General features: G+C 39.3%; 2 protein-coding genes across 2 annotated transcripts; both read right to left on the bottom strand.

The window, feature by feature from the left end:
• Positions 1 to 19691: 19691 nt before the first annotated feature.
• Positions 19692 to 22911, bottom strand: LOC111900276 (uncharacterized). The gene is made up of 8 exons (XM_023896157.3): positions 22633 to 22911; positions 22113 to 22249; positions 21973 to 22030; positions 21744 to 21878; positions 21059 to 21661; positions 20828 to 20971; positions 20565 to 20681; positions 19692 to 20483 (listed from the first exon to the last, which is right to left on the bottom strand). The coding sequence occupies exons 1-8, from the start codon at positions 22678 to 22680 to the stop codon at positions 19860 to 19862; spliced, it is 1866 nt and encodes a 621-aa protein (XP_023751925.1). The 5' UTR covers positions 22681 to 22911; the 3' UTR covers positions 19692 to 19859.
• Positions 22912 to 27856: 4945 nt separating this feature from the next.
• On the bottom strand, positions 27857 to 29404 carry LOC111900277 (putative E3 ubiquitin-protein ligase SINA-like 9). The gene is made up of 2 exons (XM_023896158.3): positions 28853 to 29404; positions 27857 to 28764 (listed from the first exon to the last, which is right to left on the bottom strand). The coding sequence occupies exons 1-2, from the start codon at positions 29321 to 29323 to the stop codon at positions 28114 to 28116; spliced, it is 1122 nt and encodes a 373-aa protein (XP_023751926.1). The 5' UTR covers positions 29324 to 29404; the 3' UTR covers positions 27857 to 28113.
• Between the last annotated feature and the right edge of the window lie 42685 nt (positions 29405 to 72089).

The following is a 72089-nucleotide window of genomic DNA, read 5'->3' as shown; positions in this document are numbered from 1 at the left end:
CGCCGACTCCATCGGACCTACTCGCCGAGTAGACCGAGTAAATCCCGCGTCTAGTCCCGCTTCTACTCGGCGAGTCAGTCCCTCAACTCGCCGAGCCCAAGGCTAATTGTGCAAAATAAAGAGATTTAATAATCACGAATACATACCAGGAATCAGGTGCTACAAATCTCCCCCACTTATTTTAGACTTCGTCCTCGAAGTCTGCTGCTCGATCCTGAAACAGCTCGGGATAGTGCTCCATCATCTCGTCCACCGGCTCCCAAGTCCACTCTGAACCCTTGCGGTGCTGCCATTGCACCTTCACTAGCTCCACCCTCTTGTTCCTTAAATCCTTCGACTTCCTGTCGAGGATTGCGACTGGGCGCTCGATGTAATTCAGGTTGTCATCAACCTGAATATCCTCCAACGGCACTACCGCTGACTCGTCCACTAAGCACTTTCGCAGCTGAGAGACATGGAAAGTGCTATGGATCTGGCTGAGCTCGGCTGGCAGATCCAACCTATACGCCACCTTGCCCACCCGGGCTACAACCCTGAACGGTTCGATGAACCTCGGGCCCAACTTGCCCCGCTTCCTGAATCGGATGACGCCTTTCCAAGGCGACACCTTCAGGAGAACCATATCCCCGACTCGAAACTCCAAGTCGGATCGACGCTTGTCGGCGTAACTTTTCTGCCGACTCTGAGCAGTCTGAAGCCTGCTCCGGACCTGTTGGATCCTCTCGGTCGTCTTGAGCACCACTTCGGTGCTCCCCATGACCCTCTGGCCAACTTCACCCCAGCATATCGGGGTCCTGCACCTCCGTCCGTACAACATCTCGAAGGGAGGGCGGTCGATACTCGCGTGATAGCTGTTGTTGTAGGAGAACTCGGCCAGGGAAAGATAGGTATCCCAGCTACCACCGAAGTCTAGCACGCACGCCCGCAGCATATCCTCCAGAGTCTGGATGGTCCGCTCGCTCTGACCATCCGTCTGCGGGTGAAAGGCAGTGCTAAAATGCAGACGAGTGCCCAACTCGTCATGGAATCTCTTCCAAAATCTGGAAGTAAAACGCACATCCCTGTTCGAGATCACCGATACTGGCACCCCATGCCGTGCCACAATCTCCCTGATATAGATGTCGGCCAATTTCTCGGCCGATATGCTCTCCTGAATCGGAATAAAATGAGCACTCTTGGTCAATCTATCCACGATGACCCAAATCGAATCTACTCCACGTGCAGTCCTGGGAAGCTTCGTGATAAAATCCATCGTGATATCTTCCCATTTCCACAGTGGAATATCCAACGGCTGCATCTTGCCATGCGGTCTCTGATGTTCGGCCTTGACCTTCCTGCAGGTCAAACACCGTTCAACGTACCATGCCACATCCCGCTTCATGCAGGGCCACCAGTAATCCAGACGAAGATCCCTATACATCTTCGTCGCCCCGGGATGAATAGAGAATCGGGACTTGTGCGCCTCCTCCATCAAAGTCTGGCGCACACCCCCGTGATACGGCACCCATACCCTACGGTGCAAAGTCAATAATCCTCGGCTATCATAGTCAAAGGAGGAAACCTGACCCACCACACGCTCGCTCTTCCGATGTTCCTCCTTGATAGCCTCCTGCTGAGCCTCCCGAATTTGCTCCAATAGGGGAGTCACCACGGTCATCCTCAAGCAGACGTCCCTGATTGGCGCCGCCTTGCGGCTGAGCGCATCGGCCACCACATTGACCTTTCCCGGGTGGTAAAGGATCTCGCAATCATAATCCTTCACCACATCCAACCACCGACGCTGCCTCATGTTCAAATTTGGCTGATCCATGAGGTAGCTCAAACTCTTGTGGTCCGTGTAGATGGTACATCGAACCCCGTAGAGGTAATGTCGCCAAATCTTGAGGGCAAAAACCACCGCCCCCAACTCCAAATCGTGCGTCGGGTAGTTCGCCTCGTGAGGCTTGAGCTGCCTCGAAGCGTAGGCAATAACATGCCCCCTCTACATCAGTACCGTGCCCAACCCAGAAATGGATGCATCACAATAAACCACAAAATCCTCCACGCCTTCTGGCAGGGCTAAGATTGGCGCCTCGCACAATCTCTGTCTCAGCATCTCAAATGCAGCCTGCTGCTCGGGCCCCCACTGAAAGACCACGACTTTCTTCGTCAGCCGCGTCAGGGGCACGACTATCTTGGAGAAATCCTGAATAAATATCCGATAGTAGCCTGCCAATCCCAGGAAACTCCGAATCTCAGATGGAGACTTCGGAACCTCCCATCTCATCACGGCCTCGACCTTGGCCGGATCGACCAGAATCCCGTTCTGGTTGACGAGGTGTCCAAGAAATTGCACCTCGCGCAACCAAAACTCACACTTGGAGAACTTGGCATACAAGCTCTCCCTCCTCAGGGTCTCTAACACCTCTCTCAGATGCTCCTCATGTTCCTCCGAGTCTTGGAATAAACCAAGATATCATCGATAAAGACTATCACAGACCGGTCCAACATCGGTCTGCATACGCGGTTCATGAGGTCCATGAATGCGGCAGGAGCATTGGTGAGCCCAAACGGCATCACCACAAACTCATAATGGCCATAGCGCGTCCGAAACGTGGTCTTCTGCATATCCTCCTCCCTGACCCTCATCTGATGATAACCCGAACGCAAATCAATCTTGGAGAACCAAGATGCTCCCTGAAGCTGGTCAAAGAGGTCATCAATCCTCGGAAGCGGGTAACGGTTCTTCACCGTTACCTTGTTCAGCTCCCGATAATCTATACACATCCGATGCGACCCGTCCTTCTTCTTCACAAACAGAATCGGGGCTCCCCAGGGCGAAATGCTCGGACGAATAAATCCCTTGTCTAGCAGCTCCTGCAGCTGCGTAGACAACACCTGCATCTCGGGCGGAGCCAACCGATACGGTGCCTTAGCTATCGGAGCCGCACCAGGAACAAGGTCAATCCTGAACTCCACCTGTCGCTCCGGAGGTATCCCAGGAAGCTCCTCTGGGAAAACATCTGCAAAGTCTCGGACCACCGGAACCTCGCTCACTGTCGCCTTACCCGCCTCCCGGGTATCCATCACATACGCGACATATCCTGCGCATCCCTGCTGAAGGTAGCACCTAGCCCTCGCTGCTGAACATACAGTGGGTCCATACTAGGGCCTCTCACCATGAATCATTAACTCTCCCCCGCTTGGGGTCCTGACCCGCACTAGCTGCTGCGCGCAATCTATCACAGCCCCATTAGGGCTTAGCCAATCCATGTCTATAATCACCTTGTTCCCACGCAACGGTATGGGAACCAAATCTACCAAGTAACGCTCCTCGAACAAACGCAACACGCAGTCTCGAAATACCATCGATGCCCGCACCGATCGATCATCAGCAATCTCCACCTCCAAAGGGCAACCTAACTCGCCTGATGGCTCATGAAACTTCTTGCTAAGCGCAAGGGAAACGAATGATCGGGATGCACCCGAATCAAATAACACCTAAACTGGGAGGCCGTTCACATGGAACGATCCTAATGCATACATATACATACAGAGTACATATCAATAACATAACATCATAAAAATAAGATAGAGGGAAAGAATCATACCCGTCACCACATCGGGTGCGGCGCGTGCCTCCTTGGTAGTCAGCTGAAATGCTCGGCTCCTTACCACTGGAGCCTCTGACTTGCCCTGCCGGCCATCCGTGATCCGCAGGGTCGCTGGAGCTGGCGCCTTCACCGGCGCTGAAACTATCAACTAGGGGCAATTGGCCTTCTTGTGGCCCCTCTGGTTGCAGTGAAAACACAGCAACTCTGATGTCTGAATAACTGCTGTCGGAGCAGTGCAATCCCTGCTGATGTGCCCAGACTTGCCGCACTTGTAGCAGTCTGATGATCCCATCCTGCACGCCCCCTCGTGCGGCCTGCCGCATTTCCTGCAGCGGCTCGGTCCTGACTGGCCTTTCGGCCTACCATCTGATCCCTTGGGCTTCTTCCCCGAAGCCCCTCCTGCCTATCCCTCCTCCAATTTCCGTTTCCGGATGTGCTCCAAATCTATCTCCCTCTCCCTCGCCCTGGCAATCATAGAGTCCAAGGTAGGGCAAGCCGAAAAGCTAACATGCTCCCGGATGTCAGCTCGTAGCATATCATGGTAACGAGTCCTCCTCATGTCCTCGTCACCGGCATATTGGGGCACCAACAAATCCTTCTCCCGGAACTTGGCGGTGATCTCCGCCACAGTCTCCGTCGTCTGTCTCATGTCAAGAAACTCCCTGGCCAGCTACTAAAGCTCGACAGTCGGCGCAAACTCTGCCCTGAACCTGGTCACAAAGTCCGACCAGGTTATCACCTCGATAGCTGAGGCTCCCAACGAGTCACCCACTGACTCCCACCAATCCCGGGCTCGGTCCCGTAAACATCCGGCTGCATACCTCACCTTCGACCCCTCGGGGCAGAAGCTAGTCAACTGGGCAGACTCGATGTCTGCAATCCATCGCCTGGCAGCAATGGGGTCTTTCACCCCATGGAAATCCGGCGCACCGCTGCCCCTGAAGTCCTTGAAGGACAGCGTGCGAGATCCTGACTGGCTAGATGCCATATCACTCCTGAATGCCCGAAGGCGATCCTCCATCAACTACATGATCCCTTCCTTGATCGACCCAAAGAGAATGGGGGTCGACTCAAGGATGCCTCTGGTAATCTTTGACGCGATGAACTCGCGTAGTCCCTCATCAACTGGCTCGGAACCTGATCCCGAACCTGACCCCTCTCCTGAACCGCCATCTACCGGCCTCGATCGAAGTACCACCATTCTGCAATACATCACAACAATCATTAGTGATACTGATACTCCCTGAGGGAGCACAACTACTTACAAGTTCCCTGGTCTTATGTTGGCCTTCCTTGGTTCGGGTACGGATCCTATGCTTTCAGTAGTACGGGCCCATACTACCTTCCACATCTATCCGTACCTTCTTCAAGGAATGCCTCGACTCCACCGGATCCCTTTCACTACTTCTGATCACTGCTATACTCATCCTAGGCTTGCCCTAGGGGAAATCTCTAATTCCACTCTAACCAGTCCTCAGCTGCTGCAGGCCTCCTTGTAATGCCAATTAGCCATTACCCGAATACCATCACATGTGACGAGGCTCAGATAATCCTTCGAGTACCCAACTCGTCCCTATAACGGTTGGACTCAAACAAGAGCTGCGCAGTAGGATCAAATCCGGCACTCTAAGATTATTCAACCCTGATCACATGTGACGTGACGCATTCGCCTAATGGCTAACTCCCATTATTTAGAGTCCCACGTAGCACGAAGCAAGCAGCATTCAGATAAGGATAACAATCTCAATTAACTCTATCTACTCTCAGGAACTGAGCTAGCATAAAGTGCTAAGCTCATACTACCAGGCATAACCTAAGCAGGCTATCCTACTTACTGTTTACTCAACAACTAGCATGCAAGTTCTCATACAACTGGAACGCATAAAGCAGGCACATAAGGCATCACTCCTAGGTCCTTAGTCCTATTCTAGCATGCTGTTCTACAAAAGCTGATAAACATAACATAAACTCGTATGGGTACTTTGGGGAATACTTACTTGAGCTCGGCCGGTCGCGCACATCACACACTTTGTTCTTTCTCAAAACTCTTTTCTCAATTTTAGAGATCATTTTCTTTTAGAAAATCTTTTAATCCCTCGATTTGAGTTCAGACACTCCCGAAGGCGTGTCCGAATCCCTCAAACCAGGGCTCTGATACCAACTTGTAACGACCCAAATTTCACGTCCAAAAATTTCATTTTAAAAACATTACTTTAGAGAAACATTAATTGTTAAAAACATTGATTGATCAAACCATAACAAAACGTAAGCGATGTCTAAAAATCAAATCATACAATCATCATAATATCAGAGTATAAATCCCAGAGAATCTCGTAAGTGCGGAAATCCGTGTGTGTGCATGATGTGCCGCTACCGCGTCGGCTCCCTCCCCTTCGACGAAGAGGTACCTGAAACCAAAACCATAAACTGTAAGCACAAAGCTTGGTGAGTTCCCCCATCGTACCACATATCATACAAACAATTAACACGCATACTGCCAGGCTATTCTGGGGTGCCGTCCTACCCGTGTCAAGCCATTCTGGGGTGCTGACTACCCATGTCAAGCCATTCTGGGGTGCTGACTACCCGTGTCAAGCCATTCTGGGGTGCTGGCTACCCGTGTCAAGCCATTCTGGGGTGCTGACTACCCGTCGGTCCTAACAACCGAACACAGGGACTGATCCCCTCATACTACCCCTATCGCATATAACATAACAAGCCAACATGCAAACGTATCATCACATACTGTCAGACGTATCTGGGGTGTCTGACTACCCTTCGGTCCTAACAACCAAACTCGACTACTATCACATACAACATATCATGCTAGCATATAACATATCAGGTAATAGCAACCTAGATGATATCACAAAGACAATCATCTATCATACGTTTCCTACTGGTGGGTCGTCATTGTGGCCTTAGGCCCACTACTACTGGAAGGTAACTCACCTCGAATAGGCTGCTGGTCTGTGTGGGAACTGGTTGTCTATTGCTGTTGCTGCTAACGTCCCTCGACTGTAATTCCCACAAAACGATCAGTCAAACACGCTAGATGTTCTTAGGGTAAAATGACCCTTTTACCCCTCACCAAGTCAAAGACCAGGTCAAAGTCAACTTCCAGTTGATTGGACTCGCTGAGTCCAGAGAGCAACTCGCCGAGTCCATCTCTCGCTGATCCGGTCCCACTCACCAGGTCCCTCTTTCACTCACTGAGTCACCCCTGACTCGCTATCCGGGACTTTGGGGCCGACTCGAGTACCAACTCGCCGAGTCCTGCGAGCAACTCGCCGAGTTCCTCGAGCAGGTCCTCTGCTTGCTTCCAATCCACACCAAAACGCCCCATTCGAGGGTTTGGGGGTTTCGGGACTACGTTATACGGTTAATTCCGTGCACAGGTACGAAGGGTTGAGCCTTTGACGCTTAAACCCCTCGTGTTCTGTGGATGTTCATATTACTCGCCGAGTTCCAGGCAATCTTCATAGGACTCGCCGAGTTTGTTCATCCAACTCGCCGAGTCGACGACCATCTTCATAGAACTCGCCAAGTTCCACCTTGGGACTCGCCGAGTCCTTCGACCCACTTCCTGAGTAGGCCAGATCTAGGACATGCAACACTTCCAGACCACAGATCCATGGTCCTAGGGTTCATTTACCATGTAAAGTTGTAAACTTTACGTGCATGCATGGCCCTATGAGCTCAAACATGAACTTCCAAGCTATACAAGAGGTCCTATGCTCATTGGGGACTTCCACTACCTCAACCACAGAGACTTTATGCTACTATGAAGTCCAAAAGGTTCACATCTGAAGTTCTTGCAGAACATTAGCCATAAACACATAGAGATTTAGGTTTTTAGGGCTTAAAACCTCTTTTCTTAGGGACAAAAAGGGGACTAACGAGCTAAAGATCAAGTTAGGGTCTTTTCTACCTGAATGGAGGCCTTTCACAGAGTAGATTCCAGATCTCCTTCCCTTGTTGCACTCTTCAATCTTCTACTTCTTCTCCCAAGCCCCAAAACACCTTCAAAATGTTAACAATCACCCACAAGGACACAAAGGAGGCTAGGGTTTCGTTCTACAGGTCTCTGGGAGTGCTAAGGGAAGTGGAGGCTGGGTTAGATCGATTAAATAGGGTGCAAACACCCGGGTTAGGGTTTAAGTCCAAACAGGGTCTACTCGCCGAGTCCATCGGACCTACTCGCCGAGTAGACCGAGTAAATCCTGCGTCTAGTCCCGCTTCTACTCGGCGAGTCAGTCCCTCAACTCGTCGAGTCCAAGGCTAATTGTGCAAAATAAAGAGATTTAATAATCACGAATACATACCAGGAATCAGGTGCTACAATGTGTTTTTTATTTATCGGGCAAGGCCCGATGCCGGGCGGGGCTCAATTATTGTATGGTATGCTATTGTCGTTGTGATTATCGCACGTGTTCGTATAATTATATGTTTGTATGATTATATGTGTACCGGGCGGGGCCCAATGCCAGGCAGGGCTTGATAACTGACATATATGTACCGAGCGGGGCTCGATGTCGGACGAGACCCGATGTCAGGCATGGCCCGATGAAGGGCGGGAGCCCAATATGTGATTATTATGTATGGTATGTGGTATTTTGGGAAACTCAGTAAGCTTTGTGCTTGCGATTTTTATGGTTATGGTTTCAGGTACTTTAGGTTCGGAAGGGAAGGACCCGACTTGATCGCAACACATCCACCTATGTTTCCGTATTATGATAATTTTGGGATTGTACTTTGATAACTGTTTTCTTATAAAGTACTTTTGGATATTTAGAAAAAAAAGATATTGAATGTTGACTTAAAGACAATTGGTGTTTTAATTGTATTAAAAATGAAACTTTTACCTCATAATTTTGGGAGGTTACAAGAAAAAGGAAATCTAGAAAATGTATGTCCTTCAAGAATTCAGATCATTGGAAAAATCATGTTTGGTTGGAGAAGATAACCAGAGATTCGTTGGAGCTCTCAAGGACGTCGAATACCGGCTAAACCTGGCCGGTCATAATGGTATTCCATGAACAAGGTAGTTAAACAAGTTTAATGATCATATGTGTTATGTGTACCAAAAAATATTAATGACTAAATATATAGACGAGATAAAGTTTATTACATGCATAAGTCATTAACACTTAATAACACAATGGAATACCACAATGAAGATGAGCAATGTAAGCAATAAATAAAGAAAATCAACCAAATGAATCTAGATCAAATGTGATGAGTATAGGAAAGTATGATGCGTGTTCTTTTGGTGTTCAAATATTTTGTAGATTGCAAGTATACGAATATGCATAATCATTTATAAACCATAGATAAATATCCGAGTATATAGAATAATGTGTGGAGCCTACTCCTCACTCCTTAGTAATGGATTTGCATATAATTTGAGAACGATTTGTTTGACCCCCTGATTTTGAAACCTTTTAATTATTCGTTTTCATTTGATGGTGTCGGTTTCATGAAAAAAGAATGTCACTTATTTGATTTCGATAGAAATGAAGATATAACTCGTAAAATAGAGAACGTATACGAAAGAGAGATGTAAAAATGGACCAATTGGAAGTGCCGTGAAATAGTATGACCATTTAAAAAATGGTTTTTCTTTATATTTTTTAAAGCAAGAAAATGTTGTGAAATGCTTTTACTTTGTTGCTCTGTTTTCCACTCATTGGATGTGCTCATTGGATGTGAGTTTTGCCTTTTTTATTTCATTTACTATAATATTAGCACCCACAATAATTACCTTTTGTTGGTTAGATTCTATCCATCTTTCTTTAAAGTTGAAATTCCTTTCTTTCCAAATTTTCTTTTTCCAACTTAAACAACCACTAATAATTGAATACATGTCAATGAGAAAAAAACAGTCATCCCTTTGATATTCCTAACCAATGTTCGAATTTATTTTCTTATTTTAAAGCAACTTTGTTTTGGTATTGTTATCATGAGTATTGAAAATGTGTCTTTCCCCATTGAGGGTTTAAATCTCGTGATAAAAATATATATATATAGATTTAGAAATATAATTGATGGGTTTGTGAATTACCTGTTCTAAGAAAAGGTATATAATTAACAACGTGGTCGACTGTTCTAGAATTGAGAATTTCTACCATGTGAAAAGGTATAATTCTTTTGATAAAAAATTAGGAGATTGTTTAAAAAAGAATGGTCCTTTCCCTTTTTTCCTTACAGGGTAAGATAGCGTACAAATTGGCATACAAGATCTTGGTCCATTTTCTTTTTGTATAATTAGAAAAATAATCCCCTACGAGAATAAAGGATGCACCTCAATCCCCATACCGTATATTAATATGTGCAAAATCTATAGATTCCTACTATATGAGCCAAGTTATGCGCATCCGTATATTAAACTAATTAATATAACAATATATGGATACAAAATATATAGATACAATCATTCTAAATTCTATAAGATCCAATATGTTTTAGGTAACATTAAACAATAATAGGCAATATTGCTTAATATGGTTTAGTTTAAATTAGTTTACTATAAAACTAGATTATGACCCGCTTTAAACGCAGAGAATATAAATTAAATAAACATCACATTAATAGATGGTATTGTTTTAGGTGAAATTTTAATAAAATAAATGTTAGTTAGATTCATTTTGAGTTTTTGAACCAAACTTATTAAATAAAAATATTTAATATTTATATTAGAGTAATTTGGTGTTTTAATACAATAATTTTAACATAAATGATCCACGTGATATTTGTTTTATCACAACATGATGCTACTCATTGATTAAAACATGTTGTATAGTAACTTTATGAATTGACTTTGTTCGGTATACAAACCTCCATGGAGACTCATATGACACTTTTCATATTGGTCATGTAAACCCACAAGCAGCAATAAGTTGTTATATATACCAGCAACGTTAAATTCTGTAAAGAAAAATTTGATAAACATTACAATTAAAGTGCATTGACATAGTCATAAACATCAAACTTAGACATTGTAATTTGGTCAATTTCTAAATTATCTTTTCCTTATAAGAATAAAATATGGTTTTTCAGGCTACACCTAATAAATATACATATCTTCCAATCAAAAAAATTATTAAAAAAAAATTGTTATGAACAAAAATATAATATTAGTTTCATAATTTTCCAAAGGTTAACACTAATAAATAATAATGAACTTTTACAAATCTTGCATTTTGGTCACTGCATCTAACTAACAAATGAATTTCGGTTTAGAGGATTGATTCAACAAGTACATCCATGACTTCTTTTAGCTGAATTTGGGGGAATGCTAAGACCTATTAAGATATGTGGGAATCGTCTATGAGACTACGGTTGATTTCTGGAGGGCAATACAAATTCAAAATGTTAGCACGTATCTTTCCTCTAGTAGATTGATTAATTTTTTATGACATCTCAACAGGAATATAGTAATAACAAGTAATAAGAACAGAGTAAATGCATGAAATTAGAGAAGAATAAGGAGACCGAATAAAGAAAGAACCTTGAAAAAAGAAATGCAGAAGAAGACCACTGAAGAAGAGCATTGTAAAACGACTCAATCCAAAATCGTAAGAATAAAAAATTCAATGTGTATATATATATATATATATATATATATATATATATATATATATATATATATATATATATATATATATATATAGTATTTTTGAATAAGGAAATCATTATCATCCAAAAAATTGGGATTCTAAAATATTAACTTGGAGATTTTCGGCTATTCGTCTGGAAAAAAAAAGATATCAGTTATATTGATTCAAATTTTCAAATTAATTAACTTGCTTATTTAATAAGTTTTAAAATTCAAACTGTTATCTCAAATTGATTCATTTTACGCGGGATATACTGGAAAATAAATTATGAATAATATTGATTTTAATTTTGACTCACAAATATTCTGCTAATTTAATGGGATTAGATTAGATTTTGTGGGTTAATAACCGAATTACTGATATGCTTATTTAATGAGTTTTTTCAAAAAAATAAAAATAAAAATAAAAAAAAACTAAACGGGTTTGAATTTTGAAGCCAAAAGCTATAAATAAGGGAGTTAAATTAGAAATAATATTAATTATAAAATCTGATATCTCGTATATAAATAGAATGATATGATTCAATTGAAAACATAATTGCTGAATTTAAAGATTCGACAATTAAATGTAATGGTGTTTGATTTTTATTTGGGGAAGATGATGTCAACAATTTGATCTAAGGGTAGAAAACATATGATTGAAATACAATCAAGGGTCCTGATTACTTCATTGCTTAATATGGTTTAGTTTAAATTAGTTTACTATAAAATAGTAATAGGTAATATTTAACAATAATACAACAAAATAGTATTTCAGGTCACATGAGAAGGAAGTACCTAAAAAAAATAGGAGGTGTGGAGATTTAGAATCACGATAGTTTGGTGGACATGTGTGGCAAAATAAGCTTCTAGCCGGAAGTTGAAATTTGTAATTTTATTTGTGCATAAATATTAAGCAAAAGTAATTGTTAACTTTTAAATATGTAAATTACATAAAACCAAAAGTTAAAAGCTACATGAATAGTTTTTGGATTATTACATTTTTTTAGTAAAAGTTAAGAGTTCTTATTGTCGAACGAAACTTTTTTTGAACTATTTTCTTAAAAGCCAAAAACTTCATGTTGAACACACCTAAGAACATGTTTGAAAAAGCTAGTTGAAAGGTGATAGTTGATAGCCAGAAGTTGAAAGTTGTAGCTTTTATTTTTGTTGAACGTTCCGCAAAATAAGTTATAACTTTTAAAGGTGCAAAAATAAATAAAAATCAAAAGCTAAAAGCTTCCAAAACCTACTTGAAATAGCTTTTGGATTAAATTTTTTTTAGAATAAAAGCTAAAAACTCCTAATTCCGAACAATTTTCTTTTTGAGTTTTTATTTAAAAAAAACTAAAAGCTAAAGGTTTCCAAAAAATTTCAAAGACTCTTCATCGAACATGCTGTAAGTGTAGTTTAGGATTTAGACTCAGGAAAGTTCTCTAATATATGAGTATCTCCAATGCAAGATTTTTTTTTATAGTTTTTTAATATTTTCTTGACTAATCAACATCATTGGAGAGAATATGTATTTTTTATTGATCATTCAATATATATTGAGTAAGCAATATATATACTATAAGGGTTTGTTAATTTAACATGTTTCTCTTTAGTAATAGTTTGTTTTACCCAGTGGCGAATCTAGAACCAAAAACCACATGGTTCCTTATGTAAAGAAAATTGAAATAGATATGTCTTTTAGCAAAAATAGATATGTCTTTTAGCAAAAATGAAATAGGTCCTTCATATTTTCTATATATATTTGTTGTAAATAAAAATAAAAAGGTAGGTTCTATGACCTACCTTCTACACACTTAGCTACACCCTTGGTTTTACCTCCTTAATTTAATTTTAGTTTTAAATAAATTTTATTTCTGTAATACATTCTATTAAATGTTACAACAATTTATATATTACAAATTATAGTAAAGTTTAAAACAACTAATTAGATGAAGGCCTTTTTATGAAACATTTTAAGATTGATGTGTATTATAAAGATTAAACATTAGAGATCTGATTTTATTATATGTCAAAACTAATGGAATATTATGGTGACAATAACTTTAAGTTATAACATATGTTTACTATTAGAGATATTTTACGTGTAGTTAATATACTAAATTCCTTGCAACCGATTCAGCTTGTTGGGTTGTTGCTCAATTTTTACGGACTTACTATCCCATCTTTAAGTACTAGCTACCTTGTAGTATTTACTTGTTTACCTTTGCTCTTTTAAATTTTATTGTTTGTACTAACATATGCTTCATTTTTTTTGTTCCATTCCATCCATGAAAGAAGTCTCCATACCCTCCGGTAGAAGCATGAAAAAAGTCTTCATACCCTCATCCTCATGTGGATGCAAAGGCGATTCCACACTAGAGTCAATGGTGTCCATGGACACCCTTAATTTTAGAGTTTTTTATATGGATTATATTATAATTTTTATATGGACACCAAAACCAGTAGTAACCACCAATGGCAGATTTGGATTTTCCTCCTCTGTCTTCACCCCTAAACCTCTAGAACTCAACCCCTGCTACCAGAACCACTATCTCGCTTCTCTTCACTCCGCTCTCTCGCTAAAAACTATTGTCGTCACCATCTAAACTGTCTTCCACCCTTCTTGGCTATGTAAGCCTATTCATCTCTTTCTTGAACTAGATCTGTTTGGCCATGGTCGATGGTAATGTTGGTGGTTTCCGAGTGGCGGTGGTGGTGATAAATCTAAATTCGATGGTGGCAGCAGATCTAAATCTAGTGGTGGTGGCTTCAGGATTTTGGTGTCGTCGGAAATGGTGGTGACAGTGTGTGGTGTTCGCCGACGTTTTAGTGTCTTCTAAGTTAAACAAATATAGTAAATTAATAAGAACTATATACGATATTAGTGTCTAAAACCAGACATTTATTGAAAACAATGATATTAAACACTTAGAAATGAACATTTCGGACATAAGTAGAGATATTTAAAAAAAAATGGGAAAAAACCAAAAAATTATTCTGGAATTTGAAGATCAAACTTGGAATGAAGCAAAAACTATTCTATAAAAAAAAGTAGTTTGGAATATGAACAGTAGTCCGGAATAAGACATTTAAGAGATTTTGATTATTATTATTAAAATAATACTAGTAATTTATATGTCAATTTCCCTTTTTTGTCATCAGAGGTGTTTAATTTCTTATTTTATATATATATATATATATATATATATATATATATATATATATATATATATATATATATGTGTGTGTGTGTGTGTGTGTGTGTGTGTGTGTGTGTTCGGCACATAGTGTTTGGAAGTTTTTGACTTCTAACTTTTAAGAAAACCCTAGTAAAATAAAAAGTCTTGTTCGACGACAGGAGCGTTTAGCTTTTCACCTAAACAAAACGCTCCAAAATCAAAAGTACATGGAGTAGCTTTCAGCGAAACACTCCAAAATCAAACGTTACTCGCTACCTGCTATCTGCTACACGTTAACATCGACCTAAATCACAAGGACCTTAGCAAGAGTAATTTTTTGGCTTTTAGGTTTTTGCCACAAATCTTTGGTGTATTTGACACTTTTCGTCCCTAAAGTCAAAACTTTTACATTTTTGTGTTTTGATTAAGTTTTTGTGTCTTCAGGTTTTTGTCCGAAATCTTTAGTGGTTTTGACACTTTTAGTCCTTGCAGTCAAAAGTTTTACATTTTGTTGTTTTTGCCACAAATCTTTAATGAATTTGACACTTTTTGTCCTTATACTAAACTTTTACATTTTGACATAAAAAACTTGTTTTTGAATTTTGCCACCATATTTTCCTAACTTTGGCAACTTTAACATTATTGCCACAATATTTTTGAATTTTGTCCACCAGTATCCCTTCTTTTGGTTGTACATTTTTTACATCTAACTTTAGAGGCTCTCGACTTTCTCCCCGATTTGTGGTGATTTACAATTTCAGCACATGTCTTTTAAAGTTTGTCTATGTTTCCCATATTACCCCAAAAGCAACGTAGCCATAGGTTCTTTACTAGTTAGGGGGCGTTTGGCTAAGCTTTTTAAAACAACTTATTAGGTTCCAAAAGCAGCGTAGCCACATGTTCTTTACTAGTTAGGGGGGCGTTTGGCTAAGCTTTTTAAAACAACTTATTAGGTTCCACACCACTATAAATTAAAAAAGTGTTTGAATGAAAATAACTTATTTCAGTAGGGAACCTATAATAAGTTATTTTTTCATAAGTTATCATACACTTATTTATTAACTTATAAGCTAATAAGCTAATAAGTTATAAACTAATAAGCAATAAGTTTTTTTACCAAACACCTCCTTAGTATTAATTTTGCATGTTGCTTCATCAAGTGGAACGTACATTTAATCAAGTGGAACGTGCATGTTGCTACACCGCCTATATCTTACCCTTCTTTTATCCTACTCTTATGAGAATTTGATATTTTTATTTATATCGACATATTGTTACTGTTGATACTTGCATATGTTCAAACACACTAGCTAAGCTATATAGCAAATATTTGACTTGTATACAAATAAAACCAAACAAATATCTATTTATAAAAAGGACCTTCGAAATCCTGCAATGCGTTTACATCCTCTTTTTTATGTACTTTTTTTTTATCTATGGTCTTAAGTTGTAAACAACAACCTCAAATGCTATACAAGCTGTCTAAGAAAGATGCCGATATGGATATTTGATATATACTAATAATACTATCATCACTTTACCGTATTCCTTCTTTGCATGAAAGATCTTCAGTTTGGTACGTACTAATTTCAATTAGTTCCCTCAATTATTCAGTATAAGCAATTTGCCCCCTCAAGAAATCATAACTTAACTTTTCAAAATCTCATTAGGAAACTGAAAGTTCTGCTATTAAGTATTTAAGAATAACCATGTCCTAATACTGAACCAAAAAGATGACCAAATGGTAATATTAATATCAAGAATATATAACAAATTAAGATCAGTGTGGAGGTTATGTTTTGCTAATCTCTTGGTGGAAGTTAGGTAATCTAACAGAAAACCCTAATGATATCAAGAATGTAAATCTTGAAGCCGTGACACGAACATTATTGTGGGGGGGACTAAAGGTGTGGAAAGTGAAAAGCTCAGAGATTCCATTGACAGAATCTATCCTTTACACCCTATTTTGTCTGCTTATATGATGCCTATGGGAAACTTCGCGTAGGGAAGAAACTCTCGAGGTTTATGGATGGAGGATGAGAGGACCATATGGCCAAATACACTCATGGTTTTATTCTTGACATGTGGTTTGATCGATAAGAGGACCACTAAATCACCTTCTAGTCCCTGCAGCCCCATCTTTCTTTCTCTTTTTTTTACAAGACCAGGATTTCATTAAGAAATTAAGAGTTCTAATTCAAAATATTTACATATAGGTATGAAAATGGTTACATCTCTTTTTACTGAAGTCATCTCAAAAGCTCAACAGTATGCATGCTACCAAATTCGAATTGAGCATGAACATTTATATCTTTCTTTTAGGCTAAAAGGGTCAAAGATTTCCTAGAGGTAATGAACCCACATTTGAGGTCAAAAATGGTTTACTTACCGAACAGATAACATCCTACATTACACGACCTAGCTAGTTAACTCGAATTCAAGGCTTATAGAGCCTAAAATTTATGCAAAGCTTAGTGAAAAAGAAAAATTGTACCTAATGATTAATATTGTAAGCACATTTTTATTGTTTTTACAGAAACCATAATAAATTCTCAAATTAATAACCGATTATATGCACGAAGAGACTTGTGACATTTTATCAAATAAGAACCGAGATCAAAAGACATTTAAGTAATATTGAATCATTGAATGTAGATCTCTCAGTGACAAATGGTGGCTCATAGAAGCGATGATGAAGAAAGAATTCATTCTTCAACCTTTATTAGGGGAGAAAGGTATTTGGATTGTAAACACCCTCGTATTTGAAATACTTGATTTTTTTTTGTTTTCTTTTAAATTGTTAAATGAAGTTTGGGACCAAATTCCACATTTGAGTTTTAAAAACATCAAAAAAACAATTTCTAGGAAATTAACAATTTTTCTAAGGGTAAATGGCACAAAAAACACTATTTTTACATATAAATTCGATTTTGACACCGTATTTTTTTGTGTCAATTTTGACACTGTGTTTTTCAATTTGTTACAATTCTGACCACTTGACCGGTTGACCATGTTTCATGCTGACGTGGCATGATGACATGTCAGTTTCGATGACGTGGCATGCTGACATGATATGCTGACGTGTCAAAATTGAATTTTTTCTCACAAAATACACTAAGTTTTCATTTTTTTTTCAATTTTGACACTAAGTTTAATTTTTCTTTCAACTTTGACAATATGTTTTTTTGCTCAAAATCGAACATCATTTTTTCCAATTTTGTTCAATGTTGACACTTTTCTATTTGAAACCGTATAAATATTTTTTTAATACATTTAAACCATATAAATATGTTTTTTTTTTATTTAAAAACCATAGTTTTGTATAAATACATTTTTTTACACTTAACCCATATTTTTATGTATAAATATGTATCAAGATTATATCTATTTATCTATTAGAAATTAAATGTCATCGTACAATGAGTGAGATGACAAAGGAGCAACAAGCTGTGCCGCTAAGTCTTTTTGAATGGTAAAACTAATTCTTTAAAGACTACATCCAAAGATCTAGGGGATATAATATTATTATGCATGATTCGTTGTACTCTTTTAAGAAGCTCTAGGGGATATGTATTAGTTATATAAAAATTATATTTTATATTAAATATGCAACTTTAAAATGTGTTTGGAGGTTTGGAGGCTTGTAGTCGATCAAAACTCGGATATCAAGTTTGCAACCCATCAAATTTTTACATCTTATTAGAAGCTTATGGTTAGTTTGATTCTCATGATATAACTAATGCTTTGAATGTAAAAAAAAAAAAAAAAAAAAAAAAAAAAAAAAAAAAAACACCTTGTATTTAAATAAAAATGTGGTTTTTAAACGAAAAAAATATGTTTATACGGTTTAAAATGTAATAAAAAAATTATATTTATACGGTTTCAAATGGAAAATAGACAAAATTGAACAAAATTTGATAAATGATGTTCGATTGGAACAAAAAAATATAGTGTCAAAATTGAAATAAAAAATTAAACTTAGGGGGTGTTTGACTTGGCTTTTCAAAGCCAAAACTACTTTTTGAAAAAAAAAAAAAAAAACAAAAGATGTTTGGCAAAATGGTTTCTTTTGAAGTTTTTACATAAGCAAAAAGAACTTTTTGAAAAAGTCAGAAAATCCTGACTTTTTGTAACTTTTCCAAAAAGAACTTTTGGGGTTTAAAAAGCTAAACCTTAGTGTCAAAATCGAAAAAAAGTGAAAACTTAGTGTTTTTTGTGGAAAAAAAATCAATTTTGACACGCCAGCATATTATGTCAGCATGCCACGTCATCAAAACTGACACGTCATCATGCCACATCAGCACGTAACCTGGTTAACCGGTCAAGTGGTCAGAATTATAACAAATTGGAAAACACAGTGTCAAAATTAACACAAAAAAACACGGTGTCAAAATCGAATTTCTATGTAAAAAAAGTGTTTTTTGTATCATTTACCCTTTTTCTAAACCCATACGAAAGGCGTTACAGAAACATTCTTAATGGGCTGCTAATGATTCATGAATTCATGAGTGGATGAGCCAAGAAAATGAAGAAGAAAATGTTTTTTTTCTTCTTAAAGGTAGATTTTTACAAAGCCTTTGATTCGTTAAATTGAAACTTCTTTAGCACTATAACGAAACAAATGAACTTTGGTGCTAAATGGAGGAGTTGGACAATGAGTTGTCGTTCATTGGATCCTGTTTTGATTTTAGTCAATGGCTATCCAACAAAGGCATTTGACATCCATAGGGGTAAGACTAGGTGACCCCTTATCCCTTTCTTTTCATTATTGCAATGAAAGGACTATATATGATGATGAAAGCAACTATCATTACTCACTTTTTCAGAGATATCTCCCCGCCCTTTATTGCAACATCGGGTGTACACGGATGACGTTATGTTCATTGGTGCGTGGTGTTTAGTCAACATGATTAACCTTACTCGTCTACTTCGTTGCTTTCATATCGTTTTCGGTGTCAAGATTTGAATAAAGCAAACTATACTGCGTTAGGATGGAAATTTGGAAATTGGTAAAACCTTGTGAGTTTTATTAATCGTGAGCATGTCACCTTTCCCTTTACTTATATTGGCTTTACCCGATAAGAGATTTGATTGTTTATATAATCCAAATCAAAGTTAAGTGAAAAACTTTTCTTTTGGTGGGAGACTCACACATGTTAGTTTGGTTTTGGGAAGTCCCCACTTTATTACTTTTCACTTTTCATGTCCCCTAAAAGGCTCATTGAGGCTCTTAAAGAATTAAGGAGATTTTTTTTGGGAGGAAGTGAAAATGAAAAAAATATATATATAAAAAATTCACTAACTCGTCAGAAACAAAAACACTCCATATTTGGTAATCGCAAGCTTTAAAACTTATATATCATTTATCCTTTCAAATATATAATCAAAAGAAAAACAAAAAAAAAAGAAAAAACACAACAATATTTTACTACTACATACATTTACCATTCCAAGAAGAAGCAAAAAAATTATAAGTTATAACCTCGAAAACTCCACCTAAATCTGCTGGTTCCATATACAAACCTCCAAATTCAATTCCCCAGACGAATTCAAATACCCAAACGGAACCAAAAGAAAATCCGCAGGTGGAATCCCATCAACCCGACCCGGTAAATTCTGGGTATACGACTTCAATCTCAAAGAACTTCCTCCTCTTTCCGACACAAGATAATATAAAAACCGCTCATCAGACTCATTGGGCCCAATTCCAGTAATTGTAACAGTGTGCCCAATATTTTCAGTCCCTTTATTTAGTAAAAAAAGAAGCCCATCTTCTTCCGCTTGTAGTACAAGAAAGGTTTCATGCATTCCTAATGACACCGGTAACGGGCAATTGTAGCGGAATCGGCGTCCTGAATCCCAATGTTTTGTGCTGAAATGGTCGGATAGGTTTTCATATTGCCCATTGAAAGTGCAATTTGGAACAGGGCATTGGTTTTGATCGTATGCGATTCCGATTCCGATTCCGTTGTTTTGGTCGTAATCCATTGTATTATTATTATTATTATTATTATGACTGACACTCAAATTCACATTGTTGTTGTACCCGAAACCTTCGATTTTTGTTGGTAGTGTAATTTGGTCCTTGTAATTCATCACCACGCTTACGCCTCCACCTCCCTACATTAATTTAATGTCCACATATTTTATTTTTATTATTAAGTTATTATAATAGTTTAGTAGCTAAGTCGATAAAGTTACCAGGTGTTGGTGTTCTTCCTGTGGGGCCAGACTACGTGGGGCCAGGCTACGATAAGCTCTATGAGTATCTGGGAGAGTATCAACATGCACCCCAAGACCCCTCTCCTTACAAATCACCTAAACCATAACAAAAATTAAACAGAAACAAATGAAAATTTGGTCTTTTGTAATTTAAGCCATCATTCACCAACTAAAATATACAATTATATACTAATTCCTAATGTGGAAGTGGAACTAACTACATTTGTAAACATAAATCTTACCTCTCCAGATCCATAACCACCAAGTTCTTTCTCTTGTTTTTCTCTCTCAGAAATGTTTTCTTCTGTCCATGAAGATAAACATGGAACAACAACCGGGCCCAGTTCTCCAGGGACTCCAATTGCAACACTCTCATAGTAAAAAAGCTGTCGAATGTAAAAATATTAAAAACTCAAAAAGAAAAAACAAATCTTTAATCATTAAAGAAAAACAAAAAACAAAATCTTGTTTACCTGAAGAAACAAAAGACACCCACCAACTGCACGTTGTTTCCCTTGGCGAAAACGTGCAACCTCTCTAACTAACTTATCAAGCAAGAATTTTGCCCAATTGTATTCATGAATAGAATCCATATCTGTCAAAAAATGAAGAAAAGAAGGGCTAACATCCAGTCTTGCAGTAGGGCACAACAAAGTGCCCAAAACATATAAAAGAAACGCCCTTTTGAAGTCCTCTCCTGCTTCTTGTTCACCCAATTTTTCTTCCAAGAAACGGACAGAAATACCCCTGTTAGAAGCATTGTACCTTAGGCGTAAATCTGCTACCACATCATCAGAGCCTGAACTCACCACATCTTTCCCACTTGCTGACAATCCCATTACAAGCTCCACATCAACGGGTGACAAAGGAATTCGTTTTCCACAAATCTCTAAGCTTCTTCTAATGGTGTTAAATCTTTCTAATAACCAAAGACATAAACTTCTGCGTAAAGTTCTACATTTTAGGTCAAGAAGACTTCCAAATCCCATGGATTTCACAGCTTCCTTTTGTTCAGGTGTGAATTGTTTTATCACATTCACTAAACGACCAGGGGAACACCTTGTCACTAGATTGGCCTGTAAGAATTAAGATAAGTTGTTGAATTAATGAAGTGTTTTGTAACAAATTATTATTATTATGAGAAAAGAAAATGTTAACCTGTTTTCTTGGTTTTGGTTCACGAGCAGGTGTGGAACTCAAGTAATCATCCCATACTTCACGCGCCCGTTTAGTGTAAATTTCTTTCTCTTCGAGGCTCATTACTTTCCAAGCATTTGAGGCTGCTTTTGTTGCCTAAAAGATGATCGATTGATTATATATTAAGATTCTTTGAACTTATGTTTTATGTGTAGATGGTTGAATCAAGATTCAAGACTAAAGTGCTTACAACTTTTAGACCAGAGGATTCGGGGTGGGAAGCACTGTACTCCTTGATGAAATCACGGCTAGAATGATGTTTACATTTGAGTATGTTAATATGAGATGATGTAAGAGAAAGATTATCAGGTGTGATAGGTTTTGCATTACCTAAAATGGACCCAAGAGCAAGCTGGACGGGGTGTATGACCTTTTTTATTCTTCTTCTTTCTGCTACTACTCCCTTCAAGCTCGTTATTTGTTATTTCTTTTCTCTTGCTCCCCATTGAATCTTCATCACTTAGCACCTGACACATAGAGAGAGAGAGAGAGAAGAAAAAAGGTTAAATGAAGCAAAGGTTTTAGATTCATAGAGATGTTAAATTAATAACAAAGCACCAAACAATTCATTGGGCATACAAATGTCGAGGCTTTCTGTTGGCATCCCCTTAACCTAGGTTGTCCAATACTGTAGACATGCATTCGCTATCATATAATCAAAACATTTTAAACTCCAATTGAATCAAGAAAGACACCCCAAATTTGACCACAGAAGAACACTAATTTCATACTTAAATAGAATAATCAAATCATAAACTGTGCCATTCGTCATAATTCGATCAAAAAGTCTGCATTAAACTAATGTGAATTACAGGTTATAGAAAAAAACTGTTAAAAAGGGAATTTATACCAGTGGTGAGATGTCAGCTCTGTCGAAATCAGGACTATCAGCAGCCATGTATATACAAGAGTATATGTTAGTTAGGGTTGTGAAAAGGGCCAAAGGGGGTAGCTTCAAATCATTCTTATTTTTCTAGGGTTACGATCCTGATCGAGTGAGTTGGCTAACAGGCGGGATTTTGCCGATGATCAGGGGAAGGATAAGAGGAATGAAGGAGCATTTGGCGTCCGACGACAACGGATTTTGATGAGTTTCGGCTTCCGATTGGGTTCATTAGCAACTGCTTAGCGCTTTGCCCTTTTGTATTTGTGTAACTTTTCTCTATGCATTTTTGCCATTTCCTACCCTCTTTTATCACATCTTTCACTTTAGTTGCCTATCTTCTAAATTACTTCTAAAATTAGTCATAGTGTGAGGCTATGATGTCATCTAAAACGATATATTTATTATCTCATTTTATCTACGTGTGCGAAATTCGAATGTCTTAAGAGTTAAGACCTGCTTGATTTCCTAATTGCAAAGTCATATTTCTTTCTATTACAGACCTCGAACTTCTAGTTGGCTATAAGATGAATCTAATTAAAAATTTAACTTCAATTGTTGAAATACTATTGAAAAATATTTTTACAAAGGCCTCCTTATGCAAAGCTTGCTCCCTCTCCATTGGTGATAAACCTTACTGTTGTCGAAGCGGTTCTTCCAATCCTCCTTTTATACTACTTTTCTTTTATTTAAAGCTCATAAAAAAAATACTATTTTGAGTATTAGGGGAGAATTATTTGTGGTAGCGATCAAACCTCCAAAAAAAACCTCCAAAAAGATATGTTTCGTGTCGTGTAACAAATTTATAAACAATAAAAATGGTCTTGATGTTGATAGCTTAAGGCCAACCAACTTTGTAGTCTTGTTAAATAGTGGTTAAGATAAAATAAAAATCGCTTTTATATCTTTGTTATTTAACATATCAATAAAACTAGAGGTAACGATAATTGTTCTCTTACCAAGAAAAGTATCTTTAGCACTTGGAAGTGCATCGTGAAAAATGAAAAAGATTTGAATGTATAATATCCCAAAAATCAATGCCAAATTTTTATTTTTAAAACCATTCCAAAAATTCTTAAATTTTACAAAACAGGTTTCCAAATGTCATAATCATGAATCAGAGTAACCCAAAATTATAAAACACATAAAATCCATGATGATGTGCATAATCAAGCCTTTGTCTTGCCCTTTGTCCTCTAAAGTACCTGAAACCATAAAATCAAACTGTAAGTCAAAGCTTGGTGAACTCCCCACACAAACATATAACATCATGCATACTGGGTCCACAATCATCGGACAGGATTACCTCTGAGCCTACACCACGAGTCTGGATTGCCCACCTGGCCCACAGCTCATCTTTGGATTACTCCCGAGCCCACAACATAAGTCTGGCTTGCCTTTTCGACCCTCAGCTTATGTCTGGCTTGCTCCTGAGCCCACAACATAAGTTTAGCTTGCCTTTCCGGCCCTCAGTTTATGTTTGGCTTGCTCCCAACCCCACAACATAAGTCTGGCTTGCCTTTCCAGCCCTCAGCTCATGTATGGCTTACTCTCAGGTTTGTTGGCTTCCGCACAGAGCAATATTGCCTCAACCTAACCGCACCATGTTGATATATACAACATATAAACATATAACTAACAACAGGTAATCATGCAGATCTAATTATTCACTAAAACATAACAACATCCTATATATCAGGATACATAACCTAGTGGGTCGGAATTGGTGCCTTCGACCTATTAGTACAGTGAGGAAAACTCACCTCATAGACTGAAAGATAGCTAAACAGATCACTTCTCTAAATACTAAATCTACCGGTTACCGATAAAATAAACAAGGACCCAATCTCAAACTACTAATCAAATGAACTAAAATGACCTAAAGTCCAATTTGGTCAAAATCAAAAGTCAAAAGTCAAAATCTCAAACCAGACCAAGTACGCCCTATGTACTCCATCTCTACGTATGACATAGAGAGTGCCTCCCAAACTACGGGACTCCCATTCAGTACGCGTTGCGTACTCTTAAGGTACGCCCAACATACTTACGTACATATTTCCCTCTTTATTAAGCACTTATTCCTTCAAGACCTCACGTCTAGAACTCAGATCTAATCCCAAATATCACCCTAAATCATAAAGTTTCCAACTTTATGACTTTGCATGGCTAGAAGGTGCCCAAAACCAAAAACCAAACTTATAACAAAACTTCAAGCTTCATTTCTCTTGCATGAGTGAAAAGAAAGGATCAAGATTAGATTTTTATGACTCCAAGCACCTTAAAATGTCTGAAAAGATTACTCATAAGGTCTAGAGTAGCTCATACTCAACTAGACCAAGATTATTGGACCAAAATGCACAAAAGCCTTCTGGAGGTTGCTAAGGAGTAAAGCTGGCAAAAATTGACCCAACCCACCAACCCAACCCGAACCCAACCCAAAATTAGCATGTTGGGTTGAAATTTCCAACCCATTTATGATAAATGGGTTAACCCGTCTAACCCATTTAATTAAATGAGTTTTTTTGGCAACTGTTTTCAACCCACTGACCCATTTAACTTTAATATATATTTAGATTAATATTGTTTAAATATTAACATGTATTAATCGAAATATTAATTTATAAATCATAATGTTGTATTATTATTTATGTTTTAAAAAATACAGTCTTAATTCTTATCTTTTTTCTTTGTGCCGAAAACACTAGTTTCTCTTCAAAACCATTTCGAAATTACATATCATTAATGGTATTTGAATAAAATCTTTGTATTTGTGAATTGAGATTGTGCTTTTATTATAATTTGAAAGTTTTATTAAGTTTGGAACTAATTTAAGTGTTGTAATCTTTAATTAATTTATTTACTTTTTTATTTTAAATGGGTCAACCCATTTTTTTAATAAGTTGGGTTAAGAATTATATAAACGGGTAAACCTAGTGACAACCCATTTATCTGAAAGGTTGGGTTGGGTTGGAAATATCCACCCATTTAAATAAAAAAGTTGGGATGGGTTGGAATCTTCAACTCAATTAATAAGTGGGTTGAACCCGAACCCAACCCCGTTCGACCCATTGCCACCTCTACTAAGGAGATGTAAGGTCCAGATCCACAAGGCTTGAAACTTCTCAATTGATTTCTTAGAGCTTCATCCCTTCAAAAATGTGCACAAAACACTAAAAAGGCTCAAAACTTCATAGATGGACATTAGGGTTTGCAAGGGGTCGTTTGGGAGGATGGAGGTTGAAGGTGGAAAGGCTTTTAGGAGTTAAGGTTGTTTAAATATGGCTCAAACCCTCAATATTTGGGTTTGCTCATCAGCCGAGTACGCCCTATGTACACAAAGGCACCCATATCACCTTTTAATGACCTATACCCGGCGTAAGGACCATTTTTGCAACAAATTTACATTTTGAGTCAAGAAAGGAAATTACCTGATTTGGCTGGGTGTTACGTAATGTATTGGGGATTGATCTTAATAACATTTTTAACTCGGAGAGTGGGTGATGGAAATAAAACTTAGTTAAGATGTCTCGGTTCTACGGAGTTTTACGTGTCATATGAAAGGAAACTTTATTTTATAAATAATGATATATAATTATATATCAAGCAAACGAATTATTAACCACAAACTATATAAATTTTATTATTTTGTTGTATTTTCATTAAAAAAAAAAATACCTAATATAATTCATCAATCATGATTGGCATCTTAATAATTTTTTCATTTGCATTCTTTTTCCCTCGATAAAACTCATCCTGATACTAGTGATTTAACTAAATTCTAAAGGAATCGGGTAATTGATATAACACATAAGTAATACAATTTTATTTTATTTTCACATGTATGGTGTATTTTGAACAGAGTTTCTGGAAGATTTTAGGTTTTAGCTTTTAAGAAAAAAAAACTTCATTTGATAATAGGGGCTTTTATTTTATTTTAAACAAAAATCTCTTAATTCAAAAGTTATTTCGAGGGCATCTTTGACACGAAACGTAGTTGTTTGGAGCTTTTAGCTTTTCCATGCTTTTAGGTTTGATTTTTATGTAATTTTATACTTTAAAATCAAAACTACTTTTGTTGAACATTTATGCATAAATAAAAGCTGAAGCTTTTTTGCCTCCAACTAACACTATCAGCTAGTTTTCTTCAAACACGCCCCCAATATCACAAATATCTATATGATTTTCTCTTATACTTATATTTTAGTGTTGGTGACAGTAAAAAAGTAACATGAACAACCAATTTCTCTACTAACGGATACGATGTGATGAATGGTTAGTGCAACCAAGCAATAATTTATATTATCTTATAGTATCTTCAATCTTGAATTATGAAGTTTAACTGTTTCTTCACCTGCGACTAGACCTGGGAATGAGGCGGGTTTGGAGCGAATCGACCTTGATCCAAACCCTTTTAACAAATTTCAAAATCCGATCAAAACCTGCTTCGTAACCTGCAGGGTTTTTGATTATCAAACTCATACCTTTATCCACCGAATCAACAGATATCAAAACCCGCCTCGTAACCCGTAAGTTTTTTGAATAATCAAACACATTTTACTTAAATCATAAAATCACATTTATTAAATAAAACTAAGTTTTGATTTAGAAAACACATTATGTACTCGATGACTTTCTATTGGAATTAAAATCATTATTTTAGTTACTTCCAATTGATTTTTGATCGTTGATTGCATTGATAGAGAATAACAATTACAAACTTTCTTCCGGTTGATAAATGACCTTATTGATTTATAAATGAAATTGGTGATTACATGATGAAATATAAATGAAATGGAATCATGACTCTTGGGAGAAGAGTGGAATTCTAGAAGGTAAGTCATCGAGTCCTATGTAAAAACAATTTAGTCTTTGGCCTTTTCTCTTTGGACTTCTGATGGGAATTTAATGTAAAATATAAATTTAGGCAATATAAAATATAAAATTATATTTCTAAAATTTATATGGCGCGGGTTATAAACGGAGCGGATCGGTGATGATCCATACCCAGCCCTTTTAATAAAAGGGTTAGCGGATACGGGTCGTTAACGGGTAAACGGATCAAAAACTATGTTCCAAACTCATATAATTGTTAAAGGTTTGGATTGGATCAGGGTCAAAACCCGCTCCATTGCCAGGCCTACCTGCGACTAAGATATAAATAAAATCGTTTCGTTCTCAACACATGACAAACTTGACAACCAACTTGGACCTTTTTTTTTCACTTTTGAAATGAGACATTGTAAGGGTCTTGTTGCATTTTCTTGAAGAAAAGTTTAAATGTACGTTAGACCTGTGCCTTCTAAACTAACAAGTAATGTTAACAGGCAAAACTTCCATTTTCAGCTTTCTCATTTAAAAAACAGCCGAGGTGACCATGGCTGCAGCTAAACTAGTAAAATCTATGCTCCCTTACACACCAACCCTATATTTTTCACCAAATCTATCCCATCACCAGACCTGAAAACCTCTCTTTATACGTAATTCTATGGTGAACCTCAAGATCTCAGATGGGATTGTTAGATAGTTGTTGTTGGGGGTATGTTGTTCCCACTTTCCACTCACCTCAGGTACACTCTTCATCGAGAAACATGTCTCCGAGCATCTCACACTAAGTTTGTATCCAAAAGCAGCCCTAAATTCGTTTGGTCCTACGCAATCCACATTAAAAACTCTTCCATGTCCTTGAATGTCATGGTTGAGGATGAAGATGACCCTTTCATTCTGTTCTTGAAGAATTACATACTTTTGACCTCTTTTGACATTAATATTGAAGGTGGTGTTGAAGGTGAAGGGAGTAGCAGAAGATGAATGATGGGTGCGGAAATGAACGTACAGGTTGGTGTAAGAACCGGTAAACCCGCAGGATGAAAGAGGACAGAAACATAATGTATGGCTACATACTTGTTCATGCTGAGCTTTCATATGGTAAATCAATGGCTCTGTGCATCCATACTTCTTGTTTTCGCAGTCTACTGTGATTGAATTGACTAGCTTCTCCATAGCCCGACATCGGTTGAATCCAATCGGCAAGCAGCATGAAGGACACTTGTGATTCGATTTCGAGCAACAACAGGAGCATGCTATGTGCCCATTCTCACACTACAATTGTCAATGGCAAATGCATTGTTAAAACAAGAGCATATGTGTATTCACAGATTTGAATTGAAATAGGGGAATTGTTAACTACCTGATAGATTGGGGAGCGTAATGATTCGAGGCAGATCGGGCAATCGAGAACGTCTGGATCGGTGAACACCACCGGAATTTCTCTGCTTGGATCTCTGATCGGTGATGAAACCGGGCTAGAACTCGAATATCCACTATCAGAATGGTAATTCTGATGTTGCCCCAAATCATCCTCGATCCAGACATCATCATCCACGTCTTCCATCGGAGTCCCTCCTGAGCCTAAATCGGAATCGGATTCCAGCGGAATCACATTCTCGTCTTCCTCAACCGTACATGACGGACAGACTCGGTGTGGCGCTCGTGATGGCTGAAACATCTGCTGCTGCGGTGCCGATTGGGAGAACCGCGGCAGCCTATTATCGAACCGGTTGACCATTGGATTCTCCGCCTCATCTTGGCCGCCGCCAGCAGACGCCATTGAGGCCGAAGCTTGAACCCTCCTGACCATGTTTTGACTTCTGTCCGCCATAGATTTGAGATTTTTGATTTTTAAAATATGAAAGGGACAGAGCAGCTGTTCTTGTCAAGAATAAAGAAATATTTATAGCGAAATTTTACACCGGCTCCCGACTTCATTAAAGAAAAAAAAAGGGGGAACAAAAAAAATAAACTATTTCGTGCTCGCGAATTCGAAAGAAAAGAAAAAAAAAAAAAAACAAATCATTTTAGATGAAAAAAGAAAATAACAATTATACCCTTTTATTAGTAAATATCCCCTCTTTTCCAAACCAACTCTCTCCATTTCCTCCTCCTCCCCTCAAAACATAAACATTAACAAAAGATTTTCTTTTTCTTGATATAAAGTAAATAGCAAAAAGAAAAATTGCATGCCACATCATGAAACCAGTAATGAGATATGCTCAATGTAATAATCGTCAATTGTTTTCAAGATGCAAAACGAAAAAACAAACAACTCAAAAAAAAAAAAACACTAACTCGTCCTAAATTACCAAAAAAAATATTTTTCAAGGGAATAAACACATAAGATCAATCTAGTAGCAATCACTTAAGTTTATTCAATTGCGTGCACCCATCACCCATCATATGTTTGAGGACACCTATCCATACATGAAGGGACAACTAAATAATGTCCTATTTTTTACTTGATTTGTTGCCAAAAAATTTCGAGCCCTCGGTAATTTATGGTGTTCCAAACCCACCAACTCCCATTCTTTATAAATAAATTCTCCTGTATACTCCCGATGATAAACTCTATCAAATATTATATCACACTCCCTGATAGCAACAACCACATTATCAACCGATTTCATAATCTTTGAGTTAAAATCTTCTTCTTCTTCTTCTTCTTCTTCAAATTTCATCTTTTTACTCTTACACTTCTTTGCACTTAAAACTGCTATGGTGAAAAAGGAGTTGGAATAATCCCCTGAATGTCACCATCAACATCAATGTATTGGTTCTCCAAATGAACTTCACTGGTAACTAACAACTCATCAACTTCTGTAATTGTTTCTACTTGACTTTGCACATAGGAAAAAAAATATAAAAGAAGGATACATTGTTAGACCACATAAATTCTTGGAAACTTTTAACATAATACTAATGAAAAATATGGAAGGTAAATAACATAAGTAATCTCAAAAACCAATCTTCAATACAATGTGAAATTGAAAAACTAAATGTATAAATAGGAAACTAGTTTTAGATATTAATTTAATTATTTGAATGTGTCAAATAATTTGCCCACATTTCATTTGCAATTGAATTTCTTAGTTGCTCTGCCCTACTACTACTCCCATCTGTTTCTTTTGAATTACAACACTCTTGCTCTTGTGGTCTATGTAAGAGTCCTGCATCACTTCATCTTCAAGATTTATGTCGCGATCTTCATCTAGTAGAAAGTTGTGTAGAATACAACATGCCAAAAATATGGCAGATTGTGTTTCATAAGAGTAAAATGGTTCTGTTGTACTTCGAATGATCGGAAACCTTCTTTTGAGGACATAAAAAGCTCCTTCAATGGCGTTACGTAAGGAAGCATGATGAAGATTAAACAACTCTTTTGAATTTTGAGGAGCACGCATGAAGTACTCTTTTAAATAGGCATGTCAATTCTCGACACGGCCCACAACACGATATGAGATAAACGAGTTTGGGTTGAGTTTTTCAGCCCGCTAACCCATCAACATGTTTATTAAACATGTCATACATGGGTTTGTCAAAAAACATACGGGTTGAGCCACCAACCGATTTAGAATTTTAATAAAAAAAATTATATATTTTTTAAATGTATTAAATATTATTCGTAGGAAGGTAGGATACTATGATAGGATATCATTGTATTAAGTATTGATGTTTGATAAGTTATTTTTAATGACATTTATACATTTTTTACTTATGTGTATTTTAACCTTGCATATTGTTTCTACTTGAAGGTTGAAATTCTTCATAAAGAAGAAAACGGTGTTGGAGAATCGACTTTGTTATTTGGGAGAAAAAAATGGGAATTGTGTTACATTAGCACTTGAATTTATCTGTGTTTGTATTAATGTGTTAGTTTGAACATGTTTTCATGAATGTTTTTAATTTTCATTTGCATCTAGAATTTGTTCATGTTTAATTATCTATTTTATTTATAGAATCTGACCACAAACCCACGAACCTAAATCTGACCCACGACGCCAACCTGTGAACCCGTATAAATAAGCGGGTTGACGGGTCGTATATGAGTTTATGTTCCAAACCCTCCAACTTGTGACCTGTATAGTTAAATGGGTCGTGTTCGAGTTGGTGTATTTTGACCCATCAACCCGAACACGACATGATTGTCAGGCCTACTTTTAAATGATATCGAACACCTCTATATGGTGCCATTAGTTTACTTGTATGAGGCAAGTCCGCATCTACCAAACAATATCTACCTATAAAAAGTTAAATCAATATTATTGTAAAATGTTAGATATTGAAATTACTTTGGTGTAACATCCATAAAATTCAATAAAATTTAAATTTTTTCAAAACTACTGTTTCCCTAAAAAGTGTTAACAAAACCATTGTGTCCAAAAGCATTATTCAAAATCAGAGTCATTTACAACATAGTTTTCAAAACATTTTCATTATCAGAGTATCCCAGAAATCATAAGTCCCCAAAAAATGAGGATGTGTACAATCACGCATTGACCTTGCCACGATCTACAAAAATACCTGAAACCATAAACCAAAACTGTAAGTAGAAAGCTTAGTGAGTTCCCCAAAGTACCAACACACAAAAAATAGCATATATACAAAATAACATAATATGGGTCCAATCAACCATTGGGTTGGAATACCCCAGGTCCTCAACCATCGGGTTGGAATGCCAACATACTATTGGTCTAATCAACCATAGGGTTGGAATACCCTCGACCCTCAACCATTGAGTAATCAACTAACCATTTGAATTAAACATCAGTCATGCCATGTTATAAACATGCATACTATGTCTCTCAATGGTCCTTCCTTCGTGAACAGATCGACTGGACACTATTCCAATGATGCTCATTTCACAATTCCAATTTCTTGTCACCACTAAATTTGTCAGAATTCCAACCTTACATGCATTTATATTTTGTGACGTCAAGGCTTCAAAGTCACAGAGACTTAACCAACGATATTACAAAACATTCCAATGGAACTTTGTTACTAAAAACTATTCAACAGTAATGATGTCTCAATTTCAAGGTACACTAGTTGAACATCTTTCTTGCATTAAAGTTCCCAACTCACATGTAGATTTTAATAATCAACTCCCACTATGGAAACATTTCCATATTCCCATATGACCAAGAATCATCTCAATCTAAAACATGTCATAATGGTTTGTCCAAATTAATACTTCTAACCGTTTATAAGAAACCAATCTTTTGGTAAACCTTAAAATTTTCTTGACAGTTGTTTAACAACTTTAGTCACTCAAATTTCTAGTCCTTTTTCCCTTCCAATGCCCAAGGCATTCAGAAAAATCAGAACAATTGAATATTATAACATATGAAAATGATCCTATATCTGAAGCATATGGGACTTGATTCGTAAGACCTTGTATCTCTTGCTATAATATTTCCATATATCGAATTTCCTATGTTGAATCGTTTCAAAGATGTTCATATATGTCCAAGACTAAGTTCTATTAAACCTTACAATCTAAACCTATATATTTGAAACGATGTATGAGTGTTCTCTCGCTTAAACCTTACTATAACAAAACATTTCCCAAACCTTTCAATTGGGAAATTGAAAACTTTGTTTCCTACAAATAGTATTGTAACGCTCGGTTCTGGATTTGCTTCATTGTTCGGGGATGCAACCCAATTATCAGTTGTCATAAGGTTTAAGGCCTTGGGAAAGGAAGGATTTGGCCCAATTCGGATATGGGTGTCATATTATAAGTGATCCAAGTGTTCGATTGTGTCTTCGGAGGCCAAGGGTATAATTGTCATTGGATATCTCAATCTTTTATGGATTTTGGGTTTTGTTCAGGAGTTTTTAAGGTTTGGGTGTGTTGTTAGGAGCATAGGGATTCTCGCCACCTTTTTGTGGATATAAGGTTCGTTGGAAATGGACTTAGGATGAGAGAGTTATGGTAATTTGAAGTGATTGGCAGAATTAGCCCCTGGATGGAAAATCTTGCATTTCGGTCCCATGAATGCAAGGTGGCATGCACGTGTTTGGTTGGGTACACTCAGCGTAAACTGGGGTACGCCTAACATATAAGGTTAAGTGGTCGTGAGGGTACACAAGGCGTACACCCTTCAGAGCAAAACCCTAATTTTGGGGTTCCTACCCTATAAAAGCAACATTATACCACCCTTTTGGTCATTTTAAGTCAGCCACCACCCCTTTTGACGTTCATGGAACCCTAGCGTGCTTTGGGTGAATCTTGGAGCTTGAAAGAAGATTCTTGGTAGTTTGTGGAAGAGAAGAAGAAGGTGAAAGACTCAACCTCTGGAGAAGAGCCTAGAGATCCAGTGTTAGCATCTCCATTTTGATACTTTTGAGGTATAAAGTCTCTATATTGGCTATTCATTGTATAGATCTACTTTGGGTTGGTTTTTGTCCATTTTATTACCTTTTGCTTGGTCTTGGTGAGCTAAGGGTGTTTTAGGAGCTCAATCCAGTAGATATGGACATTTTAAGGGCCCCTCATTAATAAAGGTGCAAGCTTTATGGAGTTTTTGAGTTCAAGCATGAGTTAAGACCATCCATTAAGCTCTTTTGAGTTCTAGAGTCCCATTAATCCATGCATGCTAGTAAAGTTGCCAACTTTACTTGAAAAGTCATCCATGGGAATCAGACTGGAGAGTTTGGAGCAAGGGTTAAGGTGATTAAGTGCTTAATAGAGGAGTTTAGGGACCAGGGGAGTACGTTGGGTGTACCTACCTGGTACGTTGCACATACTGGCCCCAAAGGGTGTACACTGGGCGTACCAGATGAGTACGTAGGGCGTACTCAGCCTGGTTGACCATTCTTGTTTTGTTGACTTTTTAGGCTTTGGACATTGGACCATGAGTTGGTTAGGGTTGACCATTCTGTATTTCAGGCCTTTTTAGATATTGGTCCTTCTCGGGATAGGTCCATAATGGATTTGGGCCTAATTGTAGTAATTGGGCCTTATTAGGCCTTGTGGTGTCATTTGGAGTTTGGGCTGTAATTTGGGCTTGTATATTTGGGCTAGCTAGGAATATTTGTTTTTGTTCATAAAAAGGTAAATGGGCTTTAAGAAAAGGCCCATGTGAGGCTTTGGGCCCAATTTGGAAAATTGGGCCATTAATGGGCTTTTATGCATTTTGTAGTTTTGGGCCTTTTTGGTTTTGGGCTTGGGCTTCAGTTTAGGTTAGGGGTAAAATGGTTATTTTACCCCAAGTTGGGATTATGGATCATGTTTTGGAACCCAATTGCTAATTAGGTGATATTTTGGTATTGTTAGCTCGGGAAGTTGTCAGGGCAGCAACTAAGGATTTCTTGCAGCGAGCTTTAGCATTCGAGGTGAGTCTCCTCACTGTTCTATGGGTTGAAGGCACCAATGCCGACCCATTTGGTTTATGTATGGTAGGAAGACCTGGGGGTGACCCTTGGCATTTTGTATAAAAGACCAGGAGGCGGCTCCTGGCAATTTGTATGAAAGACCAAAGCCTGAAATCTGGAAAATGTTAGTTAAGTAGTTTTAGATTGTATGCTAGTTGTCTTTGTGATACTTGCATGGAAGACCAGGAGGTGGCTCCTGGCACTTGTCTGTAAGACCCAGGGTTGTGGCCCCCGACCTAGCAAGGAAAACCACGAGGCGGCTCATGGCATAATGGCAAGACTATGGTTGGCACATAGCACTCCTATTGATTATGTTTATGTGTGATATGTATGGCTCATGATTATGTATGTTATGTGAGGATCGTTTGATATGTATGGTATGTGGTATTTACGGAATTCACTAAACTTCGTGCTTACAGTTTTGTTTATGGTTTCAGGTATTTCCGATTCGAAAAGGAAGGGCCCGACTTGATCACAATGCATCCACCCGTGTTTTCTGCAATATGTGATCTTTGAGAATGAACTATGATAAATGCTTTGTATTGAAATGTTTGGCTATGTTTTGAAAGAATTACTCTAGTTTTTTGAATATAATAAAAATGAAATTTTTTTACCCTTGATTTTTGGGATATTTCAAGTTGGTATAGAGCCTTGGTTTGAGGGATTCAAGCATACTATCGGGTATGCATGGACTCAAACTGAGGGTTTGGTGAAATTTTTTATAAAATAAACATTTTAAGAAAAAGAAATTTCTAATCAAGAAAGGGGTGTGATGCGTGCAATCGGCTGAGCTCAAGTAAGTGGTTCCCAAAATACCAATACGTGTTTATTCTGATATATGATTTGGATATGAGAATTGCATGCTAGATTAGGGCTAAGGATCTGCTCAGTATTTCATGATAGGAGAGATGCCTTTTATGCCTAATTGTATGAGCTTTAGAATTTTATGCTAGTATAGATTCCTGATAAGAGGATAAAATGGCTTAATTAGGGTATGCTGGTTAGATTTTTCATTGCCTAAATGCTGCTTGCTTTGTGCTTTGTGGGGCTCTTAGCAATGTGAGTTAGCTACTAAGTAAATATGCTAAGTCACATGTGGCACAGGCCGGATAATCTCAGAATGATGGACTTGAACCTATTACACAACTCTCGTTTGAGTCCAACCGTTCTAGGATTGAATCTTTTACTCGAAGGATTATCGGATCTCTGCTGCATCTGACTATATTCCTGAGGTAGCTAGTTGACATTAATGGGAATCCTTCAGCAGCTGAGGGTAGGTTGAGGTCGGGAACCTAGGAAAGCCTAGGGTATGCTTCGGTGGGTTAGTAGTGCGGGTTAGTGAGTTTTGGGGCCTTGGTTTGAGAAAGTGACTTAGAGGATCTGAGAGGATTGTTGAGGAAAGTATGGATAGGTGTGGAAGGTAGTATTGAGCCCGTACTACTAAAAGCACAGGATCCATACTCGAATCGGTGAGAGTCATGGAGAATCTATGAAGCTTATGGGAGTAGAATTCTTGGGCATGTTTTGATTATTGGCTTGTCGTATTTCAGTTAGGAGATGAGCACTCAGGGAGGTGGTTCTGGTTCTGGTTTTGGTTCAGGTGTAGGTACTGAGCCGATTAGCGAGCAGTTGTGGGAGTTCATCTCATCGGAGATTTCTTGCGGTATTTCAGAGATCTTAGATGAGTGCTTGGGCGCATTCCGTGCTAAGATTATGACTATCATTAGAGCTCGCACTCTTTCTTTCCAGGAGTTTCATGCTTGTGGAGCTCCTGCGCTCCATGGGGAAAGGGACCCCATTGTCAGTAGGAGGTGGTTAGCGGATAATCGGATATAGCTAACGTGTTCAGGACGAGTTTCTGCCCCGAGGAGGCGAATTTCAGACATGCTTCCTGCATATTGAAGGACAGGGCACGGGATTGGTGGGAAGAGGTTGGTAGTGAGTTGGGTGATCATGTTATCGATGCTATGTCATGGGATGACTTCTCGAACAGGCTCCGAGCTAAGTTTTCTCCAGAAATTGAGGTATAGCAGTTGGCGCGAGAGTTTCTGGATCTTCGCCAGACTACTAAGACTAGGGATGTGCATTTGGACCGAATACCCGAACTGAAACCGAAACCTGGACCGGACCGACCCGCATTAGGACCAAATAAGTTATTTGGGTCGGTTATCGGGTATCTATTTTTGCCAAATTTGGGTTTCGGGATATTCGGTCCGGGTTATCCGGTTAAAGGTTTAATCGGGTCAAAAAGACAGACCCGAAAAGTGAATAGCCACTTGAACCGCATAACCCAAATAAACCGAAATCGTCCGATTAACCCAAATAAACCGAAATGACCCGAATAACCCATATAAGGAAATTCTATATTTAGTTCAAGAAAAAATATATTAAATTAATATTTTTTTTCTTGAACTAAATATAGAATTTCCTTATTTGTTTTATTCGGGTCATTTTGGTTTATTTAGGTTATTCGGGTCATTTCGGTTTATTTGGGTTATTTCGGATTAAAAACATAGTGTAAATGTTTATTGGGTTATTTCGATCCTTTCGGGTTAATAACCGAACCAAAACTCGTATTACTCGAACCGAACCGGTCCCGTATTAGTATAATCGGTCCGGGTTTCGGTTCCCACTTTTCATCCAATTCGGATTTCAGGTTATTTGGGTTCGGTTCGGTTTGGGTTGGTTTTGGCCCGAAGCACATCCCTAACTGAGACTGTGACGGAGATCACTGCCAAGTTCAAGGAGAGGGCTTTATTGGTACTGTAGTATGCCGCAGATGAGGAAATTAAGAATGTAGGGCACCATGATATGCTGCGGGATGACATCAGAGAGTTTGTGAGTATTTCAGGGTGTGAGACCCTGAATGATATGGTTTCTAGAGCCCGAGAGAGGGAAATAGATTTGGAGCACCTCGTGAAGAGGGGATCGGATTAGGGGCATTGGGTCGAAGGTATGTGGTATGGGTTCAGTAGGTTGGTTATCCAACATCGTTAGGATTCGGTGGTTCTAGTCATTGTGCTCGGATTGACTTGTGGGGGCGCCAAGGGAAGTGGTCTATTGCTGAGGTTTTGGTTTGAGAATCTATTATATGGACTTCAAGATTTGAGTGTAGTATCATTTCAAAGCATCTGGGGTTATTAGTTTTGTTGGGATTGGGGAAGTGTTCATCTGGTCTTCAGGGGTTGCATGGTCTTTCTGGAATGGTTAGTAATGGAACACTAACATTAGTAAGTGCAGGTCGTCAGCAGATCGATCATTAGAGGGTAAGAAGGATTGCGAATCCTTCAATTCTCGTGTGTTGTAAGAGCTTAGTCGAATCAAAGTGGGGGAGAATCGTTTAGGTTTTCAGGAACAGAAGCAGGTGTGAAACTGGGGTGAGTTTCGCATCCCCATCGGGGAGGAAGGCGCCCCAAGTGGCTATTTAGATTGTGGATAGTGTGAGTTGGGAGTTCGGGAAACTTCCCAAAATTGGGTTCACGTCTTCTTGGTGTTTGATTGTAGGCTTTGGGGGAACCAAGTTTGGGGATTCCATTCATGACTTGAGTTCAGTTGGGTGTTCAGTCGAGTGCATGCTTGATCCTAGATGTGTTCGAATTGAAAGATTATCGGTAAGGTATTGGGTCGCGGTTGTGGCAGTGTGGAAGTGTTGTAAGACTGCGGGGTCGCCCGTAGCATTCACTAGTGGTCAGTTAGTGTGGACGTGTTGTAAGACTGTGGGTTGGCCCGTAGCATTCACTAGTGGTAAGTGAATGTGGAAGTTGTGTAAGACTATAGGGTGGCCCATAGAATTCACTAGTGGTCAATTAGTGTGGAAGTGTCGTAAGACTACGGGGTGGCCCATAGCATTCAGTAGTGGTCAGTTAGTGTGGGAAGTCTTGTAAGACTGCGGGGTGGCCCGTAGCATTTACCGGTCATTGTGCAGTGGTGAGATTGTGGCAAATATGTGATTTGCTCACGGGTTTCTTCAAATGGTCTAGGCCAGGGTGGGTTTGCTCGCAAGGTTGTAGGAGGGCCACAATAGGTTTGGAATAAGGAATTGGTAGGTCGTAGGAAACCGGATATAAGGTAAGACTACAATTGGTCCTGTAGTGTTCAACTTAGCATTGGGTTTAGTATCAAGATGGTTTGGGTAATTATTGTCGGCCGAAGTTTCCTTTCGGAGGTCGTGTGGGGCGATTGTGAAGGTGTGCTTTGCCTCATCAACCGGGCAGGAAACCGATAATCTAGATAGTTAACAGATAAGTTGGGACTAGGGAGGTTTTGGTTACTTTTGCACTACTAGAAAAACAGCCTTTTACGACGCTCATTGCGCGTCGTAAAAGGCTCAGACGACGCGCAAATGCGCATCAAGGAAGGCCCTGTCATAAAGAGAGACGACGCGCATTTACGACGCTCATTTACGACACGCAATGCGTATCAAGAAAAGCCCTGTCATAAAGGAAAACGACACGCATTCGTGTGTCGTAACCTTACGACACGCGTGTTAATGATACACAATGCGTATCAAGAAAACCCCTGTCAAGAAAGGCCATGTCATAAATGAAGATGACACACATTTTTGCGTATCATAATTTTAAATGTTTAAAAAAAATATTATTTATACATTTACTAATTTTCATATTAAATTTGTATTTAATGTCTCATAATAGAAAATAAAATATCATATACAAAAAATACAATCCATTGCATAAAATTTAATGTCATACAAATAATCGTTCCATGGAAAGATAAAACAAATCAATAGTTGTAACAAAAATTTACAAACTAATTAGATACAAGAAATATTAAAAAAATATACCCTCAAATGCTTTTCAAAGTCTAATCTCTGTGTCAACTCTTCAACTCACTTCTCCAGTTTGTCTTTAGGTTCTCTAAGGGCTCCAACATCTCTTGCAGTTTTAAAGGCACAAAGAAGAACAAAGCGTGATATTATTTTGCCACGTAGATGTTCTTTAGTGATGTGATGGGAATCATACCCCTTCAAAGGCACAAAAAGTAGCCAATAGCACTTGTTATGTCAAGCACAAGCACATATAGAAATATGCCACTTTGAATAAAATCAGTGTAAGTAAAGACTAGAGAGAAGATAACAACACATACCAAGTGATGGAGGCTTTGTTGCAAAGTGAACGACCAAGTCATCTACAAGAAACATGAATAAAACTTCCAAAATCTTATGTGTATCCATATCCCTCTTCTTTTAAAGTTTCCGGAATGTTTAGAATGCTCTCCTTGCCCTGTTATTTCAAGTGTCAAGGGAAAAAAAGTCACAAAGTAGTAGAAAGTAACTGTATTTATTGAAGAGTATCATGTAAACTTGTATGAAGTACATATAGTCATATATACAGACAAGATTCTAAACAGTACCTCTTTAACGGAATGGTGAAGAACTGAATTCCTTCTTCACCAAAAGCTCACGTTCTTCTTTCTGACGATCTTTTAAACGAGAGCTTCTTATCCCTGGTAACAAGGACCTAGGCACCCTGCCATTAAAATACATTTAAAAAATATTACCAATTTACACCTCCTGATATATTTGGAATAACTCTTTCTAGCTTCATATGTCAAAAGACTTAGAAAGATTTCTTGCTCACCTTGGAATAAATGACATGGTCAGTAAGTAAAGCAGCTGTTGATGTGAAAGCATAAGAAGAAAATTCAGGGCAGCTCTGCGCACTGCAGCCTCTTTAGCAGCTTCCCCACAATTGAAACCTTTAAAGACAATGGTTTGAAATTAGAGTCTATGAAAGTATAAATATATCCAACCACAATATATATATATATATATATATATATATATATATATATATATATATATATATATATATATATATATATATATATATATATATATATATATATGCAAAACATCACCATGGTTGAATCCTATGTGGTAAGCCCTTGGAAAGGTCATTACAAATTCACCAGGGTTCTGTACTAACCTGCAATCATGAAACAAAAGAAATTTTCAGTAGAATGTCCCAAATCTCAACAACATGTTTTACACAATTAGTTCGAGATTTTCCAAAGGAAGTTGACAATGTGAAGTGCAAGGCATATAAGCATGTTTTACACAATTAGTTTGTTGTTTCTTGCATTTAACCTAGAAACAGAATCCAGAAAGGCAGCAGTTATGTATTAAATGATTCCCAATACTTACAGTGTGTTAAGACCGAAGTAGTTCAACTGCAACATCATGATACGTATGAAACGCCTTTTTAAACACCTTCTTCTGGTCTGAAGTGATATTAAGCCCCTTAAAAAACTGCAATCAACATTAAATCATATTATTAAACCATATTGAAAATATCCATAGTCAATATTGGAACCAAAATGCACATCTTCAACCAATTCTTCTCCAGCATGTGAAAGTCCTATGAAGTACCTTGCCTGTCTAGCAAAACTAGCAAGAAGAGACAGATTTGTATGAGCTGTGTCTCTATCTTTTAGGTGTTCTAAACTCGCAAGATCCTTAATAATGGTTATAAAAATTCCAGTATCTTCTATAACTCCATCAAAAAACAGTTCCAGTAGAAGTTTTAAACCACTTCGCTTTTTCAAGGCCTTTAAGTTTCTGTCTGTGTCTACATCCTCTAAAGATTTCCCAGGAAAGAATGTTTTCATAAGGCCTTGGACCAAAGTTGGAGAAAAATCTTTGTATCTTTGATGAAGCAATGAAAAGACCTGATTTACAGGAAAATAAATAAATAAAACTCAAATTGAAATGTGTGATGAAGCATCTGAAAAGGGTAGTTACCTGAACTACAACCTGTATGTCTGAACTTTTTAACTTGGCATCACAGATTGCAGCCACTGCTTCACTCAAAAATTTGCTTAAGTTGACATTTTTTAATTCATCCATAAGACTTTCACGCTGCTCTTAATTGATTTGCTTAAGTTTTTTTATAACTGCTGTGTTACGTTTGATGCTAGAGTCTAATGTTTGCAAGGCACTAGAGTCTGGTGAAAAAAAAGTTAAAAAGAATTTCAATAATCACTTCACAGAAGCTTAAAAAAGGAGCTTGAAATACTACTATCCAGGTCTTTCAGGATTCAGATTACTCTGACGAAGAGCCAATTTTGCTACTAAGGATTTCCTTAATTCTTCACGACGTGATACCTGCAACAAGAAATAAACATAGTTGATCTGTGGACATTATTGACTTCAAATTGAATTTAGTCCCATTTCAATTTAGTTATAATATATATATATATATATATATATATATATATATATATATATATATATATATATATATATATATATATATATATATATATATATATATATATATATGTAGATTAGGCTTTAGGGTGAGTTCAAATTGAATTAAAATGAAAACTATGACAATGGAACATGAAAAGAATGAGAATATTTTCATTTTTTACCTTTTCAACCCAGGAGTCTTTATACTCCACAATAGAAGGATTTCGCATTTTTGATATAAGCTCCATCTACAAATAGAGACTGTATATTAGTTTGGACATTTTGAAAGTAAAAAACTTTTCTAAAGCCATCACTAAATATTGAGGTTTAGATAGCCATCTTCAAATCATAAGCACATGAGAGATAAGATACCAACACATGGGTACAACTAAGCATTCATGGAATAGACGTACATACAAACATATTATGATAATGGAGCAAATGTATGCAGAGTGCAGACAAAACAAACAAATTACAAAACTTGGTAAATTCAATTTCATTCTTACTTTTTTTCTTTCATGTTTATGGCGTACAAGAAGGGCAGCACCAAATGCCCCCTTTCCAATTTGCTCAAGCACTTTGTATTGATCCATGTAGTGATGTAGCTAGCAATGCATTTCACTCTGTCATATGTATATAGTTATAAAACCATGTAAGTATACAATGTCTTAAAAGCTTGTTGTGAGGTTCAATATAAAGATCAAAATGTGAAAAGCCAACCAGAATGTGTCAGTGTCTTAAAAACTTGTTGTGAAGGTAATTAGTATAGCCAATCATTTATTAAAAACATGCTGTGAAGTTCATTCTACAAGAACACTTTTTCCTTTCACCCACCATTTATTAAAGCCATAATGAGAAACTAAGTACTCATTGGGAAAAACACAGTGTGACCATGTCCTTTATACTTGCTTTGAAATTATCCAAATTAAAGAAACGTCAAGAAATAATTCTCTGAAACTATAATGATTCTCTCAACCACCATAAGTAAATATCAAAATGTGAAAGCAGAGGATAAAGTAACGAGAATGTGTATCTACTTCTCCTTGATTTACGCCAGAATGCATTCAGTTTACGAACTCTAATTGTGGAATGACGAATGAATCACACTATGAGATACTAAATTTGAATCTAACACGGAGAGATCCAAAGGAAACAAGCAACGAGCAAAGCAAATACCACAAATAATTGCATACAACCGGATTTCGAAACGGATCCAAACTGAATTAAGCACCATAGAACTTGAAATAAGAAATGTGATATAATAATAATACAACACGATACCTGGAAAATTAATCAGAGAAGATGCAGCTCTAGGAACAACAACTGAAAGCAAAAGACAAATAAGAAGTCAACTTCAAATGCATCGTAAATCGCGCCGGAAAACAAAATTGAAGAAAAATTGAAGTAACAAAAGCTTTCTATTACTTATTATGCTGTATCAGTGACTGAATCGAAGTCAAAGTGAAAAGTAAGATTAAAGGATATACCTGATAAGGAGAATTTGAATGAAGTAACTGACGCAAAGCAGAGAAAAACAGTGAAGATGAAGATTAGTTGCTTCGGAGATGGAGAAAGTGAAATATGAAGCCTGACATTTCAAAAACAGATGGAGAAGAAGAGAAAAGACGAATAAGAATTTAACTTCAATAGCAAACATTCATAAGCGAACACAAAAACAAAAAAGTCAAAAATACATATTAGGTGAAGAGGAGAGGTCGTCATTCCAAAAACAGATGGAGAAGAAGAGAAAAATCTTTGTACCTAATTTAGGGAATAAAAGAATCTTTAGAGATTGAATGTAAGAGAAAGAAATCTAGGGCATATACATGAAGAAGAAGAGAACAATCTTCGAACCTGATGCCTCCTCCGCTTTTGTTTTCTGCATTTTGATGTTTCCGATCGTACCTTGAACCTCTGACTTTCGATCCCAAATCTGACTTGTAACCTTCGATTTCTGATCTTCAACCTCTAATTCGAGTCATATAGTTTCGAATCTCAGAAAATTTACCTTGCTACCTCTTATTTCTGATGAAAGAGGAGACTCAAATCTGAGAGAAAAATGAGGAGTCGATAATTAGGGCGAGAGGGAAAGAAGAAAAAAAAGGAAGGTGGGGTTTTCAATTTTTTAGGATTTCATTTTCCCCTGGTTATTAAAGGATGGAACGCGTGTTCCAATTAAATTTATAAAGTGACATTCTTAGACGAAACGCATCTTATTATAGGTGCCCTCCGTGTTTTTTTTGGACACTAATTTAAGGGCACGCAATAATGCACGACCTAAATCCTTAAATTTTTTGAAGAGATAACACTTTTTTAATGTCACTCTCTTTTGCATAACATAAATCAATGAGTGTCGTCGTTTGCGCGTCGTAAAAGGTCTTTTTCTTGTAGTGTTGGAAAGCTAATAGGAGGCAATGTGATGCTTTAGGTTGAAGTAGTGATTTAAGGACTCATGTGTGTGGAGTAGCTTGATGATTGAAAGTGATAAGCCACATCCAGTTAGATTAAATAATCTCAAAGTAATTGATGCAATCCTGTTGCGTTGCAGGGATGAATCCTCTACTTGAAGGATTATCTGAGCCTTCTGTCAAGTATACGTGTTCTGTAACTGGTTTTGGTCAGTGGCTTTGTTTTTGTAGTTTGCATCAAGATAATCAGGGTTGGGAGTATTATGTTGGTCAGTTATTCGATGAGGTTTTAGCATGGTAATATTTCAGCATGGGCGTTCCGTCGGGGAACCACACTATTATAGATTCAGATCTCGGAAAGGTAGAAATGGTTTTGCGGAAACTAAAGGTTTGTTTTCTGCGGAATGGAAGTTTCAGTTGTCTTGGGATGGTTGTCTTATGCGTATAATCTTCGGTTGCGTTCCTCAGATTGTTTGTTTATGTTGGATTAGGTGTCTAAACCCATAACTATAATTGGTATAAACTTGAATTGATAGTACAAATGTCCTTTTGGGTTACCTTCAAACCTGACAATTGAATAAGATGACTGTTAGAGAGAGAAGAATGATTTATTAATTTATTAATTGGTTAATAAATTAATTAGAAATCAAAATAAATGATCTTTTAATGTATTATGGAAATAATATATTAATTAGAAATCATATTGTTTAACTAATATTTAATCAAAAATTAATTTGGAATTAATTTTGGGATTAAAGAAATTAATTGAAATTGCGGGGGCTAAAGGCGACAATGTTCAATAGTTGAGCATTGGGCAATTTTTGAACCTCCCTAAAGGGGGGTGAACGAAATTTGGATGCTCCTAGGGTTTCCTTTGGCTCTAAGGGTGCCTTGAATGCCTTAGAGAGGAAATTAATGGATTAGAGTTATCTTGGATACACCTGCCTTATCCAATACCTTGCTTATCACCTATATAAACCCCTACAGGGTTTTATTTTGTCAAACACTTGATTCCTTTGAGGAATTCTGAAATTTTCCACCCTTTATCTCTCTCTCTATCTCTCTCTCTCTCTATATATATATATGTGTGTGTGTGTGTGTGTGTGTGTGTTATTCCTTGGTTGCTTTGTTTGTTTGTGAACCATTAGAGGCGCGACACTTGTGGTGCTTGCTGCCAAAAGTCTTTCAAGCAAAGATTCAAGATTGTTTGCAATAACAATCTTAAATGTATGTAACTAAACCTTAATTTTCTATGGATTTCAAAAATTATAGGAGCATACTAGGGTTTCTTCTTGTGTTCAAAGTTTGCATGTTCAATTAGAGAAAACTTAGATCCAATCAATTTAGGGTTGCATGCACACATAGGAATATACATTTTGCTCAAAACCCATCAGTGGTATCAGAGCCTAAGATTAGTTTTCTATTGAATATGATGCAATTGTGAATTGTTCAAAGGAGAAGGGAACATAATCAACATTCTGTTCAATGAACTTGTTGAGTTGTTCTGGCACTCGTCGAGTTGCATGACCTCGTCGAGTTTGGTCTTCCAACTCGCCGAGTTGGTGCGCCAGATCTGATTTCAAATTTTCTTGCCTAACTTGATGTCACACCCCGAAACCGATGGCGGAAACGTTCCGGGGTGGAAGTGACGTCATGCGTAGTATCACAACAATTGTATCATAGAAAGCGTAGTAAACACAACCAGACATTGAATACATATGAAAAATAAAGTTTACATTGTTTAATAAATAGTTTTGTTCATATCAAAAGTAAACTAGAAAGGTGCGACTCTAATGCTTCGACCTCTCCGAACTCTTGGAAGTACCTGTCTACTAATTCCCTGAGAATACAAGCACTTTTGAAAGAGTATCAGCATAAAGCTAGTGAGTTCATAAGCATTTAGTTTTGGTGGAAAAGTGTTCTTTGAATCCTTTTGAAAAGTTTTCCTCATGAAAATCCTATATTTTCTTATGAAAAGCGCGTTTGAAAACCCATTCCTTCCACGACTTCCAGGTTCGTACAAGATAAGCACAATCCAATGAATCGTGAAATGAATATGAATATCCGTTGGTTGTAAAACAATTCGTTTTGAATGGTCGGTTTATCCTGGGAAAATCCTATATTTTCCCTAAAGGTGGTTGGTTGATTATTCGTTTTAAACTGAGGTTTGCAAGTATCTACCATACTCGTTACATATATAAAAGAAGTTTTCTTTTAAAGACCCTAGTTACACCCAGAGATATATTAGTCTTAAAAACTAAATAAAAGAAAGCTGTGATGAACTAAGTCTTGAAGATATTATTAATACCCTCCAGTACTCTATCGGTTGTTACTTTGAGGTTAGTTCATTTGATTGATTATTACAAAAGTAAATTCATGTTATCTAGGTTGTGAGTTTCGTAACCATAACTGACTGGATATAGCTCGCAACGACCTGTATCCTTAATGAATTTGTCACCCATAGACCTGCCGGTCCGACTGTAGCTAGCAGTGAGGTGCGAGATTGTCAGTCCCATATAGATCTATACACAACAGTCACGCTCTCCTTACAAGAGATTCTGGTCATGAGTGCTAGTCCTCTACTCTGTTTATTGTGGTGAGTGTTACCACGGACGTGTCTCAAACATAGCCTAACAAATTTAGAAGTAATAACACCGAAAATCCTGTTTATGATTTGCATGAATCCTTTATAAAATAATAAGTTTTACTATATGATTCACAAGTTCATTGTTCTAGTTTTGAAAACCATTTGTAACAGCCCGAAATCTCAGGTATTATTTAATTATGTTTTTGGGGTGAGTGAGAGGGGACTCGGCGAGTTGGAGCCTAGACTCGCCGAGTAGGATCGCAGACTTGGTCGCGGGTCCGCGACTGGACTCGACGAGTCCAGATATGGACTCGGCGAGTCGACGCTGTTCAGCAGAAACCCTAACCGTTCAGTTTTGGATCGTATTTAATACTCTTATAGGCCGTCATTGTCTGTCTTTAGTCGATTGAGAGGAACCCTAAACGGCTGTGGGCATCTAGAGCAAGATTGGAGGATATTAGGGCTTGAAGGAAATTGTGGGGCAAGGAAGAGAAGGGTTTAGACCAAAGGAACAGCAAGGGATTCGAGTTCTGCGGATTGGAGACACAGAGAGGACATATTCCAGGTAATATTTCGGATTCCCTTCTGTTGTTTGATGTGTTTATGAATTTAGGGTTTATAGAACCCATTTGGTGATTAAATGAATTAGTGCCTCGTTACCCAACGACTATAATCTTGTAGTAGGACCTTTAGAGGTCCAGAAGGTCCCATGCATGTGTATTTCGGGACGAGACCTATCTCAGGAAGCAGTTTGATCGACTGCATGGCGTGGACTCGCCGAGTCCGATGAACAGACTCGGCGAGTAGCTTGAAGATTCACTGGGACTCGCCGAGTTGTTCTTCAGACTCGGCGAGTGGAGTCGGGGTGGCCCCGCGATTCTTCCAGGAGTAACTCGTCGGGTCGAGGAGGGTACTCGACGAGTAGATAAGGAATCTCAGAAGGTTGGAGGACGTCTAGACTCGCCGAGTCGCCAAGGTACTCGCCGAGTCCGGTCGAGTTGACCGTTGACCGTTGACCAGAGTTGACCTAAGTCTGACTTCTTAGGGATAGTCACACTTAGAAGATATGAGTGCTAATGAGATATGTGATGTTATAGGAGGGTTGTAGCTCGTTGGATTGTGCACGAGTGATTTCAGGAGTTGCTAGCTTTCAGCATTTACGAGGTGAGTCTTCTCACTATACTGTACCCGGAAGGGTTTGACTGTGTGACCGGAAGGTCGGATATGATATGTGATATGTATGCTATATGTGGTAAGTTAGTTGTTATATGTGCTATGTATGTTATGGGCCGGAAGGCGATTATATTATGGGCCGGAAGGCAATATGTTATGGGCCGGAAGGCGATATGATTGTGTGATGGACCGGAAGGTCGGCGTGGGTAAGGCCGGAAGGTTTACCCAGCAGGGACGGAAGTCCCCTGAGACACATGGACCGGAAGGTCGGGCCTGGAAAGGCGTATGTGCGTAAGTTGTATATTGGGGAACTCACTAAGCATTTATGCTTACAGTTGTTGTGCATGTATTTCAGGTACCAGCGAGGACCGTGGGAAGGCGCCGGCATGATCGATACACACTGAAGATTGTCTTTATGATCTTGGGATTTTGAATATATATGTATTTGACAGGATACTTGAACTATTTATGCCTTGTTTTAAATGAAATTAATTATGTTTTAAAAACGAAAAATTTGTTTGAAAAATTTGAGTTGTTACACCATTTCTACAAGTTGATTTCTTAATCGCTTGGTAAAACTATTTTCCATGTCAAAAGCATGTTGAAATATGATTATCTTAAACAGAATAATATATTTTGAGCACAAGTTTCCTTGTACTTTTGCTTGTATTCCCCCCTGAAAACATGAAAAACTTGGAAAAAGAAACGTAGGGGTATGGACTCACAGTTTTTGCGTGGAGTTGTTGACTGAAATGAAGATTTCTGAGTTGTTGCGCGTGACACTTAACGAAATCCTATTATCAAATAAATACGTATATGTATCTAAATTAGCGATTTCGATAAATAAAGTGTTGGAAACACTTGAATTTGGTTGAGGAATGTTACCAAGACTTGCTTAAATCGAAGGAATGAGTTTACGGCCTTAGAACACGAGTTTACGGTTTCTGAAGATGAGTTTACGACCTTAGAACACATGTTTACAGTTTCTGCAGTTTGCCGAGTTTACGGCCGTAAACTCAAGAACTGAGTTTACGGTCTTTGAAGGCTGGACCATAAACTCGGAAAATGGGGGTTTGGATGCTGATTTTGACGAGCTGAGTGATTCCAGACGTTCCAAAGGGCTCCAAACGGTGTTTTTCGACGTTTCCCGGAGTCAAAACACGATTTTAAGAGTTTACGGTTCGAGATTTTTAGAGAGAGAAGGAGAGAATGCGACCAGAAAACTTCCTAATAAAGTCGGAGGCATCATATTTATAGGGTGAAAGTGGGGTCCACTTGTTACTGACCGTAAACTGGTTTACGGTCGTAAACGAGTTTATGGCCGTAAACTAGTTTACAGTCGTAATTCCATTTTAGACAAAAAAATGTTGTTTTCTCAAGATTTTCGGGTTTCCGCGCGATTTTTGGTTTCTGACTCGTAAATAATTTAATTAAATATAACTAGATTATTTTATTAACCAAAATTTTGACGGAAAAATTAATGAATTCGAAACTTTATTAACGGAAAAATTAAAAGGTTTAATTTTGGAAATTTAAAATGAGAAACCCTAAAATATATCCTTATGGATTTTATAAATCCATATGTGGTTTAAATTTAATTAAATTAAAAGTTTAATTTATTAAAAGATTAAACCCTTAGTATTTTAATATGTTTAAGATACACCATATACTATATGTAAGATTAAGAGTTTAATTTATATATATGTATAAGAAAAGTTAGTCTTACCGTTAGTAGGCCTCATTCACGAAGCTGGTCAATAACGGGAGTTTAAGGAAGCGACCTATAAATTGACCATCATTGGGTATCCAATCTTTCCCACCGCTCTCTTGACTACTGGAGGGTCGTTTGTAACACCCGGTTCTCGGTATGTATTTTAAATATAAGTAATTGCATGTTTACACTGGGACTCGACAAGTTAGAAGCCCAACTTTTCGAGTAGACTGGATTTTTAGATGCGGATTTTAAGTAACCTACTCGACGAGTTGGGAGCCCGACTCGACGAGTAGGACTGCCTAGATGAAACCTTAATATTTAGGGTTTGCACCCTATTTAAACACCTTAACTTGTCCAATTTCAGCCTCTATCGTCTCTCATAGTCCAGGATAGCCCTAACTCGAAACCCTAAAGCATTTGGAGCGTCCTTGAGCCATTTTTGTGTGTTTTTGGTTGTTTGAAGCTTGAAGAAAGAAGTGGAAGCTTGGGGGTTCCAGAAGAAGCAAGTAGATCCAGAGTTTTTGCTTCATTTCCAGCTCATTCAAGGTAAAAAGCTTCAACCTTGACTTCTAATTTGTTAGATCTTCTTTAGGGCTTGAATCTTGTCATTTTTGGGGCATTTCTAAGTCACCTTCGGGTTTAGAGCATAATGTAGAGTGTTGACTTCAGATCTGGAACAATTGAGGGTCCCCATGGCATAAAAGTGCCAACTTTATGGCCATGGGAGTCCCATGCACCATATAAACCTCTGTTTAGGACCATTTGAGCCAAATCCCACATACATGAACGTCAAGTTTGTAACTTTACATGTAATATGGACCCTAGGAGGTCAAATCTATGTGAATGCATTAAGCCAGACTGAAGTCGACTAAATAGTTTTGGACATGGAGGGACTCAGCGAGTCTCTCATGTGACTTGACAAGTCGGGTTGCAGTTTTCCCCGATCCTCTTTTGATAATGGGCAATGTGTTGACCTAGAAGAACAGTCATCCAGTTGGGTTCATTGTGGGCCTGAAGTTCATGGAACTCGGCGAGTTCAAGAACTAAACTAGACGAGTTCAAGACTAAGTCCCAACTGCGTGAAGAAAAACTCGACGTGTTCAAAAGGAACTCGGCGAGTCTAGGGCTAGACGTGCCTTCTTGCATGAAGAAGAACTTGATGAGTTCAAGGATGAACTCGGTGAGTCAGTGGTAGAAAGTCCCGACTTTGTATGAAAGAGAACTCGACGAGTTCTTGAAAGACTCGGCCAGTAGGGTCGAAGCTCTTAGTGTTCTAAGGATTGTGGAACTCGGCGAATTGGCAGGTCAAATCGGCGAGTTGAGTCAACCAAATGTTGACTTTGACCGAGACGTTGACTTTAACCCAAAGGTTGACCTTGACCACGGTGTTGACCTTGACCAAAGTGTTGACCTGGACTTTGACTTTGACATGGTTTGACCACGAAATGGTAATTAAGGAAGATGGTTATGTGTAGGAATTGAGAGGAGTTGATCTCGGCAGCGAAGGCAGTTCAGACACTTCACGACTCTGAGGTAAGTTACCCTCCAGTAGAAGTGGGTCTAAGGCCACAATGTCGGCCCACTAGTAGGAGATTGTAGTTAGATAATTGTCTGGTATGCTACTATTTGTTATGTTTTACGTGCCAGTATGCTATGATTTCATGTGGTAGTGGTAGTTGTGAAATAGTCCCCGTTATCCAGTTGAGATAGACCGAAGGGGATGCCAGCACCCAGATATGCTTGGCAATTATCCGGTTGAAATAGACCGAAGGGGAGGCCAACACCCATATATGCTAGGAAATTATCCGGTTGAAATAGACCGAAGGGGAGGCCGGCACCCAGATATGCCTGGCTAGATGTGTTATTGTATGGTATATGGTATGATGGGGGAACTCATTAAGATTTTTGCTTATGGTTTTTAGTTTTGGTTTCAGGTACTTCCTCTTTGAAAGGAAAGGAGTCAGCACGGTAGCAGCGCATTGCACACATGATTTTCCGCACTATGATGTTCTTGGAATTGTAATCTGACATTATTATTCCACGATATGTTTTATGATATTTGACGTATGGGATTATGGTTTGATATAATATCGATGATGTTTCTTAGTAAACAGTTTTATAAGTAACATAACTAAAAACAAAATTTTTGGTCATGATTTTTGGGATGTTACAAGTTGGTATCAGAGCCATGGTTTGAGAGATTCAGGTACACACTCGGGTGTGTCTGGACTCAAACCGAGGACTTGATATGAACATTTTCAAAAGGAAAACAAAATCATTTTTAAAAAGAATTTTGAAAAGAATAAAAAGAGAAAAAGGAACTTTGAAAAAGAACAAGGTGTGTGGTGCGTGCGATCAGCCGAGCTCAAGTAAGTTTTCCCCAAGATACCCATACATTTTATGTTATAATATGATATGATTATGAGAACTGCATGCTAGAATAGGGCTAAGGATCTAGGAAGATGCATGATATGTCTGTTGTATGTACTTATTGAACTGCATGATAGTACTGATCAGCCAGTGATATGATAGCCTGAATAGGATATGCTTGGTTTGGGTTACTCGATGCCGGAATACTGCTTGCTTTGTGCTAATAGGAGTTCTAGCTATCTTTAGCTAACTAGTAAACGAATACATTACATTACATATTGCGAGGGCTAAATAATTTCAGAAGGTTAAGTCTAGCCCTATTTCGCAGCTCTTGTTTGAGTCCAACCATTGTAGGGTAAGACCTCTTATTCAATGAATTATCTGGTCTTAGTGATATGTAATGGTATTCGTGAGCTAGTTAGGTGAAGGTGGCAGGAATTTCTTATGCAACTGATGGCGGAGAATGGATTGTAAAGTTACTCTAGGGTAAGTCTAGGACGAGATTAGCAAGAGTGCAGTGGTAGCAGAAGGGACCTGGTGAAGTCAAGGCAATCCTTGAGGAAAGTACAGATAGATGTGGAAGATAGTATGGGCCCGTACTACTGAAAGCAGAGGATCCGTACTCGAGTCAAGGAGGGCTAAGATAGAACTAGAAAACTTGTAGAATGTGTAACACCTCTCGAGGTTATGTATGACTCTGATGATTATGTGTTTCGTTTCAGAATGGTGATGATTACGCGTCACGGAGGGGGAGGATCAAGATCGAGATTAGGTTTAGGATCATGTTCAGGATCAGGTGTCATCCCAGTCGATGAGGGACTACGTGAGTTCATTGCTTCCGAGATCATGAGAGGCATCCTTGAGGCAACCCCGATGACTTTTGGGACGATCAAGGAGGGGATCATTGAGCTGATAGAGGATCACCTCAGAGCGTTTCGGGGTGACATGGCATCCAGCCAGTCAGGATCACACACACTGTCCTTCAAGGACTTTAGGGGTGTGGTGCGCCATACTTTCACGGGGTGAAGGACCCCATCGTTTCCAGGAGGTGGATTGTAGACATGGAGTCTGCTCAGTTGACTAACTTCTGCCATGAGGGGTCGAAGGTTCGGTATGCTGTTGTATGTTTGAGGGACAGGGCGAGGGATTGGTGGGAGATAGCTATCGATTCATTAGGAGCGCAAACCGTTGAGGCTATGACATGGACAGACTTTGTTACCAGGTTTAGAGCTTAGTTCATGTCGGTTGTGGAGCTTCAGCAGCTGGCCAGGGAGTTTCTTGATATGAGACAGATGACTGAGTTGACGGCGGAGATTACCGCCAAGTTCAGGGAAAGGGCCTTATTGGTACCTCAGTATCTAGGCGACAAGGAGATGAGGAAGACCCGATATCATGACATGTTGAGGGCTGACATCCGGGAGCATGTCAGCTACTCAGCCTACCCGACACTGGATTCCATGATTGCGAGGGCGAGGGAGAGGGAGATTGATATAGAGCACCTCAAGAAGAGGAAGGAGGAGGCAAAGCAGGTGACTGGGGTTTATGGGAAGAAACCTAAGGGATTCGATGTTAGGTCAAAGGGCCGGCAGGGTCGGGGCCGCTGTGGGAAATGCGACAAGTCGCATGGTGGGTCCTGTAGGGCAGGGGGACCGGGCTGCTACAAATGCGGAAAGACTGGGAATTTTAGCAAGGATTTTACAACCTCTACCCCCACATTCCACACATCAGATCTGATTTGCTTCCATTGCAATCAGAAGGGCCACAAGAAAGCCAATTGCCCGAGGTTGATAGCAATAGTCGCACTAATGGTAGTGCCAACTCCAACGACCCTGCGGATCACTGATGGCTGGCAGGGCAAGACATAGGCTCCAGTGGTGAGGATTCGGGCCTTCCAGTTGACTACCGAGGAGCACACGCCACACCTGATGTGGTGACAGGTATGAATTCTTCTCCCTAGCTTTATTTATATGTTAATTACGATATTTATGTACCATGTTATGTGTTTTGTTTAGGATCATTCCATGTAAACAGTATTCCAGTTCAAGTGTTGTTCGATTCGGGTGCTACCCGATCATTTGTCTCTATTTTGCACTTAGCAGGAGGTTCCCTGAGTCTTTGGGCATGTTGGATTTCCCTCTAGAGGTCGAGATTGTTGATGACCGATCAGTTCGAGCATCATAGGTTTTTAGAGATTGTGTTTTGAGGCTGTTCGAGGAACGCTACTTGGTAGACTTGGTTCCCATACCATTGTGTGGGAACAAGGTCATTATTGGTATGGACTGGTTGATCCCTAATGGGGTTGTGATTGACTGCACATAATAATTGGTAGGCGTCAGGACCCCAAGTGGGGGAGAGCTGGTGATACAGGGCGAGAGACCACAACATGGATCAGCTTTATGCTCAGCAGCGAGGGCTAGGCACTACCTTCAGCAAGATTGTTTTGGATATTTTGCCTATGTCATGGATACCCGGGAAGAGGGTAAGGTGACTGTGAGTGATGTGCCAGTGGTGCGGGAGTACCCGGATGTGTTTCCAGAGGAGTTGCCTGGGATACCTCCTGAGAGACAGGTAAAGTTCAGGATCGACCTAGTCCCTGGTGCTGCCATGATAGCCAAGGCACCATGTCGGTTGGCTCCTCCCGAGATGCAAGAGTTGTCTACATAGTTGTAGGAGTTGTTAGACAAGGGATTCATTATACCGTGCAGTTCATCGTGGGGAGTTCTGATCCTGTTTGTGGAGAAGAAGGATGGGTCGCATCGGATGTGTATAGATTACCGGGAGCTAAATAAGGTGATGGTGAGGAATCGTTACCCACTCCCGAGGCTTTATGATCTCTTTGACCAGTTGCAGGGGAATCTTGGTTTTCCAAGATAGATTTATGTTCAAGATACCATCAGATGAGGGTCAGAGACGAGGATGTACATAAGACTACGTTCCGGACTCGCTTTGACCACTATGAGTTTGTGGTGATGCCCTTCGGGCTCACCAATGATTCTTCCACGTTCATGGACCTCATGAACCGCGTATGCAGACCGATGTTGGATCGGTCTGTGATAGTAGTTTTCATCGATGACATCTTGGTTTACTCCAAGATGGAGGAGCAGCATGAGGAGCACTTGCAGGAGGTGTTGGATACCTTGAGGAAGGAGAGCTTGTATGCCAAGTTCGCCAAGTGCGAGTTCTAATTGTGCGAGGTGCAGTTTCTGGGGCACCTTGTCAACCAGGACGGTATTTCGGTCGATCCGGCCAAGGTAGATGCCGTGATGAGGTGGGAGGTTCCGAAGTCTCCATCTGAGATTCGGAGTTTCCTGGGATTGGTGGGCTATTATCAAAGATTCATTCAGGACTTCTCCAAGATAGTCGTACGGTTGACCCGGTTGACGAAGAAGGTCGTGGTCTTTCGTTGGGGGCCTGAGTAGCAGACAACATTCAAGGCACTGAGGCAAATATTGTGCGAGGCGCCGATTCTAGCCTTGCCAGAGGGCGTAGAGGATTTTGTGGTATACTGTGATGCGTCTATATCAGGGATGGGCAATGTATTGATGAAGAGAGGGCATGCTATCGCCTACCCGACACATGATCTGGAGTTGGGGGCGGTTGTCTTCGCCCTCAATATTTGGCGACACTGCCTCTATGGGGTTCGATGTACCATTTACACGGACCATAAGAGTTTGAGGTACCTCATGGATCAGCAAAATCTGAACATGAGGCAGCGTCGGTGGCTAGATGTGGTGAAAGATTACGATTTTGAGATCCTCTACCACCCGGGGAAGTCCAACGTTGTGGCCGATGCTCTTAGTCGCAAGCCAACCCTGATTAGAGATGTTTGCTTGAGGATGACGGTAGTAACTCCACTGTTGGAACAGATCCGAGAGGCGCATTTCGAGGGTTTGAAGAGGAGCGCCGAAAGTGCGAGCGGATCATAGGCCAGGTGGCCTCATTTAACTATGACAGTTGTGGGCTGCTCACCCTACATGGGAGGGTCTGGGTACCGTATTAGGGCGGAGTACGACAGATTTTGAAGGATGAGGCCCACAAATCCTGGTTTTCTATCCATCCCGGGGTGATGAAGATGTATAGAGATCTCCGTCCTAACTATTGGAGACCCTGCATGAAGCGGGATGTAGCCTGGTACGTCGAGAGGTGCTTGACTTGCAGAAAGGTCAAGGCAGAGCACCAGCAGCCTCATGGAAAGACGCAGACGTTAGACATCCCTATATAGAAATGGGAAGATATTACCATGGATTTCATCACCAAGCTTCCCAGGACCACACGGGGAGTGGATTCCATATGGGTCATCGTGGATCGGTTGACCAAGAGTGCCCATTTCATACCGATCCAGGAGAGTATCTCGGCCAAGAAGTTGGACGACATTTATATTCAAGAGGTTGTAGCCGGACACAGAGTGCCAGTCTCCGTGATTTCTGACAGAGACGTACGGTTTACTTCCAGGTTCAGGAAGAAATTTCATGACGAGTTGGGTACTCGTCTACACTTTAGCACAACTTTTTACCCGCAGACGGATGGTTAGAGCGAGCGGACCATCCAAGCATTGGAGGATATGTTGTGGGCATGTGTTTTAGACTTTGGTGGTAGCTAGGATACCTACCTTCCCTTGGCAGAGTTTTTCTAAAATAATAGCTATTACGTGAGTATTGACCGTCCTCCCTTCGAGATGTTGTACGGGAGGAAGTGCAGGACCCTGATATGCTGGGGTGAGGTTGGGCAGAGGGTCATGGGGAGTACTAAAGTGGTACTCAAGACAACGGAGAGGATCCAGCAGGTCCGAAGCAGGCTTCAGACTGCTCAGAGTCGGCAGAAAAGTTATGTCGACAAGCACTGTTCGAACCTGGAGTTCCAGGTCGGGGATATGGTCCTCCTGAAGGTGTTTCCTTGGAAAGGTGTCATCCAGTTCAGGAAGTGGGGTAAGTTGGTCCCCAGATACATCGATCCTTTCAAGGTTGTAGCTCGTGTAGGCAAGGTGGCGTATAGGCTGGATCTGCCAGCCGAATTTAGCCAGATTCACAGCACCTTTCATGTCTCGCAGTTGCGGAAGTGCCTGGTAGACAATTCAGCAGTGTGCCTCTAGAGGATATTCAGGTGGATGACAGCCTGAACTACATCGAGCGGCCAATAGCTATCCTCGACAGGAAGTCGAAGGATCTGAGGAACAAGAGGTTCGAGTTGGTGAAGGTGCAATGGCAGCACCGCAAGGGCTCGTAATGGACTTGGGAGCCGAAAGACGAGATGAGAGAGAACTAACCCAACCTTTTTCCGGATATGGCGGCAGACTTCGAGGACGAAGTCTGAAATAAGTGGGGGAGAGGTATAACACCCGGTTCCCGATTCGTATTTTAAATATAAGTAATTGCATGTTTATCCTGGGACTCGATGGGTTAGAGGCCCAACTTGTCAAGTAGACTAGATTTTTGGACGTAGGTTTTAAGTAACCTACTCGACGAGTCGGGAGCCCGACTAAACGAGTAGGACTGCCTGGATGAAACCCTATGTGACATCCCCATTTTCACGGCTAGAAAAGACCGATTTTGTTTATGCTTTGTTTAAAAATCAGAGTAACATATTAAATAAAAGTGTTGCGGAATTTGTCCCAAAACAAAATATGATAAAAATTTATCAAAAGCATTTCCAAAGAAATGTAGTTCATTAAAAGACTTGGGATGTCATGTTCGTTACATATCAAAAGCATAAACAGTACAATATAAGCCTTACTACATTATTTCATATCTACAGGCCTATATTCGTAATCCCTCATCCAAAACATCACATCTATGTTCATGCACCACTACCTGTAATACAAGAAACTGAGTGGGTCAGGCTTGAGAGCCTGGTGAGCGCATAGGGTTTTCAATCCACAATAAATAAGTTCTTTAATTTCATCAATCAACAATAACCCGATTACCCGTTCCCGTTATCCTCACTTTACGTCCCTAAACACCTATCATAAGGGACCTAGCCTAAGGATCATCATCGGGATGGAAACTACTGCTAAGGGGATTCCTCAGCAATAAATGTCCTAAAGGCAACCATGTGGGGGATGGAGTACACCGGTGAACACATCGTTCACAAACACCTATAGGTTGTGAGCCTGTTAGTGTTCCACTGGACTGTCTAGAAGACTCCGTGGTTGTCATCCATACTCCGCTAGATGACAGAATCAACAACATCAACATCGACGCCTCTCATCATTTTATCACACATCACCTATTACATCTACCCATGTTTTACCCTAATATTTTTGTAGATATAAAATACATATACAGTTTAAATCATTGAAAACATGTATAAAAATGTTCATCCAGCATAGATAGCAAGTATTCAGATAATATGCACACATAGCACGTAATTTATAGTCTAGCTATTATTATTATTATTATTATTATTATTATTATTATTATTATTCTATAAGCGTTAAATAACACTCAATATAACTCATAATAATAGCCCAAATAATTATTTTAAGGACCTAATAACATTACTATAATTATTTGAAAGTTATATTAAAAATTGCATAGGCGTAGCTCACTTACAGCGGATTTTAAAGAAAACCGGGCTTTGCTCGGAGCAGCGTTTCTGAAACCGAAAGACCATTTTTCTCGGGACTCTGGGAGCCTCGGGGCTTCCTTAGGGTGCTAGGGGTTCACCTAGACTTTAGGGAGGGTTTGGAACCTTAGAGAGAGAAAGAAATCTAGAGAGAGAAAAAATTTGGTGTGCAAAACCGGCTGCCCTCGCACCCCTTTTATAGGTGCGAGGCTTCGCACTACGCGGGGCGTTCAGCAGCACTACGCGGGGCGTAGTCTCGGATAAGGTCAGCAGGTGGCAAGCTCCGGATGGTGCGATGTGGCTTAAGCTGGACCGAGGGATGGCTTGCGTATGTGGCGCGTTCCTAGCTCAGACACTGGGCGTAGCGAGGGGCGACGTGTCCTTCATCCGATGCGACCTCTGATCTGCGATGGACGGTCTAGATCACTGCCACGTCATCGATTCTTCATCAGGTCTCGCAATTTCATGCTTCAACTTTAAAGATTCATAACTTTCGCATACGAGCTCCGTTTTCGACGTTCTTTATATCCACGCGAAGGTGGGAACGTATTCTACAACTTTCATTTGGAATCGGTCGGCTAATTTTGACTTTATTTTAAAATTTATATTATTAACAGGCCGGGACAGGATTGGTCCATTAAAAATTCATAACTTCTTCATCCGACGTCCGTTTTTGCCCATCTTTTTCTCGTTACGCTACTATTAACAAGATCTTCGATTCTCGTTTAGGTCGTGTTGGCTAAAAACCGGTCGATCTATTATTTGAATTTCGGGCTATACACTGCTAATCCGAAACTTCGAAAAATCATAACTTCTTCATACGAAGTCAGATTTGGGCGTTCTTTTTATGGACGCTCTCGGTTTAAGGTATTCTAAAACTTTCGTTTAGATCTCTAAGGCTAAATCTCGCTCTATCGTAAATTCACTATTTACGCTTCCCGGTATCGTGTCGGTTCCGTCCCGAAAAACTTCAACGGGTCATAACTTCTTCGTTATAACTCGGATTTCGGCGTTCTTTATATCCCCAGAATCCTTGTTTTGACCACTACAATTTTATATAAAGATATCGGGCTTATCTCACACTTTAATTTTGACGCTTATTTTTATTCTTTATTAATTATACATTTATAATTAAATAATAAGCACATAAATACACATAATTCACATAATAATCCAATATTTCGTCTTTATTACTTCAAAAAGAGTTACAATAGTTGACCTAGACTATTACATTGTCAAAAATGCTTAGCCCCGAAACCCAGGCGTTACACCCTAATATTTAGGGTTTGCACCCTATTTAAATGCCTTAACTTGTCCCATTTCAGCCTCCATCGTCTCTCATAGTCCAGGAAAGCCCTAACTCGAAACCGTAAAGCATTTGGAGTGTCCTTGAGCCATTTTTGTCTATTTTGTGGTTGTATAAAGCTTGAAGAAATAAGTGGAAGCTTTGGGGGGGGGGGGGGTGGGTTCCAGAAGAAGCAAGTAGATCCTGAGGTTTTGCTTCATTTCTAGCTTATTCAAGGTAAAAAGCTTCAACCTTGACTTCTCATTTGTTAGATCTTCTTTAGGGCTTGAATCTTGTCATTTTTGGGGCATTTCTAAGTCACCTTCGGGTTTAGAGCATAATATAGAGTGTTGACTTCAGATGTGGAACCATTGAGGCTCCCCATGGCATAAAGGTGCCAACTTTATGGCCATGGTAGTCCCATGCACCATATAAACCTCTTTTTAGGATGATTTGAGCCAAATCCCCCATGCATGAACGTCAAGTTTGTAAATTTACGTGTAATATGGACCCTAGGAGGTCAAATCTATGTTTTGAATGCATTAAGCCAGACTGAAGTCGACTGAATAGTCTTGGACATGGAGGGACTCGGCGAGTCGGGTTGCAGTTTTCCCCAAACCTCTTCTGATAATGGGAAATTTGTTGAGCTGGAAGAACACCCATCCAGTTGGGTTCATTGTGGGCTTGAAGATCATGGAACTCAGCGAGGTCATGAATAGAACTCGACGAGTTCAAGGCTATGTCCCAACTGCATGAAGAAAAACTCGACGTGTTCATAAGGAACTCGGCGAGTCCAAGACTAGAAGTGCCTTCTTGCATGAATAAGGACTCGGCGAGTCAGTGGTAAAAAGTCCCGACTTTGTATGAAAGAGAACTCGACGAGTTCTTGAAAGACTCGGCTGATGGGTTTTGGTATACTACAACATCCTATGGTGCACATACAACCCTAAAAGCTTTGGATCTATGTTTTCTCTAATTAGACATGCAATATTGTTTCCAAAGCATTAAGCCTGCAACTAGCATACAATTGATATAAACAACATAGAATTGAGTTATAGGGTTATGTCTTTGTTGTAGCTTGTAGTTTTCTTGAGTTTGGCCTTTAAGAACTTAGTGCTCCAAGTGTTGCACCTCAAATTAATCATAACACACCTAGAACAAAGGATGACTTTTGAGAGAGTATCCTAACACCAAAATCGGCTCAATGATCTCCAAGAACACTAGTGTATCTAGAACTCAGTTTTGGATGCTAAGGGGCTTCTTATATAGTGTGGCAAGATTAGGGCTACACCATGTAAACCCTAATGTGTATGACCTTCCATATTCCTTAGGCTCCATGGGTTTAAACCCCCATGGATCATCCATGGGTTGTAACATTGGTTTAGCCCAACCTAAAGAATCATGGATCATTAGCCCACACCATAAGAATAAATGATTTATCTATCAACCCCTTATATTTAATTAGTCTCTTTTGATCACAAAAATTAATTCCAAAATAATTCTTGATCAAAAATAATTAAATAATATGATTTCATATTAATATATTAGAACTTATAATATATTAATAAATCATAAATAACCTCTTCTTAAAAGTCCATCCTATCAAATTGTCCTGATGATATGCAACCCAAATGGACCATGCTACTCTCGGGTCAAGTACATACCAATTATAGTTATGGTCTTAGACACCTAATCCAACAGTCTTCCACTTGGATAAGTCTAATAACTATTATTGCAAGTACGACTTAAAACCCGACTAGCAATCGTAGCTCTTAAAAGCCGTTGTCAAACTCTGACCTACTCAATGACACGTCCATTAGATAAGGGATCATATATACCTCCATTCTAGATATCATATGGACATTAGACATGAATTTTAATCATTTTCTCTGTCCATCTATTGTTTCCTGATTTTCGATTTATGAAGACCGACTAATTGAACAAATCAAATAAGTCTAGGCTTGGCCAAGCACTTAGGGGTGTCATCACTAAATTATCGAGGGGCCCACATATATCGCTTTTATCCACATGTGGTAAAAGGAACGGATAAACTTCGACCCAAATGCTTGCTTATACTTACTCATCAAATTACACACAACAATATGTTTTATAACACCAAGTTACTGGTGCGTTTACATACGTCAATGTGCAACCGACTCGTAACTACAACTCACATGTCTCCGTTTCAAGAATATAAAATATTATCATCTTACAATCACCCATGATAAAATCCATGAAGTGATTCAGATGAGCGTGGGTTGAATCCAATACTCGAATCTTATTCCAAGAGTACTGATGAACACTGCATCCATGTCTAAAACACCTAGATAAACTACAGACCCGTTTTTGACAGTCTTGCCTCAATACCTACTTCCAAAGTATGATCGACTGTGGATGGTTTGAATAACCTAGTTATTCCGGAAGTCAAAACATGCAAAGTGAAACACAAGAATAATACTAATCCTATATGGCCCCGAAACTTTTGAGTCCTATATTGATTACCCATTATTCATCATATAATATTTCGAATAATCAACTTAATACTTGAATTAAAACAATAGTTGTCCCATGCTCCAAACATGCACACTATGTTTATATATGGTCCTTAATTTGTGAAATAAATCAATTGACAACATTTCAATGATGCTCATTTCATAATACCAAATCCTTATTGCAAGTGTAAGAATTCCAAATTATTGTCACTGCTAGAAAGTGTCAAATTCTAAACTGTCATGCAATGATTCTTTTGTAATGTCTAGGTACCAAAAGTCATAGAGACTTGACCCACGATATTACAAAATAATCCTTTGGAGATTGCTATAAGACAATGCCATGGAAATGAAGTCTCAAATTCAAAGTACATTCCTTTGAACATCCTTCTTGCATAAAAGTTTCTAACTTTCTCATCTATTCTTCAACCCAAATATGGAAACATTGCCATACGACAACTCATTATTAATAGATTCCTGTCTATTCATAATAATGTAAATATGGTCCATCCATTACTATACTTCCAGCTGTCCTTAAGCGACCAATCCTTGGAAAACCTTAGATTGTCCTTAACAGTTGTTTATCTGCTTTAGTTATATCTAGTTCTATTCCTTTTTCCCTCTTAATGCCCTATGGCACTTGTAAAATTAGAACACGAGAATATTATAGCATATGTAATCGATCTTATACCCGAAGCATATGGGATGTGATTCATAATGTCTAACATAAAGACATGATACCTGATTCGTCTTTTGCTATAATATTTCTATTTTCCATGTTCTCATAATTCGAATTATGAAGAGGAATGTCATAATTATAATCAAATTTTGAGAACGCAATTAACATTTCCACATATAGAATTTCCTTATATTGAACCATTCCAACCTAACATTCATATATATATATATATATATATATATATATATATATATATATATATATATATATATATATATATATATTTGACTAAATTTGATTAAAAAACTCAATCCAAGCTTTTAGATTTTGAAATGAAGTATAATTTCCTCACCCTTAATTATAGAAAAACAACTTTTGAAACCCTGTAATTTTGCGATTTGAAACCTTTTTTTCCTATAACTAACATTGCTAACTTGCAACACTTAAAGTAATAATTGTGATCCCCACTAGCATAATAATTACATTCTCATTAGCAAAAAACTTATGCTCCCACTAGCTTTGACATGTATTCAGAAATCAACTCGACTTCTAGAAATCAATACTTATTGACTTCCTTACTAAAGTTCATATTTCTGACACGAGATGCTTTGATAAGACTTTATCTAGGCTTCTTAAACTCATACACCTTTCCTTAGATAGCTCACATGTGTGTCTAAAATTTTTTAGAACTTACATCAATAAGTCTCAAATGTTTAGACCTTTTCCATTTCTCACAATTCAAACTATGAAGAGGGATGCCATAATCATAATCTAATTTGAGAATGCAAATATCACAATTACTATCTCCTTAAAATCTACTTAGTGAAAGCGTTTCCTCACAATCATTTTCATGAATTGGAGAGAAACCTTATGACACTTAGATTTTATGGTGTATGTGTTCCTATCCATGTGAATTTGTCATAACCATAATCACAAGACAAGGTTAGTGACAAATCCAAACTCATATGGACTGAACTTGTTTAATATTAATTTGTTGCCACCTGGCAGCACAAGGGCCTGCCATTGCTTCCTAGTTATTGCCTTATGCAAACAATTGAGAACTCATAGAACTCACATGCATAGTCAACTTTAACTGGAATGAGCACAGAAACAAGAATATGTCAACACAATAGGTTACAAACCACAAGTCGTGTGCTTATGTTTAACAATAGGTTTATTCTTGAGTAGTTCTTGAAACTTGTCAAGATCTTTAAGACTCCAACTGACCTCTTGACATATAAGATTCTATTTTCATGAACTATTCCTTGACAAACAAATATTCAAGAGTTAGTGTGGATTCTAATCAAGACTAACACTTCACACCATTGGCATTAGTTGGTATTTGTTTTGTCCAAAACATCAAAACTTACCAATTTCAAATGTACAAGAGTAGAAAACATTTTACTCTACATTTGATAAGTGTTATAAACCTTTCTTAAGATTATGTCACTCAAGGCTCAATCTTGGAGTATGACTATAAGACTCGATTTGGAACGAAGTATGATTCACCTTTTTGATTTAACCATTCCAACAATTCATGATTCCTCTTCTTAGCCACATAAATGCACTAAGATGACCTTAGAGGATCAATTGTGATATGGTTTTCATAATCATTAAGATGATCATAAAACACGATACTAATGTACTCTCCCATCTTTTCAGATTGGAGAAACTTTTATCTTTCTGCCTAATTTGATTATTCTCATTCGTTCTGCCATACATTGAAACTTTTCCAATGTTCGGAATTATACTTAAACTTGTAAGCATAACCATATTTACTAAACTTTAGTAAATCATGACAAATAGTCTTATCGTTCTCTGTGGTGGACCTGACCCGCGCACACCCAATGTACCCGATCCCCTAGTCCTTCACTTGACTCACATATACATATGAACAAGGAATTAGTCTTAATTTAACAAATATGAAGGTTCTCATTTATCACACACTACAAGTTGCATGATTCCAAGTTTCTATCCAACTGAAACTTGGGTGAGGAGAATCTTTCCTTATTTAGTAAATTTTGACTCTACCACAAACGAAAAAAACAAATTCATATTGCTAACATAGAAACATACAAACATCAATTTTCACAAATGCCATTGCAAGGAGATATAATAAAATAAAATAAAAATTTTATTTATTTATAAAATACAGAAAAACTCTTCCTTACAATGCAATTACAAATGAAAACTATGTTATTACAAATTTCTAAGCAATCTATCATAACTCTTAAGCAGCAGCTCAAAAATCCGATCATCAAACCATGCGGTTGAAATCCATCCTCGCGGCCAGATTCAACATACTCTTCCTTTAAGCTTCGTTCCTTTTGCATGATCCTACAAAACATCAAAATGCAACCTTGTCACATCATGTATTAAGAATCAACAATTAGGAACTTAATAGAGTTAGATAGTGGACTTACCTGAAACAGAACCATACAATCTGACTAAAGTTCTCAGGTAGTCAGGGCAACTTCGATTCCAATGTACCTTTCCTTGGCAATAGAAACAAACAGGCTCATTGGGAATGACATAAGGAACAATCTCGGATTTGGCCTTTCCCTTATGATCAAAACTATTGATCATGGCCAATTCTTTTCCTTTAGGAGAAGGAATCATTCCTGGGATATCAATGTCATTACCCATGTCATCTTGAGAGGTAGATTTTCTAGTCAAATTTGCTTGACCATTGCGTCAAATCATTGTTGATACATCAGTAATCAGCAAATAAGTAAGTTCAATAAGGGTCATGTCGTGAACTGTTACATAGTAGTCTTTAACAAACTGACTTCATACCCAGTCATGTCGTGAACTATTACATAGTAGTCTTTAACAAACTGACTTCATACCCAGTCGATAGCCAAATTCCTTGGGAACACGACACCCAACATTCCCAGCTTGTCAATGTGTGACTTCATATCCAAGACATGTGCACACATAGACTTTCCATCCTTATGTTTGCTATCCAATAAGGCTTGAGTGATTTTGAACTTTTTCAAGTCTTCGAACTTGTGGGTTAGGGAGAATAATTGGAAGAGGTGGAGCAAATGAACTATGATATTGTGGAACATCATCTTCATGTGGAAAGCTTGTTCCGAAAGGTTTGGGATGACCATAGTTGTCTGAACTAGACATCTATAATGGGAGAAATTCAAGTTAGTTGATTTAAGTCCTAAATATAACACCCAAATGAAATATTAAGGCTAGGACCCAACACAATATTTTACAATCAGGAAGAGGGATGTCATAATCCGAATGCAAAATATTTGAAGGTAGGTAAATGACGATTTACCAATTTCCACCACAAAAAACGAAATAGAATTTTAGGTTTTAAGTGAATTGAAACTCCTAGATCCTTTGAGATTCATTGAACTTTTCAATGACATGTTTAAATCTCGATTGTGCCCTTCAAGTTTGTGACTGGGATGCCGAGGATCACAAACAAGGTGTGAATAATCATGCAAATAAGCTTGGTACACTCAATGTTACATCCACCTAATCAATGTGTGGGCTAACCACACACGCTCCATTGATCTATGATTAATATCAAGCTACCATTTGCCACGCACTGTCAGTCCCAGATTAGTGTGTCGGTTAACCATACACGCTCCACTAATGACTTAACAAGGTGCAAAGTGCAATTTCATGGGTTAGCACCATATTCACATTTTCCTAAGTAACTAAGATTTGGAATGTATAAGTTTTTAGTTACTTAGTATTTCATTATACTTTTAATGTGAATTTAAATGTCCTGTCAAATCCGTTCGACTAACGACCCCCCACCAGTTAAGGAAGCGGTGGGTGAGAGTGGAGACCCATTAAACTGCCATTTTGTAGGCAGTAATGTAGCACCTGATTCCTAGTATGTATTTGTGGTTATTAAATCTCTTTATTTTGCATAATTAGCCTTGGACTCGGCGAGTTGAAGGACTGACTCGCCGAGTAGAAGCGGGACTAGACGCGGGATCTACTCGGTCTACTCGGCGAGTAGGTCCGATGGACTCGGCGAGTAGACCCTGTTTGGACTTAAACCCTAACCCGGGTGTTTGCACCCTATTTAATCGATCTAACCCAGCCTCCACTTCCCTTAGCACTCCCAGAGACCTATAGAACGAAACCCTAGCCTCCTTTGTGTCCTTGTGAGTGATTGTTAGCATTTTGAAGGTGATTTGGGGCTTGGGAGAAGAAGGAGAAGATTGAAGAGTGCAAGAAGGGAAGAAGATCCGGAATCTACTCTGTGAAGGGCTTCTATTCAGGTAGAAAAGACCCTAACTTGATCTTTAGCTCGTTAGTCCCCTTTTGTCCCTAGGAAAAGAGGTTTTAAGCCCTAAGAACCTAAATCTCTATGTGTTTATGGCTAATGTTCTGCAAGGACTTAGGATTTGGACCTTTTGGACTTCATAGTAGCATAAAGTCTCTGTGGTTGAGGTAGTGGAAGTCCCCATTGAGCATAGGACCTCTTGTATAGCTTGGAAGTGCATGTTTGAGCTCATAGAGCCATGCATGCACGTAAAGTTTACAACTTTACGTGGTAAATAAGCCCTAGGACCATGGATCTATGGTCTGGAAGTGTTGCATGTCCCAGATATGGCCTACTCAGGAAGTGGGTCGAAGGACTCGGCGAGTCCCAAAGTGGAACTCGGCGAGTTCTATGAAGATGGTCGTCGACTCGGCGAGTTGGATGAACAAACTCGGCGAGTCCTATGAAGATTGCCTGGAACTCGCCGAGTAGTTCTTCAAACTCGGTGAGTAATATGAACATCCACAGATCACGAGGGGTTTAAGCGTCGAAGGCTCAACCCTTCGTACATGTGCACGGAATTAACCGTATAACGTAGTCCCGAAACCCCTCAAACCCTCAAATGGGGTGTTTGGTGTGGATTGGAAGCGAGCAAAGGACCAGCTTGAGGAACTGGGCGAGTTGCTCGTAGGACTCGGCGAGTTGGTACTCGAGTCGGCCCCAAAGTCCCGGATAGCGAGTCAGGGGTGACTCAATGAGTGAAAAGAGGGACCTGGTGAGGGGGGACCGGATCAGTGAGAGATGGACTCGGCGAGTTGCTCTCTGGACTCGGCGAGTCCAGTCAACTGGAAGTTGACTTTGACCTGGTCTTTGACTTGGTGAGGGATAAAAGGGTCATTTTACCCTAAGAACATCTAGCGTGTTTGACTGATCGTTTTGTGGGAATTACAGTCGAGGGACGTTAGCAGCAGTAGCAGTAGACAGCCAATTCCCACACAGACCAGCAACCTATTCGAGGTGAGTTACCTCCCAGTAGCGGTGGGTCTACGGCCACAATGCCGGCCCACCAGTAGGAGTTGTATGTTAGATGATTGTCTTTGTGATATCATCTAGGTTGCTACTATCTGATATGTTATATGCTAGCATGATATGTTATATGTGATAATAGTAGAGTTCGGTTGTTAGGACCGGAGGGTGGTCAGACACCCCAGAAATGTCTGACAGTACGTGATGATATGTTTGCATGCTGGCCTGTTATGTTATTTGCGATAGTGGTAGGAGGAGGGGACTAGTCCCCGAGGGTCGGTTGTTAGGACCGATGGGTAGTCAGCACCCCAGAATGGCTTGACATGGGTATTCAGCACCCCAGAATGGCTTGACATGGGTAGTCAGCACCCCATAATGGCTTGACACGGGTAGTCGGCACCCCAGAATGGCCGTACCGGGTAGTCAGGCACCCCAGAATAGCCTGGCAGTTTGCGTGTAATAGTTTGTATGGTATGTGGTACGATGGGGGAACTCACTAAGCTTTGTGCTTACAGTTTGCAGTTTTGGTTTCAGGTACCTCTTCGTCGAAGGGGAAGGAGCCGGCGTGGTAGCCGCACATCATGCACACACACTGGTTTCCGCACTTACGAGATTCTCTGGGATTTATACTCTGATATTTTGATGATTGTATGATTTGACTTTCAGACATGGCTTACGTTTTGTTATGATTTGATCAAACAATGTTTTTAACTATTAATGTTTTTCTAAAGTAATGTTTTTAAAACGAAATTTTTAGATGTGAAATTTGGGTCGTTACAAGTTGGTATCAGAGCCCTGGTTTGAGGGATTCGGACTCACCTTCGGGGGTGTCTGAACTAAAATCGAGGGATTAAAAGATTTTTAAAAGAAAATGTTTTCTAAAATTGAGAAAAGAGTTTAAGAAAGAACGAAGTGTGTGATGTGTGCGACCAGCCGAGCTCAAGTAAGTATTCCCCAAAGTACCCATACAAGTTTATGTTATGTTTATCAGCTTTTGTAGAACAACATGCTAGAATAGGACTAAGGATCTAGGAGTGATGCCTTAAGTGCCTGCTTTATGTGTTCCAGCTATATGAGAATTGCATGCTAGTATAGAGTAGACAACAGTAGGGTAGCCTGTTAGGGTGTGCCTGATAGTATGAGTTAGCACGGTGTGCTAGTTCAGTTTTTCTCTATGAGAGCGGAATTGCTTGAGGTTGTTTCCCTTGTCTGAATGCTGCTTGCTTCGTGCTATGTGGGACTCCGAATAATGGGAATTAGCCATTAGGCGAATACGTCACGTCACATGTGATCAGAATTGAATAATCTTATAGTACCGGATTTGATCCTACTGCGCAGCTCTTGTTTGAGTCCAACCGTTGTAGGGACGAGTCGGGTACTCGAAGGATTATATGAGTCTCGTCGCATGTGATGATATTCGGGTGATGGCTAATTGGCATTACAAGGAGGCCTGCAGCAGCTGAGGACTGGATTGAGTAGAGACAGAGATTTCCCTAGGGCGAGCCTAGGATGAGTATAGTAGTGATCAGCCTTAGTGAAAGGGATCTGGTGGAGTCGAGGCAGTCTTTGAAGAAGGTACGGATAGATGTGGAAGGTAGTATGGGCCCGTACTACTGAAAGCAGAGGATCCGTACCCGAACCAAGGAAGGCCAAGACAAGACTAGGGAACTTGTAAGTAGATGGGATCCCTCAGGAAGTATCAGTATCTCTAATTATTGTTGTGGTGTATCGCAGAATGGTGGTACTTCGTTCGAGGCCGGTAGATGGCGGTTCAGGAGAGGGGTCAGGTTCGGGATCAGGTTCCGAGCCGGTAGATGAGGGACTACGCGAGTTCATCGCGTCAGAGATCACTAGAGGCATCCTTGAGTCGACCCCCATCCTCTTTGGGACGATCAAGGAAGGGATCATGGAGTTGATGGAGGATCGCATGCGAGCGTTCAGGAGTGATTTGGCATCTAGCCACTCAGGATCTCGCACACTGTCCTTCAAGGACTTCAGGGGAAGTGGTGCGCCGAATTTCCATGGGGTGAAAGACCCCATTGCTGCCAGGCGATGAATTGCAGACATCGAGTCTGCCCAGTTGACTAGCTTCTGCCCCGAGGGGTCGAAGTTGAGGTATGCAGCCGGGTGTTTACGGGATCGAGCTCGAGATTGGTGGGAGTAATTGGGTGACTCGTTGGGAGCCTCATCTATCGAGGCTATGACCTGGTCGGACTTCGTGACCAGGTTCAGGGCAGAGTTTGCGCCGGCTGTCGAGCTTCAGCAGCTGGCCAAGGAGTTTCTGGATATGTGACAGACGACGGAGATTATGGTGGAGATCACCGCCAAGTTCCAGGAGAGGGCTTTTTTGGTGCCCCAGTATGCTGGTGACGAGGATATGAGGAGGACTCGTTACCACGATATGCTACGAGCTGACATCCGGGAGCATGTTAGCTTTTTGGCTTGCCCTACCTTGGACTCTATGATTGCCAGGGCGAGGGAGAGGGAGATAGATTTGGAGCACATCCGGAAATGGAAATTGGAGGAGGGACAGGCAGGAGGGGCTTCGGGGAAGAAGCCCAAGGGATCAGATGGTAGGCCGAAAGGCCAGTCAGGACCGAGTCGCTGCAGGAAATACGGCAGGCCGCACGAGGGGGCGTGCAGGATGGGATCGTCAGGCTGCTACAAGTGCGGAAAGCCTGGGCACATCAGTAGGGATTGCACTGCTCCGGCAGCAGTCATTCAGACATCAGAGTTGCTGTGTTTTCACTGCAACCAGAGGGGCCACAAGAAGGCCAATTGCCCCTAGTTGACAGTTTCAGCGCCAGTAAAGGCGCCAGCTCCAGCGACCCTGCGGAGCACGGATGGCCGGCAGGGCAAGGCAGAGGCTCTGGTGGTGAGGAGCCGAGCATTCCAGTTGACTACCGAGGAGGCACGCGCCGCACCCGATGTGGTGACGGGTATGATTCTTTCCCTCTAATTTTATTTTTATGATGTTATGATATTGATATGTGCTCCGTATGTATATGTATGCATTAGGATCGTTCCATGTGAACGACATCCCAGTTCAGGTATTGTTTGACTCGGGTGCATCCCGATCGTTTGTTTCTCTTGCGCTTAGCAAGAAGTTTCATGAGACTTCGGGCGAGTTAGATTGCCCTTTAGAGGTAGAGATTGCTGATGATCGATCGGTGCGAGCATCGATGGTGTTTCGAGATTGCGTGCTGTGTTTGTTTGAGAAGCGTTACTTGGTAGACTTGGTTCCCATTCCGTTGCGCGGGAACAAGGTGATCATTGGCATGGATTGGTTGAGCCCTAATGGGGCGGTGATAGATTGTGCGCAACAGCTAGTGTGGTTCAGGACCCCAAGCGGGGGAGAGTTAGTGATTCATGGTGAGAAGCCTCAGTGTGGACCCACTGTATGTTTAGCCGCGAGGGCCAGGCGCTACCTTCAGCAGGGATGCGCAGGATATGTCGCGTATGTGATGGATAC

Source organism: Lactuca sativa, chromosome 2, assembly GCF_002870075.4.
Source record: "Lactuca sativa cultivar Salinas chromosome 2, Lsat_Salinas_v11, whole genome shotgun sequence".
NCBI classification, from domain to species: domain Eukaryota; kingdom Viridiplantae; phylum Streptophyta; class Magnoliopsida; order Asterales; family Asteraceae; genus Lactuca; species Lactuca sativa.
Note: the sequence above shows the minus strand (reverse complement) of the source record. Positions and strands in the feature narration are given on the sequence as shown.

Coding starts and splice junctions, on each gene's coding strand:
- LOC111900277 (XM_023896158.3), bottom strand. CDS start 29,323: ATGGCGGACAGAAGTCAAAACATGGTCAGGAGGGTTCAAGCTTCGGCC. Junction 28,765..28,852: donor TACGCTCCCCAATCTATCAG/GTAGTTAACAAT, acceptor TGACAATTGTAG/TGTGAGAATGGGCACATAGC.
- LOC111900276 (XM_023896157.3), bottom strand. CDS start 22,680: ATGGCTGCTGATAGTCCTGATTTCGACAGAGCTGACATCTCACCACTG. Junction 20,682..20,827: donor GTGGTTATGGATCTGGAGAG/GTAAGATTTATG, acceptor GTTATGGTTTAG/GTGATTTGTAAGGAGAGGGG. Junction 20,484..20,564: donor AGGAAGAACACCAACACCTG/GTAACTTTATCG, acceptor AAATTAATGTAG/GGAGGTGGAGGCGTAAGCGT.